The sequence below is a fragment of the Spea bombifrons genome, chromosome 5 (genome assembly GCF_027358695.1).
Source record: "Spea bombifrons isolate aSpeBom1 chromosome 5, aSpeBom1.2.pri, whole genome shotgun sequence".
Lineage (NCBI taxonomy): Eukaryota > Metazoa > Chordata > Amphibia > Anura > Pelobatidae > Spea > Spea bombifrons.
In genome coordinates, this window is record NC_071091.1 from 95,141,995 (window position 1) to 95,214,083 (window position 72,089).

General features: G+C 40.3%; 3 protein-coding genes across 3 annotated transcripts; 1 reads left to right on the forward strand and 2 right to left on the reverse strand.

Annotated features, from left to right (window-relative positions):
* Positions 1–10,603: 10,603 nt before the first annotated feature.
* LOC128496404 (cytochrome b-c1 complex subunit 7) lies at positions 10,604–13,364 on the reverse strand. The gene is made up of 4 exons (XM_053466017.1): positions 13,257–13,364; positions 12,043–12,114; positions 11,113–11,279; positions 10,604–10,782 (listed from the first exon to the last, which is right to left on the reverse strand). The coding sequence occupies exons 1-4, from the start codon at positions 13,273–13,275 to the stop codon at positions 10,705–10,707; spliced, it is 336 nt and encodes a 111-aa protein (XP_053321992.1). The 5' UTR covers positions 13,276–13,364; the 3' UTR covers positions 10,604–10,704.
* A 1,548-nt stretch (positions 13,365–14,912) lies between these two features.
* MTERF3 (mitochondrial transcription termination factor 3) lies at positions 14,913–36,427 on the reverse strand. Its single transcript, XM_053467646.1, has 8 exons — positions 36,366–36,427; positions 34,666–35,010; positions 34,370–34,522; positions 32,840–33,029; positions 18,183–18,330; positions 17,876–17,947; positions 16,322–16,483; positions 14,913–15,242 (listed from the first exon to the last, which is right to left on the reverse strand). Exons 2-8 carry the CDS (start codon positions 34,988–34,990, stop codon positions 15,048–15,050), a joined length of 1,245 nt encoding a protein of 414 aa, XP_053323621.1. The 5' UTR covers positions 34,991–35,010; positions 36,366–36,427; the 3' UTR covers positions 14,913–15,047.
* A 240-nt stretch (positions 36,428–36,667) lies between these two features.
* On the forward strand, positions 36,668–53,801 carry PTDSS1 (phosphatidylserine synthase 1). The gene is made up of 13 exons (XM_053467153.1): positions 36,668–36,902; positions 42,839–42,930; positions 43,276–43,320; positions 44,032–44,156; positions 44,271–44,429; positions 45,753–45,904; positions 46,291–46,432; positions 47,086–47,198; positions 47,639–47,704; positions 49,952–50,051; positions 51,065–51,133; positions 52,331–52,397; positions 53,444–53,801. The coding sequence occupies exons 1-13, from the start codon at positions 36,724–36,726 to the stop codon at positions 53,533–53,535; spliced, it is 1,401 nt and encodes a 466-aa protein (XP_053323128.1). The 5' UTR covers positions 36,668–36,723; the 3' UTR covers positions 53,536–53,801.
* Positions 53,802–72,089: the final 18,288 nt, after the last annotated feature.

Below are 72,089 nucleotides of genomic sequence, written 5' to 3' on the forward strand. Positions count from 1 at the left end.
ACAAAATAAAAACTAACCTTTGGCACTCCCGTTTGTTGAGTACTCACTTCCTAATGATGCTTAACACACCAGACTAACTGAGAGTCATGGGAGTTGGAGTATTAACTAACCCTTGCTGCAATACATGTTTGAAATAAAACTACCTTGTGTCTGCAGCCTGCAAACTGTGTATCCGCCCAGGTGAGAACTCTGTGTCTTTTAAGAAACAGCTACCAGAGCGAAGAGGAGGAGACCAGCTAGAAGGAGAGAAAGAGAGCAGACCAAACCACGCTCACAGCATGACAGCAGAGGGGTGTACAGAATTAAATAAAAGCTACCAGGTGTTTTTTTTCTGCCTCTATGTCTAGTTAACCTGCTTTAACAGCCTACTGTTTCTCACTCCCCTGCTGTTGCTCCAGTGGTTCTCTTTGAACAGGATTAGTTGCAGTGGATTTGAAGTTGTCAATTGTAGTTGCACTTCACAAAAAAAGATAGCAGGGTAGACTCGGCCAACTACAGGCCAGTAAGCCTTAATTCAGTAATTAGGAACTAAATGGAAATCTGGATGTAAATGGTTTGCAGGATCAGAAACAGCAAAGGTTTACTGCAGTGAGATCCTGTCAAACTAACTTAATTTATTTTATTGACTGGGTAATAAAAATAATAGACCAAGGAGGGACAGTAGATATGGCCTATCTATATGTCTGTTCCTCATAGAAGATCATAAATAAATTGCAGCATGTGAGGTTTATAGCTACAGGCAGTACCAGGAAAAAAGAGGTGGTTCTGCCACTTTATAGATCTTTGGTCAGACATCACCAAGTAGTGTGTACGGTTCTGGAGAACGATATCGACATATTGGAGAGCATTGAGAGAAGGGCTACTAAAATGGTAAATGGTGCTAGACTTGTGTATTCACATTTGTAATAATTTTAATGAATTTTGTTAGTTGATAATTTCCACAAATTTCGGAAAATGAGCGATTCTCAAAGAAACAAATGATTATGAAACTGAAAGATCAGATTTTTGTTTGAAATTTGTTGTTTTTTTCCTCACACTCACTTCCATGCCTCATGTCTCCGCTTCCCTGTCTGACCTTCCCTGTCTGCATTCTTCTCGCTTCAGCACCACTGGAAGAGGGAAGAGGTTGTCCCTCTAGGTTTGCGCGGAGGCTCCCCATTGTTGCAAAAATAATCTGTAGATAGCGCAATTAGGAGAGGAGAATGCAGACGGAGAACCCGCATTCTAGAAAAAAAAGCCCTTCGTCCCACTCACGTTTGAGAACTCCAGAAAACAGACTAACTGATGTGACTGTTGCTATAATGAAACTACCCTCTCCCATGTAATCTTACATCTTCTGTCTTATTCCCCCTCAACTTCCTCGTTGGTCAGAAAATTGTTGCTACAGATTGGCTTCATTAAAGTGTAATAATAATAATCTAATTTTGTTCCACATGATGCTCCAAGACCCTTTGGGCACCCCTACTGGTAACACAAAATCACAAAAAAAATTTTGAATGCTCAATAAAAAAGGTACAGAATCATTAACAGCAGACTAATGTAAATTTTAAAGGTCTCACTTCTGTGCCAAGAAGCTATAAGTGCCTGTTTTATGTCACTATAGAGTTGTACTTACATGTTAACATGGCTTCTAGATCTCTCACTAATTGTGCATACATTTAGAAGGCTTCCAGTTGTCAGACATTCCTCTGCATATGATTTGTAGTTTAGAGACAGCCTCCAGCTCTTGGAGACTGGTGAAACCCCACAGTGCTCAACTAACTAGTTGGGATTAGTTTTTAGCAACAGCCAGAGAGCCCTACTTGGTCTATCACAGCCCTAGGAAAATCTGATACTATTTCTAGATCACAGAGGGATAACAAAACAGGCACAATATGTAATATGAAACATTTCCAAGCATTCTGACCCCTTCTGTTTGACCTGCTCACAAGCTCATGGGCGCCCTGCCATATGATGTATCTACATGAGCTGAATGGCTTTGTATAATAACTTATAGGTGAATTCTGAGATTCCATAGAGAACGCATCTGCCAGCAGCCTTGTTTTTTTTCTCCATGACGTGTTACTCCCGTACTCCACCACTTTCGCAACCTACTGTTTGCTCCACATTGAAAAGATAAATTACTTTGCCTGTGTGCTATATACCGTCCTTTTTTACTTTATTAGGTGCTTAATGTTGCTACGTTCTGTCAGTCACGGAATGCGTCTCTTTGGGGCTGAACTGGTTAAAGTTTACTCTCTTATATAAAAGGAAATATGGTCATAACTGATTGGAGGTAATAAAATCCTGAGACCAAGTAACATCTCATAATTCATTACACAGCATATATTACATTTCATTACATCAGTACAGGACTTAGTAGTAAATTCTCTTGATGTTCATAAACCTCTGAGGTGTTGTCATCCTGAAAAATGGTAAAGGTGGTGGTGGGGGGGGATTGCTAAAAAGAAAGACAAGTCACTCCATTTAGAATTCTTCAGTGTTGTAGTCTACTGCCACCTTGTGGCCAGCCTAGGAACTGGTACCGTGTGAGTGTGTCTAGTGGCCAACAATAAATAAGCCTGTATTATCAAGATGATTACCTATGATCTGTAGCAATATACAACTTAATACGTGTAACAAAAAACCACAATGTGTACCTAGGACATTACACAACATTAAAGATAAAGAGGAGCTTGCTAGTGTGGGTTTATACAAGCCTTAATTCATAACTCAGTATTTAAACATAATAAAATAAAACAACATACATTTAATATATTGTAAATATGACATACATAGTAGCCTGAAATTTCTATAGCATAGCAGACAGAAACTTAGAAAATATAAAATTTAGAAGCATTCGGCCCATCTACTCTGACCATTTCGCCTACTATATGGACTCAAACCTTAAACCATTTTGTTGCTAGTTAGATATACATTTGGGTTACCCCAGTCTGTTTCTGATTGGACATTGTTGATAAATAAATTTAATTTCTAAATAAGGGTCTGATACTACTATATTTTTGGGCTGCTTCTATTTAGCTATTAATTTAGGTTTTATGCCCATATTGGCCCTTCCTTTGCTCAAATGGCAAATATGAACCCAAAGATATAGACCTGGATGCCTGGTTTATTGGAGCAGAATCTGCGTTCAAATTAGACCAATTATGCACCTTCCTCTAATGACATCATACATTTTAAAAATGTTTTTTTAAAAAAACTCCGTATGAAGTATGCACGCACTTGGTGGGATATTGTACGTTTGGAAAAGTATTCCAAACATTAATTAGTACCTAGGGGTTTGAGACTATATGTCACTCCATCTCGTTATATTGATAGCGATAGCTCGGTTAAAGCTGAGTAAGCGCCAGCTAAGCTGAAAAACGCGTTAAGCCTTCGCTTAATATTTCTTCTCCTACAAGCACTGGCACTTTTTGAATAAATGAACCTGCATCCAATACCTGCGTGCGAGATCTTTGTTTTGTTATTTCATACTTTTTATTCTTATCTACAGTTTATACGCAGACTAGGGGTATGTGCTGTGCCCCTAGTTATGCTCAGGGCTGTATCTTGGCCTAGGACAGCACTTTACAGGGTGGCGGCATAAGCTGCCCCCACTGCCCGCTCAGACACCCCTACCCAGAGCCGGCCCTTACATGTATCCTGGGTGTTCTCTCCAGATAGATTCGGATAGAGAAGCGCTTCTGCACCTCTATTTGCAAATCTATTTGCCTTACTGGCCACTAGGTGCACTTCCGCAAAATGGCAGAGCCACAGGGACAGCCTCTTCCCCCTGGTCCTCCAATCGAGGGGAGAAGGTGTGCCGGGAAGCTCCGCCCTTTTGCGGAAGTGCTCCGGGAGCAGTGACGTACTTGAGGGGGCAGTCCGCCCCAGGTTGCTCTCATCAAGGGTACCACCCTTTTGTTCACAAACCCCCCGAACGTAGAAGGGTCACCTAATGCAAAGTTTATTTACCTTGGGGTTGAGGGTCTGCCAAATAGCCTCGCTTTTCTGAATCAATGTAATTATTTTCAATAAGAATGGTCTACCATCTGATCTTTCTATGAATAAAAAGTGTAGGAATTTCAATCTTCTTACTATTTGGGGTTTTAACTGTTTCACTGCTGGCATCCATCATTTGGTAGGATTATTTTTGTTTTTTTTATATATTAGATTTTTGTAAGGATTACAATTGCTTTTTGTTGCTTGTTAGACACACATATGGGTTACTCCTAGTCTGTTTCTGATTGGACATTAGACTTGTGCACGGCCAGCAAAATCCATTCTGATGAAATGTTTGTTTCCTTTTTGCCGCATTCATTTTCAGGCAAAAAATGTAGTTTCAGGGAATTTTCAGGGAAATTTAGTTTCAGGGAGACCAGATTCAGGGAATTTTTTGATTTGGAGCGACATTTGGGGGGTGTTCCCAAAGAGGGAGGTTCCTGACACCTTTCATTTTAGAAATTACAGAAAAAAGTTCCCCACAAGTTAGAACGGTGAAAGAGGTGCAGCAGCAGTGTTGGAGCGCTGGGCCTGGGCAGGCAGACACTGGCACATCATAGTCACATGCAGCCCCGTGGAGCATGACTGAATTTCCTCAATATTATATATCATAATGACTCAGGAACCGGGGAAAATGTCTGCTGCAGTCCCTGTAAGTGATGTATAAATTAAATACATACACTACAGTAGTCACTACAGCTTCTCCAATCCAGCCTACAACAGTACATTTTCTGCACTAAAATAAACTAATAATTAACTTGTAGTATTGTATATGAGTAATGAGCACAATCCCAGCCTTTGGTAAACTGTCACTGTCTCACACCTCAACTCTCACCACTCTGTAACTGCTGCTACTGACAAGTTAAAATGGCGTCAGCTCACTTATATATCTAATGCTTGTCCCCTCCCCTTGTAAATGCTGATTGGCCAGAGTGAAAAAAAAAGTAATGAAGAACTCCCACAGGTTGTTGGACCTATCAATCACAGCCATAACCATCACCGAGACCACTCCCCCATTGTTTTGGCTACTTCTTCCTGTCATTGATATGTACCCTCCCACACACAGTCCCTCCCACTTTACCTCACCAACGTGCACCAAAAAGGCTTGTAATGGCGGCTAAATGAGTCAAGGAATAGACGAATCTTAACAAATTGTCTGAACTTTTACAATTCATTTTAATTTTCATTGATTCCTTCAAATGCACGAAATAGGCAATTTTCATTAAAAATAAAGTCCGAAAACGAATGTGCAAGTCTATTGGACATTATTGATAAATAATTTGATTTACTAAATAGACCATAAGGGTCTGGTACTGCTATATATTTGGTGGGCTGTTGCTATTCAATTACATTGCTTGTTTGGTGTATGGAACTGTAACAATATGGAATTTGGTTAAAGGGACAGATTTGCTGTAGAATTGCTTAGTTTAGTAAATTTGAGCCATAACAAAAAATCTAATATAAGATCTAAAAAGCTTCTCAATTATCTTATTGGGTGAACTCTTTAAAAATCTATTAAAAAATAAAACATGTTCTTTGAAAGGCTTAACTTTTTTCGGAATTAGCAGCATCGCTTACAAACGGTTTTATAAAAGCGGCATTTGGGTCTATTGTTAGGTACTTCCCAATGTCTGGAAGAGTTAAAAGGAACGTGTAATGCTTTAACAAATCCCATCAATTCCACACACAGCGTTTTCCTTTCTGAAAAGTTATTTCATTTTGAGGGCCAGGTTGGTACAACTGAAACTTTGATACATATCCTGAGGGTACATGCGTTGCTTGGCTGCCTCCTTGCAAAAAAAGTATTTGGCCGGTTCCCACACACAGCTGCCTAATTCGGCATGCCATTGTAAGAAGCGTTGCTGATTTTACCTAATTAACAAATAATAGCTGTGACCTATCTTCTTTTACGGCTCCCAAGAAACATAGTGTACCACTTCATTGTGCAACCATTTCAAGTTTGTCTACCATTCAGAAAAGGATTCCCCTATCATCTTGTCTGCAGGGATCCATTATGCGCAGGACACCTACTGTCTTGAGTGGTTATTAGAATTATTGGATGTTTCTCTTCAATAGGAACAGTAGGTGGCATCCCTGAGCCAGCAGGGAGATATCATCTTCTTAATTGGATTCTCTCGCACCAACTAACCTCAGTATTCTGAATTTTTCTACAGCTTGTATATTATTGTGTGGATTTTTTCTGTGATATATTACCCGCTAGCTTGTTTTGGGCAACATGGGGAATTTGTCCAGAATGTTTTAGTGTTCAGCTGTTTCATGGGATTCCCAAGTCCTTGGGCCTTCAGTAAGTGCTACATTTCCCGTATTGGAATCTGGCCGGCTCAAAGTGATTATGTCATCCGTAGCTTTTTATAAACTGTCTGTGAAGTGTTATGTCAGACTTCTGAAACCATGCCTACAGGGTGAGTGGAATCAATTCAACATGGTGTGTAGTGAACTTTATGGTCGCTTTTAGGGTAGAATAAATACCAGTTGGGTTGAAAAGTGGACATTCAAAAAAAAAAAAAAAGGATTCCAAAAGAAAAGAGGATAATGTACAGAAAATTAAAGAGAAATCCAATGATGTATTGTTATTTATAGATTCATGGAATACTAAACAAGTGTAAAGATGGTTGGCTGGATGGACATGCAGATGGATGGCTATCAACAAAAATCCAAAGCGAAATATTGATGTTTTGTTGACCTCTGATGTCAAAAAGAATAGTTATTTCTTGTAAATCCATCAGGTTAACATGTAGATAGCCATGTGCCTCTAGTTACAGAATTCCCTAAACATGCCTATCACACAGTGTTTTGGCACTCCAAGATAAATAAAGGGTGGCTCTCTCTCCCAAACATTAGTTAACATCATAACAGCAAATATATAGGGACTCAACCCTGCAGAACACTGTAGGAACTTTGCTGTGTGACTCTACCAGTTGCTTAGTTGTCACCAAGTTCCACCCTCTTATAGCTACACACAAAAGCAGCATTTGGATGGTGATACACATATTTGCAAAAACTCTAGAATTAAATGCGAACGTTTATTGTTTCCGTAAAATACACTTTTGGTTTTTCATCAGAAAAACCATAAAATAAAAGAATATAAGTGAAATATTTATTTGCACTGACCATAAAACCACAGCCCAGACCATATGCTACATGCCTTTGGGTATAAAGATAAGTACTGCAATAAAGCTGAGCGTAGAAAAAACCTGCTGTTCTTTTGTAGATACCATTCCTATAGGTGTCATGGAACTACAATCCTAGTTGTAGATACATACGTTTTCTTAATTATGAGGACTGCGCATCATGAAATAATGCAGACTGATTTCAATAGAAAATCATTGACAGAGGAAACTACCATCTGACTCTTCTTTCATAGAAATCAGTTTTTGCCTGACAGTTACATTGCATTATGCTATATAAATAAAAGATAATAATAATAATTACATATAGTTATAAAGCATCAGCAGATTCCGTAGCACAATTGCGAAGGAGAAAGTGAAAATATTTATCAAAGACAACTTAAAATAAAAAAAAAAAACATTCATACAGGAGAGGAGGGTCCTGCATTGATGAGCTTACAATCTATTGAGTGATTGAAGGGGAAGACTGCTTGGGTGAAGGTGACTTGATGGTGGCGTGCAGGATATGAAAAACTATTTTCCTGTGTATTCTTTTGAGTGCTAACCATATATGTTTTATATTATTTACAAAGTGCTTGGAGGCACTTTTTTGGGGCTTTAGCACCATTATAGTGTTTGCTTGGTGTGTTTAACCATTGAGCTGCTGAGTGCATTTTTGATCTTTGAAAATGTTATGCTGGGCTGCACCAGATAATGAGATTAACAAGGCCCAGTTGACACAATTAGATCATAGCCAGAGTTCCCAAACCCAGTAGAGTCGCCACTAGAGAAATAGCACCTTAACCGGTATAATACATACAGGGGTCTGGCAAACAGGGTGGAACCGTGACAGGACCCCTTCTTAAAGAGCAACCTCAGGGCACAACCAATAGTGCAGTTACTTGGGGTGGCAATCCTAGAAGTGCTGTTGACCCATTGGAGGTAACGGTACAATTCAGAGGCAGATCACAGGTCTGGCACCCAGATTGCACACATAGGACCGCCTAACCCAGATTGAATGCATCTTTGTCCCCAAACATCATGTCTGTGCCACCTTTGCCCCAAGCAGCCTCTCTGTGCCATGCTCGCCCCCCCACTTTCACATCCATGCTATCATACACAAACACATGAATTCACTCATTTATACTCATGAATACTCTCTGTATGGTGATTCACCAGAGCTTGAAATCATACATTTCTCAAGACGTGCAATTGGTGCATGTTTTTATCTTTCTCTTACCAGAGACCAGTGTAGTATCAACAACAACGGATTCTGGAGAAGAGTTAGGCGTATGTATACCAGTATACCCTTCATAATTGTTATATTTTTAGAATCTTACTAGATGGTTGACACACATTATTACCCTTGAAAGCAAAACAAACATACTTAACTCTGTAAATAAACATTAAATCAAACATCAGCAGAGTATCTGTACTACATTGGCTGTAAAGCGCTTCTGCTGTAACATGATTTTGGTGTTGAATGTGGTATTGAGGTCTGCTTGCTGTGTGTTTTAAACAGTTAGCAAATGTTTATTGGATTGGTGTCCTCGAAGTTGAATTGCTAATGTGTAACTATAGCTTGAAATCTTAGCACGTAATTGTAATTGTCAGCATGAGGTCAAGTTAATCAAGCCCTCGGATGCTTAGGTCTTAATCAGATACAAATTGCCAATAAAGTGTTATAAAAAGTTCCCAAATTCATCATCAATTATTGGTGGCTCATTTGATCTGCCAACATTAACCAGTGTGCCAAGTGTTAGCATAAAGGCACAATCTATCGGCCCAAACTGACTGAACAACCATGAATTACTTTGCAACTATGTAACTATGTATTTCTCTACTGCAAGAAAAGAGGGGACCCCCAGAGCTGCAGCATACTAGAGGACTGCATTGGGAGGGTCCCGCAGGACCCGCCAAGAAAGTTGTGGGCGCAGGCGGTCTTGCTGGGATTGCAGGCAGGATCGGGCGTCAGGCACTTTACCTGCGGGTCCCGGTAATCCCGCAAGGCTGCCTTCTCGCTTCTCCCTTACAGTGTCTCCTCTCTTGCTCCGCCCAGGAACAAAACAGAGTCACGTGATGTGACGTCACTTCCCGTGACTCCGCCTTGTTCCTGGGCAGAGCAAGAGAAGAGATGCTGTGAGGGAGCAACTCAAGGGCAGCCTTGCGGGAAATCTGCAGTTCAGGTAAGGAGGTGGGCTTAATTGGTCACAAATGTGGCGGGAGCAGGCGGGATTAGCCACAAATGTGGCGGGAGCGGAACACCCATATTGCGGGAGCGGGCGGGATTGGTAAAAAAAAAAATCAGCGGGAGCGGGATTAAAAAAGCAGGACCGCGCAGGGCTCTACAGCATACCATCCTCTCTGCTCTCCGTTATTGACACCAGTTTTTTTATGCTTGAAGCTACCGATGGCATCCATAGATCAACTGAAAAATCTGCCAACTCTGCATTGAAGGTATAGATCAAATTGGGCATGTAAACCCTAAATTGCAGGCAAAGAACCCCGATTGCATCCGCATGAGTTACCTCTTTATCCATCTTTTCTCCTTACCCTCTCACCCTTTCTTTTCATTATTTCTTCCCCCTTCTCATTATCTTTTTCTCTATCTCATTCAAAATCTCTTTTCCCATCTCTCATCTTTGACATTCCCTCCACTCTTTGTATCTCCTATTTCCATTTTCTTTTACCTCACCCTTTTCCCCATCTATCCCGTTTACCTCTATCTTATTTCTTTCTTTTTATGCCTCCCCTTTGTCTCTCCCAATTTCATCTTTCTCAGTATCTTCCCCTGCTCTCTCCACATCTCCCAATCCCTTTCCATTGTGTAGGGATAACAGCAGCTCAGTCTCAAAGAGGGTCTGCAATTTTAGCAAAATTTGCCAATTTCCTCAATTCGTACAAATCTCAGAAAACTAGGTCGGACTCCCAAGGAAACAAATACAAAGCAAAGAGCTCCAAGTTTTCATTTGAATTACATTGGTTCTTTCGGGCTCACGTGTCCTCTCTGAATGTCTCTCCTTCTCCACCAACCACTTCCATACCCGTCTCTGTGCAACTCCGCTTCTTATCTTTCTTCATCTGCTGCTCCAAAGTCATCATTCTTTGTCTGCTTCTCAGAGTACAACAGGAAACGATCTCCAATGAACCTCCGCAAAAGGGCAGAGCCTCCAGGCACACCCTCTTTCCATTCCACCAATCGGGGGGGGGGGGGTCAGGCTTTGGGTTGTATTGGCTTGGAAGCTCTGCCATTTTGCAGACGTTTATCAGAGTTCATGTCCTGTTGTCCACAGAACAGCAGTCCAAGAAGTCGTGTTCTGCATGTGGAGTTGCAGAGCACGGAGACATGGACATGGAAGCTGTCAGGGGAAAAGGTAAGGTGATATCCAGAGAGCGAATTATAATGAATTTTGTTCTCAAATGTAGAAAGCCGGACCAAATAAATTCAGACTACAAAAATTACACTATTAACCAGAATGGAGAACAAACTAGAATTTTTCTTGAACATTTATTATTGGTCAGCTCCAGAGACGGATATTGGCTTAGGTTTTTGAATATTGAGTTTCACTGTACATTGCTGGCATGAAAAGACGCCTTATTTCTTCTGCCATTCTTCTTTTTCTTTTCTTTCACGGATAACTTCTTTCAGGTAGGGTTCAAGGTAATGAACATCCTAGTAAAAAGAACATTTCAAATTAGTGCTTAGAGGCAATAGTAAACTAATTACTCTGAAATCAACTCCCCCAGTCTCTACATGATTACATAGCCAATAACATAAGACACAGCAGTCTGCAAGAATCGTGCATTCGTTTTTCAACTAGCAGAGTATTTGGTAGGACTTTATATTTAACGCAAGGATGAACTTCAGACATTTGCCTGTAAATAATCAGTAGGGCTTACTTATAAAATGTTTCTGCTAGAATGTTTTTAGAACTTTCCAGCAAAATCACCTTTTTTGATCCCACATTGGTCATACTTCATGTTTCTAGAATGCGTAACATACCTCTTCATATTTTGTCCACTGCTGTTTTGGTAGGTTTTGCTGTCTAAGGCTAAGATCAAGAGCCCTCTTAATGCGAAACATTCTGTCATTATAAAGATTTTCTGGAAGTCTCCGTATTGCTTCTTTTACATCATCATCTTCAAAGATTGTGTCATCTCTCATTAAACCTATGTGTAAAAAAATGTATAAAGTGAGCGATACATCTGAGCGATACAGTTACAGTCTTGATTTTGGCCAAGATAAGTATTGGCAGCAAGTAACTGATGGGATTGTGGGATCAGTTACTTCATCTCCATCTGGAATACTGCAAGAAAGCAGTATTTTACTTCTAGCCACAAATTAAGCTAATTATTGACGCTGAGCACACAAACAAGATGTCTAGCATGTAGGGGAAAGACATTTTTTTCTCCAGTTTATCCTTCATTTCCACCAAACATTTTCCTCATCAAAAAACACACATATCTGAAGAAATCAACCCTATTTATGACAGCAACACAGGTACTTGACAAGCAATACAATGTCAATGTTAGTTTGCGGATACAAACATTCAATGAAACGATAAAAAAAAAATTGTTTTTCAGGTTTCCCCAAATATATTTTTTTTAATAAAATAATAAGCTGAAAAGGAAAACACCAGCCATCAAATGCACTTTAACTTTTGTAGCATCACCCTTCCACGGAGTAGTTTTTTTTTTGTAGTTTAATGTGCATTCTTCTTTAGTGGAGGTATCATGGACAGAATGCTAACTGGAAACAGAGTAGGGATCTGGTCCCCTGAACTTAGAAACCAGATTGGTTTACTTGTTAAAAACCAGGAGGGGATTCATCCATAATGGTTAGTCAGCAGCAAGGAAGTTAGAACACAACTACTGGTAGTTCCTAAGCCATATAGAATTGCAACAGAGATTCCACTGGCTATTATAACCTTACCAAGTTTATTGAATCCTGCAGCACCGTAGTACCACTTGCGCAGGCTGTCCAGAAAACGCCCAGATGCTGCAACTAAGAGAAAAATATACAAAATAACGAGTGTCAGAACATTGAGAAATTGTTCTAAGTTTCTCTTAATGCATTGCCTTTATTTACCCGAATACAAGAAACGCCTTTTCAAAGCAAATGCTTTGAAAAATACCCCTCATCTTATATTCGGGGTCGTCTTATAACACGACCTCAAATAGAATACGGACTATAAGACCAAGATCCAGTTCCTCCGCAGCGCTGCAGGGGACCTGGATCCTCCTCTCCGTCAGCCGGTTGACATCTGCATGATGCGCACTGACAACCTCTGCTGCTTCCCGGCACTTCCGCCGGGGGCTTCTATGACAGAGCACCGGCATGACATGACCTTCCAGTGCTCAATCACAGAAGCCTCAGCAGCAGCAGAGGTTGCATGCATAGCTCAGACGTCCACTGGCTGGCCCCACTAGACACCAGGGTGTCTGGAACACGGGGAGCAAATCTGGGGTCACCCAGTAGGTGTGTTGTAGGCAATGATAATAAAGCACTGCTCGCAGTGGGAAGAAGAAATTATTTTATTGTAATCGGCTTTAGTATTAAAGAACAAGAATCATAAAAAAAAAAAATCAGCCCTGAAAACACATTATTAGGAGCAGTTATTTAGACTAAAGAACTTTCTACACCTCAAACTGCATCAACTTTACCTACATACAAGACACATTGTGTATGATTCTATATATATATATATATATATATATATATATATATATATATATATATATATATATACATACACACACAATAATGTATAATACAATAGCCCTTCAGATCTGACAGTATAACATTGAAATCAAACCAATGAAAGGAAGGTGGTACCCGAGGACTTCAGCTTCTCCGGGATGGCAATGGTTAATGACAAAATGTTGAGTAAAATGAAGACATAAACATTATAACATTAAATAGGTAAACCACTACAGACAGGACACAGCAACAAGCGGCCTGCATGTCACAGCACAGGCTGGGTCACATAGAGGGCATGGCGGCTAGCTTGGCTCCCAGGCTCACACATACAAGGGAGACAGATGAGCCGCGTTACCGAAAACAGCATTATCGTGACCATCGACCATTAAAGCCTCATCTTCAAACACAAGCCACATACAAAGCGTAACCGCTAACCCCGTCCTTACCCGGTGCCCGAGCCGCCATAGCTGCGAAACCACTGCAGGAACAACGTCTTGACGTACTTTACCACGTGAGTCGCTATACGTAACCAGGGCGGAAGTGGATGGAACTAGTGGCGGAAACGGAGACATGTTTTTGGTGGGCAATGAACGTAGGTGCCCCATTTAAGCTCAGCTCAGGGAAGTCTGGTCACATAAAACCGATGCTATTTGGTATTTGTTTTATTATTAAAATAACGTTTTGGAAAATATTTCAGGCCATTTCATAGTGAATGTAATTCATGTAACGAACAGTGTCTTTTCAAACACATTCGATTTATATGTTTGAGTTTTTAGAGGTTATAGTCTTCTATGAACAAGAATCCTTTATTTAAAATCCTGTCCATATTGTGCACTTCCTGTGGTGAAACTTACATGTAATTGACACTATACTGTGATAATTACCAATGCAATATTATAAAAAAAAAAACCACACCTAACTTACTATGCAGTCTTTTTATCTAGTATGCGTCTTGCATTTTAGCTTTTGCCTTAAACTCTTCATATATTCTTTTCGTTCCGGTGATTGGCAAGCTTTCACATGTTTAAATATTATTATCACTTCCTCTGAATACACTCTGCATCCGCATTACCAATTATCTCTTATAATCCGGTATATATAAACCAATCCCAAATATTATATTTAATCCTTTAGCAGCGGTTAGTTAGCCGTAGTAATCAATCTATGGAACTACAATTCCCATAACCCTACTCGGGTTTACAAACAAGCTACCTGTAGTTGTCAATCTATGGAACTACAATTCCCATAATGCTCAGTGTCCCACAGGGTCTAACCGGTTTTAGAAACAAGCTAACTGTAGCTATCAATCTACAGAACTACAATTCCCATAATGCCCAGTATCCTACAGGGTCTACCTGGGTTTAGAAACAAGCTAGTAGGCACAACGAGGACAGGTGGCCCCATGTGAAGCCGCGTGCAAAGGAGTGAAAGTATACTTTGCTGTGACTATTTGTATATCCATCATATTTATTATCTAATTTACACTCTGCGGAAAATGGCTGGACACTTATTTATTATTCACTAATTGCACTTTCCGTTGGTGCACTTGTGCCTATTAATTAGGATGGATCACGGATTTTTTTGATCACGACCTGCATAATGTTTTTCCTTTGGACACGTTTTTCAGTTTTGACGTTTTGGACCACTGCATCGCATGGAGGACTGGTTTCCAGTCGTCTGTTGGGAGAGGTGGGAGAAGTCTTTTGGCTACCCACCTTTTTCCCTATAGGGGTTCTCCTTTTCGGAGGGAACCATGAAGATCCGACCCTCCTGCAGGCCTTTTGGCTGGGGTGGGGAGGAAAAGCTCTGGCATATTCCATGGGGGATTGCCGAGCGACAGTTTACAGATGGACCTGAGCTTCGCTGCGTCTTTCACAAGATTCACGGAGCACACCCAAGAGAAGCACTACACCTCGGGCTTCCAAAAAAAAAAAAAAAATCTTATTTACACTCTGCTATATTTTATTACAGAACCATTTATCTACAAAATAATCAAATTTCATTTTACCAGCTGAAGCTCATTAAAAATGTAATCTCGATAAGCAGTTTCAATAACCTAATCCTTCTTAATGTCGTCAGGTTCTATTAGTCTCTTTATAGGGGCATTCTGATCATATTGAGACATATGCGTATTTATTAAAGTGTTAGAATAACATAATATAGAAATTTATTTGCATAGCAGTATGAAACCAAAGGCATTTTTTAAGCATCACACAATATTTTTTTAAATTATTTTATTAAAGTGTTTTTAGGAAGTGTTCAAATTCTTGTACGGATGTCTTGGCGACCTCATCACAAAAACAATCATTAGGCAAGGAAGCGATCTTATCTAAAGACACGTAGTTTGGTTGTGTTGGGTCATACACCGCTCGTCCGAGAAAAGTCAGATACTGGTGTCTCTCCTTCAACCTCAACAGATTTGTATTGAAAACCTGCAGACAAAAAAAAAAATGTAAGACTGAGAAGACTTGTAGTAGCTTCAATAATTCATCTGAAGTCTTTTATTTGAAGAATTTTCATAAATAAAAAGAATGTAATAAAGCGATGAGAGCATGGAACCAAACCGCGTGTCTATTTTTATTTACTGATTTTACCGGATAATAATGCACGTCGCGTTACTTACTACATACGCTACAGATCATAAGTTTGGGGTCACATTGTGGTTTTCATGGAAATCAATGACATTTCTAGCTGTAATACATAATTGCAAAAGGGTTTTCTAATGATCAATTCACCGTTTAAGCTTCAACTTGGATTAGCAAACACAACGTCCGATTGGAACACAGGAGTGATAAAGGGCCCCTGTACCCCATGAAGATATTCCATTAAAAATCAGCTGGTTCCAGCTACAATAGTCATTTACAGCATTAACACTGTATCTCTGATCAATTTCATGTTATTTTAATTGATAAAATGTGCTTTTCTATTAAAAATAAGGACATTTCTAAGTGACCCCAAACTTTCAAACAGTAGTGTAGGAAATGACCTACCCTAAATTTGATTTGATATAACGGCCCAGTTCAATGCTGGCAGAGCTGGGCATGACTAGTGGGCATATACTCCTCCAAAGTGGTGACAGAGAATGTTCAATAACTTTACCAAGCATTTTAGTGCAACTATTGTTCCTAAATGTGGCATAACCAAGTTCTGAGTCTAAAAGCCCATTACTTTTTCACACATTTATGGGTATTGCAGAATTTTCCTTAATAAACAACATAAGTATCGTTATTTTGCTCAGGTTCCATTTTATCTATTATTAGGTTCTGTTCTTCAGTTCCAAAATATTTAACAATGCAGAAAATCAGACATGTGGCAAATTCCATTTCCATACGTTATAATTATTATAATAACACAAAAAACACATTGTAAAATTTATAGCCGCTAAATAACGTCTCCCAAAGTTTTGCTTTTAGAAATTTCACTAATATTTTAAATATTACCTTATATATACACACATACATACATACATGCATATTCAATAATGTTCCTTGGTGACATCAAAGTAAAATACCTGTGGAAATTTTATAATAATATGGTGAGGAATTCCCATTTTATTGTGCACATAATCAAACGTTTCTGTGAGCTTCTTCTTGTTGGAGGTTAATAGCTTGGGAACTCTCAGTGCGATGTGTTGTATTTCATTTTTACGGAATCCAAGTTCAATCTCACACACCTAGAAAGCAAAACCATAACTTTAACCACAACGCTACTCACAAAAGCAGAGCACGTGTTTAAAATGGTACAAGATTTCTTCATAAAGTGATGATATAAAGAAGACTGAAAAGTTATTTGTTTTATTATCCCTTACGAAAAATTACTGCAGTTTTTACTGAAGTAATACTGCAGTTTTTTGGACATGAAAAAACTGCAATAGTGCACTTTTACTGCAGTATTACTGCACATTTACTGCATTTGTACTTCACTGTACTGCACTTTTACTGCAGTTATTTTTGTAAGGAAGAACAAATGCAATAAAGCTGCAGTACATTGAAGTACAACTGTAGGTTTGCAATATAAAAAAAGTGCAGTAAATGTGCAGTAAAACTGCAGTAAAAGTGCAGTATTTCAGTTTTTTCATGTCCAAAAAACTGCAGTATTACTTCAGAAAAAACTGCAGTAATTTTTCGTAAGGGACATATGGACTTGGGTGACCACATGGCCCGGATTGGCCGGAATGAGGAGTCTGAGTAAAGGAGGACTTTTCAACTCTCCTGATTTCTTGAGAGTTCAGAAGCCTCTCCTGATAGGCTGAGTCCCTCCTTCACACCAACTCAGAGTAAGCTGAAGCCAACACCAGGTATGTTTGACTCTGTGTGTGACTGTGTTTGTCTGTTTGTCACAGTGTTTGTTTGTGTGACTGTGTTTGTCTGTTTGTGAGACTGTGTGTGTAATGTCTGGTAATAGAGGAGTTAATTCTCTGAATCTACTCATGCCTGGTATTAGAGGGGTTAACATTCTATATCTGCTCATGTCTGTAATGAGCATATGTATATTATTAAATCTGAAATCAACATGGTTTCCAAGGCTTCTTAACAATGAATATATAATAGTATATGTGAATCAGTGTGTATGTGAGATATATATATATATATATATATGTGTATATATATATATATATATATATATATATATATATATATATATATATATACACACATACACATATATATATACAATATATAAAATGTATTTTATGTGTATGTGCATTTGTGAATCAGTATATATATATATATATATATATATATATATATATATACACACACACACACCTGTGTGTGTGTGATCTCATCTGCTTCATAGTGTGTCCCTGAATGGCAGAAGAAAATGTGGCCACCCTAATATGGACAGGTGATCACTGATATTTTGTAAAATAAATAGAAATGATTAAAGAATCAGAACCAAGGGGGTGGGGTGGTTGTTTTAAGGATTTTGGGATAGTGATGATGCTAGGTGCAATAGTACATGAAATCTAAAAAGACAGCAAGAGTGACTTAATACTCAAAAATATCTCACGAGCTGCTGAAACTATCGTAAGCTCTGTCACAGTGTATCTCCATAATCATACCTTAAGATTTTCCCTAACAGGCTCCAGGCTGCCGGTCACCATCCTTGGAAAACGAGTAACAAGATCCCTTGTCTAAAATAAAAATAATAAAAAAATCCAAATATTTATTATAGACTTAAAAATATGTAGATGTAATTTAAGTTATGATTTCTTAGAAAACAAACCTGTAATTCGTATGATGGAACAAACAAGTATAGAACATACAGTATGCAGAAAGTGATATTTTGGAAGTAGTCAGAATGTGCTCTAGATGGTGCTATGTACGCAGACTATCCCACATTAGGCAGCAAAAACAAATCAGTCTCACCTTCTCTGCACTGAGCCCAAGCTCCTTCTGAAAGAAGCCCAGACGATTATCCAGTCTCTCCACCGAAAAGTTCAGCAGATAGGGAGCTCTCGAGACCATCCGAGTAATTGCTTCTTTGCCGAATTTTTTCCTGCTCAGGTAAGCCACCCTGAAATGTTAATGCCACATAAAGACGACATTTCAGTTTACTGAACTAAGAAAGTGTGACGGCGCTGCACATGAAATGCCAAAAGCCGAGGCACAAAGGTGAGCAAGACTAGATACATCAATAAATAGGACACAGTTTAAAGCCCAATTGTCTGCCTTAGATGAGGCATCCCTTGAAATTAATTAAATGCATTTTTCTTTTTATATATACAAAAAATATATAAATGTAATTTATAAAGTACCAGCTGATGTGAAGCTATGGTTACAAAAAATAAATAAATATAAGAATACGGATTATTCCGACTTCCCCCCCTAAATGTTTGAAAGTGGATCAGATTTCCGACTACAATTGCATTACAGGTAGATATCTACCTGTAGAGATCTTAAGGTCTGATATCTCGCCAACTGCTTCTAAATACTTTATGTGGCTTACAAGTGTGTAGCGGCTAAAGCTTACTTGCACCAGCCATTTATCAGGAAACCCCGCTCATTGGCTGCAGGTTAAATCACTTATCTTGTTTTCTACTTTCTGCCAACTTGGCCATCACTGAATGAAAGTTATCAAAGGCTTAACAGATTACTATTTTGGGGAACGTCTTATGTTCCTGTACAGAGCCTCATTACCAAAATGATAAATACCCTTGCAGAATTTATTTAACCTTTCATTACCAAAACCCCATCCATGATTATATTGTAGCAAAAAAAAAAAAAAAGAGATATACATGGCATGAAAAGAGCAAAGATAAAAAAAAAAATAGAGTCTAATGGAAAATGTCACAGTTCTAATAACCGAGTGATATGCAACTGAAAGGGTAGAAAATATACAAAAGTAAAATAGTTCTCTTGGCTCGTGTGCTTTTCCCCATTTGTCGGATCTAAAAACAGGGAAGAAAGCTTGGAATTCATTCATTAACAGCGTGTAGGCTGCGGGGCTTTCAGAAACTACGCCTTGTTGCGATGAACGCCATGTATTTCCAGCTTTGCGCTATTGATTTGTACTTCTCTGTTCTGTATAAAGAGAAATATTTGTATAAGGTGCAGAGTTCTGCGTATAGAACATAGATTGCTTTTTTTTTAGCGTTTCCAGTCGGTACGAGATACCAAATCTATAACCGCCATCACCACACCTGTTTTTTTTGTAACCCTGTGAAAAAGGCATTGCATAAAATTATCAGCGCTCTGTACAAATAACAGCTTTGTACACATTTTGGCACATGATTAGAGCTATAAAAGAAAAAAAAAACAACTGGTTGTACTACCTGGGTGGAGAATGCTCTGTACATCCTGCCAGAGCACAAAAACACACAACACTACAGGATAGGATCCCAAAAGGGGTCATCGGGAGAGGACATGCCATCACCACCAGGTACGTTTAGGGCTGCGTAGGTGACTTGATTGCACAAGAAGGTCATATTGTTGGGCTAATCAAAGGGACTGGGGGATGCAATGGTTAAAATGAAGCAGATAATAGTTTGTGTCACAGAGAACCATAAAAAGCAATTTTAATCAACCAATATTTACAAGCTGTCTGGGAAACTGGCCAGTCCCTCAGGTCGTTGCTGTTCGGACTGTTGCTTCTTCCAGGCACAGAATTTTAAGTAAGATTATAGAATGTTGCATCTCTTTGCACTAGTACTAAACTTTTGTCTTTGCATCCAATGCTTGGTCTAATAAATATACGTCTTTGAATTAATTATATTTAAAAATATGAAACTTGTGTTTTTCCATTTGCTAGCAGAAAATGAATAGTAATGAAGGCTGGGAATGTTTCTACCATCTTTATTTAAAGGGTACAGAGTCGTTGCTCGTGGAGATCTGTAATCTCTTCCGCCAAGGTTCCACCATACCCTTACGTAATTTCTCTCCATTCTTCCATACTCCTGGAGGTTGCTGTGACAGCCTGTCAGGTCCGGGCTGATCATCTGGCACACCGGGCAAATGTCTGATGGGCCACTGGCCGACATCACTTTATGCTGCAGCGTGCGGCCAGTGATTTGAGATGCCCAAACTTAAAGTGCCAGGGCTGCCCGACCATCGCCCTCATTACAGCGAAAAGTCTAATCAGCAGGAGGGAAAAACACATTAGGAAACCCGGCTGGGGTCTCTACAGTTAAAGTGAGGAGATCCCCCGGTGAGGTCATTGCTGTTTGGGCGTTTAAATTCCCTCAATGGGACAGCATTCACTTAGAGCGCTGTCACATTCAATCGCTCAGCTCAGGACCAAAAATTCCGGCCCCAGCTAGCATAAGGGAGACCAGACTGTCAATATCTCCTTCTATACCAGTATGTTTTAACGTTTCCTAAAGTTATTGTCAATTTTAAATTGTCTTTGTTAAATATCTTCAAACAAATCTTGTAACTGCTACAGAATATGATGGTAGTAATATAATATATATATTACTAGTATATATTACTAGTAATGTAGTAATATATATATATTGTGACAAACCCTATAGCATGAGGGCCATACATGTCACTTTTAGGGGTCCTAAGCACAGTCCTCTAGGGCAATCAGGGTCAGGAACAGCAGCTTTGAACCAAAACAGCACTTTATTTTAATTGCTCAAACCCCAAAACCAAATCATAAAACGAAAACCTAGCTCCCAATTGGAGCCCTGTCTAACTGAACTATGCTGGTCCACACTGACCAGCCTAATCACCCACTACCTCAACCTCCCAGCCAGACCCAGCTACGCCAGGCTCTGGAAAACCTCCCCCAGACAACACACAAAATGTCCAGGCAGGTATTGCCTCACTTGGCTCAGGGATGATCTTGTTCAGGGCCTCTCCTTGCCCTGGGAGCGCAGGGAGCTTCCTCTTCCCCCAACAGTCTCCCTGAGTATCAGGCTCCAGGGGTTTTTAATGTCCAGCACCTGTGCCTGATGTCAGCCTCATAGAAATCCCAGACCAGATCCTGTGGACTTCTTGCCTCATGGAAAACCCGGCATGGAGTTTCCACAAAATGGGGAAATGGAGCATTGGCCCACCCTGCTCTCCAATTGCTCCACCCCAGGGACCCATACGTATACTCTGCATAGCAGCTGTACCCAGATGCCATGCTAATCATCTCCCTGGGGTTCACACGGTCACATATCCTCCCCACCAGCTCAGAACCATGGGGCTGAGCGACCATGGGACTAAGCAGCTCTGCTGATGACGTCCCTCTTAGGTTGGCATCAGGGGGCTTTCCTTTCCACACACCATAAATGTGGCCCGGTAGTGGATACTTCCTCCTTGTATCCGTCTGCCCTTCTGGGTTTCTGCAGTGATCAGTGAATGGGTAACACTTTGCACAGCCACGTCTCTTCTCTGTACAAATGAAGACCATCGTAGCTTGCCCATGAAGAAGGTCTACCCTGTGTGATCTACACGATACAGCCAAGCGCACACCATCTTCAAGCTGTTTCCCCGTAGCTTGTTCACCATCACTCCTTTTAATACCAAGCCCATTTTTATGTCCTCTTACCCCAGATGCGTGTAATGGATGGACCTTACTGTCACCTGTAGAAGGTTCCTCCTTTGAAGTATGGCTTCTGCTGGACCTGGGACCACCTGCTCCCTGGAGTAGCTTACTGCCATGTTGCTCTGCTAGTTGGTCAGTACTTCCAGCACCATGCATAGTCCCTCCATCACTTAGGTTATAATGGTTATTTTCCATGCCATTCTTCTTTTCCTCCAGGCAGCTTGTTTTGTACTGTATCTGCTCACTTGCTGCTTGTGCAATTTGTGACGTTTCAGATACTGTGTCCATTTCCTCTTGGACCTTAATCTGTTTCTGTAGAGCTAGCTTGGCCTCCCTTTCTTCAGCTAGCTGTATACCCAGTTCATCTAACTGGAGTTGTAGTAGTACATGTTTTTCTACTGCAGTAACCCTTTGTTCCTCAAGGGTTGCTTTCACCTCTCTCAGCTCTAAGGTGGATATCTCCAGTTGATGCCTGAGGGATATATTCTCTTTCTGCAGTTTAAGTCCAACTTGTTGAAGCTTTTCATTGGACATGAGGGCTTTCTCCAGATTCCCTGACAATGTGTCTCTCTCGGTCTGGATATCAGCAAGCTGCCTCATTAATGTTTGCCTGTCGCGTTCTGTGTTACTCAGTATTGCTTCCAGGTTACGTTGGATCATATCACTCTCCCTTAAAGCTTGATCTCTGTTGTGAATAGCCAATCCTAAGTCCTCCTCTTTTAGAAGCATAGCTGCCTCCATTTGCTTTAGCTGAGCTTCTGCATCCTGTAGCTGATCCTTGCATGATTCCAGTTCTGCCTTTTTCTGGAAATACTTGTCTTTTAGTGCTATGTTGGCCTTATGAAGTTCAGTGTTCTCTTTACTGGCTTTAAACAAGGCCTGGATTTCATCTTGTAGTTCTTTTACGGTCTCCTGCAGCTTTACTTTTTCTAGACGTTCAACTGCAAGTGTTAAATTCACACTGCTATTCTCAGAAAGGAGCCCGAATACACGCTCTGCGTCCTCTTTACCTTTCTGGGACACCTCCGCGAGACGTTTTTCAACCACCAGCTTTTGTTCCTGCAACTGTTGCATCTCTTGAAGTTTTGCTGCCAGATCAACACAATGCTTTTCTCTAGAAGCAGCCACTTCATTTTGCAAAGTGAAGTTTTCTCCCTCAAGCTGGCCAATAGTTCGGTGCAATTCCTCCTGTAATTGTGCTGCTTGGTTTTTAACCTTTATTAATTCATGTTCTTTTAGCATACACTCATCAGTCAGCTTTTTGGTCTTGCAGATCTGTTTCCCAACATACTCTGACTGCTCAATCACATACTGATTCAGCTCATCTCTGGGCATAGCTTCCACTTTCCTGAGCTTGGTAGTCCATGCCACATTGTTACCTTCACCACGACTCTGTTTGTCATAGGAAACATTTAGCTCTGTCAGTCTCTTAATTTCACAGTCCCTCTGTTTGATATCATCATCAAACCTTTGTTTGTTGAAGACAAACTCTTTCTGTAATTTGTGTTTCTCCTCCTGAAGCTGAAGAAAAACCGGTGAAAGACTTTCTCTAGCTACTGTAAAGTCTATTTTGTCCCCATGTGCACATTTGGAAGACATAGGTAGCATTCCCACTTTATTTCCTGCAGCATTTAGTTGATCTGTTACTTCTTTCAGCTGCAAGTTCAAATCAGAGACTTCACCCTGGTGCAGCCACTTTAAGGATTCAATTTCCTCCTTTAACTCTTGAGCCTCAACACAGGACCCTGCACACTTTATATCTGCCTTTTGTGCCAGTTTCAGTGGTTCCACATATCCACTGCAGGTTGGCTGGCGAGTGAAACATGGAAAGGACATTTTATTTCTGCTTTGCTGTCCTTTTCCCATCTTGCATTAGACCAGCAGTCACTGCAATACACAAATCCAAGAGATTGTACTCCAGGTCTTTAAATCTCTCCCTCTGCAGTATGCAATCAGGTAATTACCAGCAGGCCATAGCGACGAAATGCTTTTGTTTTGCAGGTTTCACAGCTATGCAATACTTTTATCCAGCAAATAGAAACTTCACGTCCGGATCATCAATAAGTCGTCAAACACATCAAGGCCATCCTCCATAAGCATATGTATTTCAGCCAGCAATACACAAGGGCACATGCCATGCAACAGTCTTTGCAGAGTTTCCACTCAATCCTCCTGGTTAAGCTGTAATCACTTCTGGCACATCCACTGCAGCTTGGTAGCTTCAGGCCGCACAACACTTGGGGTTCCTGGATCCAGTGTAGCACTCGTCACCAGCATCCACTCAGTTGTTCACTTGGTTCCTGCTTTCTGCCTACAGACCATAGCAGTGCTTTGCCCGCATTCTCCACCATATGTGACAAGCCTCCCTTTTCCTTGGGACTTTTGTCAAGGATCTTGGCTGTAACCACAGTCTTCTAGGGTAAATGAAGTCCAGGACACATCCAGCTCAGCTTCAATGTTTATTTTCAAGGAACAAACAGCAGCAGTTGTAAGCAGAATAACAGTCTTCGCTTAGAACAAAACAGGTCACAATTTACCATCAATATGGCTTTGCAGAGAGAAACCACCCCTCAGTTTATCAGCTCTCCTAGCTGGCATAACAGTGGCTTCTTCTCTGAATCAGGCTCAAACCCTTTTACCTTCTGCCTGCTAATTAATCAGCCACAGGTGAGCTGCTACTTACCCCACACCTGTGGAGCTTCTGTCCAGAACGCAGGCTCTGGACTGGACCAATACAGCAATTAGTGCTGTTGGAGCACTGGCCCACCCTGCTCTTCCAGGTGCTCCGCCCCAGGGACCCTTACCATGTTTTGCAAACTGCCAGTAGTGCAGTTTGTAAACAAACAACATATTTCCCTGGGACATATTTTAAAGCAGGCTACTATTGACCAAGGCTGGTCTAATATACCTGCCATCTATCACTTTACCACACCTTTTGTCACAATATATACTTGGCTCGCTGAAGAACTGTGAGGGGTGGTTCAACTACAGGTTAAGTTGCACCTTTAGGCCATGTTGTATACATTGCTCACCCCTGTACTATTATTATGAGGGATGAAGTATGTTGCTCGATATATTTTTTTTTTAATTAAAAATATTCATTACTTGAATATATTCAATGGGTAAAAAAAGCTCTAAAACTCTCAGATTATATCTGAAGAATTCTCCTTGTCAGCAATTAGTATATTTTCCCCCGAAATAGGTCTTTTTTTACTTTTTACTATAACATTTTGAAAAGCAAAACACAGGAAGTATCTTGTTGGACGGGTCTGCATGGATTATTAACTATAAAAATGCTTTTTTGTGTTACAGACCCTATATTATATATCCTACAACTGAAATGCACTTAAGGAATATAGTTAAGGGATGAGCAAGTTCAATATTCCTTCCAGGCAAGCTAACGGAAAGATGGAACGTGAGAGAAGGTAAGTGGTTAAATCAGTAATCACTCAGTTCACAAAGTTTATGAGAGAACTAATCTGCTTCCAGCAGATATGGTAGAGGTTAATACAGCGAGATAGGTAATCTTGACAACGCAAGGACCCAAGAAATAAGGCTCAAGGTTTTGCAATATGTAAAAATAGACAAGGAATGGTTCTTATCTGCTAACAAATTCCATTTCCCTAGACCTCAAGAAGCTCCCAGAGCCAAGTAGTTATGGTACCAGAAATGATTCCTCCTGGCTTCTGTTTGTTTTTTAATGTAGACTCCTATAAGGAAATATAAGAACATTATACCTTTTTACCTTTATGACTGCAACACGTATGCGTTTAAGAATTACCCAGGTTATAAGTGCTATGTCAAGATAATCACAAAAAAAAATACCCAATGTAATTTATTGTAAATCCCCAACAATTTTGGTGTCCCAATCAGCATACAGGTGGGGCCATGGGCAGGTCAGATGCCTGGCACTTAGCTTTAAGGCATTGAAAGGTGGCCACATGAGAGCAACAGCCCAGACCTCTATTGATTCCACAGCACGGTCATCAGGTCAGAAGAGATCAGAGAATCTCCCCAATTGGCCCATGAGTACCGCCATATGCAAAAACAGTTGGGCAGCATAGAAGCACAGGCCTGCATAATTAGGACTGTCTCACAAAAAACACGGACTCTTGGTGTATGTATGTAAAAGGCTAAAAGTCTTAGTAATGTCCATAAAAGACAATATTTCTTCTGGGAATTGCTATTTTTCTTTTGTGTTTCTAATGTTAACAATAATAAATCATAATAAGAACTTACATTTTAGCATTAGGTATTCTACATGACCTAAACTATGTGGACACCTAACACCTATATGAACTTGTTGGACATCCTATTCCAAAACAATGGGCATTAATATGAAGTTGGTCCCCCCTTTGCAGCTATAACAGCTTCCACTCTCCTGGGAAGGCTTTCCACAAGATTTTGGAGGGTTTCTGCTGTGGGAATTTTAGCCCATTCATTCAGTAGAGCATTTGTGAGGTCAGACACTGATGTTGGACGAGAAGGACTGGCCCACAATCTATGTTTCAGTTCAGTTCTGTGCGGCCGGTCAGGTTCTTCCACACCAAACTCATCCAACCATGTCTTTATGGAGCTTGCTTTGTGCGCTGGGGTACAGTCATAATGGAATAGAAAAGGGCCTTCCCCAAACTGGGTATGCTGTAGCATTAACATTAGCCTTCACTTCAAATAAAGGGCCCAAACCCTGAAAAACAGCCCCACACCATTATCCCTTCTCCACTAAACTTTACAGTAGGCACTATGCATTCCGGTTGGTAGCGTTCTCCTGGCATCCACCAAACCGAGATTGGTCTGTCAGACTTCCAGATAGTGAAGTGTGAATCATGACTCTAGAGAACACATTTTCACTGCTCCAGAGTGCATTGATGGTGTGCTTTACACCACTCTGGCCCACAGTGCTTGTGCTGATGTTGCTCCCAGAGGAAGTTTGGAACGCTGTAGTGAGTGATGCTGCAGAAGACTTTATGTGCTACGCACTTCAGCACTCATCAACCCTGTGAGTTTGCGTGGTCTGCTGCTTCATGGCTAAAGGGGTTACTTCTACACATTTCCACTACACAATAATAGCACTTAAAGTGGACCGGGGAAGATTTAGCAGGGCAGATATTTCACGAATTGACTTAAGGCAAAGGGAGCATCCTTTGACAGTGCCACGGTTAAAAGTCACTGAGCTCTTCAGTACGACCCATTCTACTGCCAGTGTGTGCTTCATTTTATATACCTGTCTGCATTGGATATGGCTGAAACACATTAACTCAATTAGGAGGGGTGCCCCAATACTTCTGGTCATACAGTGTATGTTTGATGGTGTAAAGAATATAAATATGATCTCCAATGCCACTCTCACACTACCGTGTGGTATCTTTATCTGCAAATAGTGGCTTTTAGAACCAGTTGCATTTAAAGGACACTACAATCTCCCGGGAAGCCCCCTAAACAACTAATGCATTCAAAACTATATTAACATGCATTAATTAAGCCTGCAGCCACCCACCACTCTGTGGTCTGACGATCTGCTTGAAGCAGCTAGTCAGCGACAGGAAAGCATGCCATCGGAGATCAAAGAGACCCCCTGGACCACTCACTGAGCCAGTGCTGGAGCTGACCGGCGGCACGTATTTCACATGTCAGGTGATGTCTTCGGCAGTTGTTAGGCCCCCTGGAACTTTTGCCCAAGCCAGTAGAGGAACTGGCCGGTGGCGATTATGGCATACAAATATACTAGTAGGCAGGAGAAGTGATCAGTCGAATACATTTTCTGCAAGCCCTTGAGGGGGAGGAAAAAAAATGAGATACGTATCGGGCGACTCTCATTAATACCTCCATGCATTTCTAAGTGGGAACAATTATTATTGAAAGGGCCCACACAGCTATCATATGCATACGATTGCTGGAGCGTCCTTTTAAATGCAACACAGACGTGTGGATTCGGTTACCTACCAAATGCTTCAAAAGGAAGTGAATTTGTAAGACAAAGTCCAGAAATATTAAGAGAAGCCATTTGTAGGTCACCATGCCCGAAATATGAGAATTAAAGGGAAAGTGCAAGTGCTACTTACTCTATAATAAAACAATCACATAGATTCACTTTCCCCATTGATTAATAAGTATGACATCTGTTACCTGTATTGCAATGTAACATTATGCAAAAGAAAACACAATTCTGTAAAATCAGGGCTCACATGACCACTGTCTGGCAAGACTGCAGACTAGAATTAATTCATTCAATAATGTTAATTCGTCATTGACATTTTATTGAATAAATATCAATGTTACGCATTGTTTCTTTACTCAGCTGCCCTTGTAGCCACTCTTTGATTAAACATTTAACATCCAGCCAAGGCAGACATTAATATAGGGGGAAAATACTGTTTTCAGATGATAGTAGGTGCTTTCAGAATGGTATAGCCTATATACCACATTGAGTAGCAAATATACTGACTCTGCATAGAAGGTATAATGTTTCCGTGGGAGTTACTATGAATGTGGCAAGAACAAACAGCAAGAAGAAAATCTAATTTTTGCCCAGCTCTTGGACAAATTACCACTCATGTGTCCCAAAAACTAATTCTTCATAAGCCTTATTAGGGTATTTCTACCAGTGACAAATAGAAACTTTTTACGTACACATTTAAAAATCAGTTTCAGACTTTAAATTTGCTTTCCAACTCCCCCACCCCATACATGAGCAATAAGAATCTAAAATAAACAAAAAAGCAAGCTGCCAATAGTTGAAGAGGGTAAAAAAGCTAGAAGAAATTAGATTGAGGTCATTCAGACTGGCAAAAGCAAGGGCTCATTCTTTTTAAATCTACCCGAGATGACTACAAGAATGGATATGTCCCTAGGTGTTCCAGATTCTCATTTCCAAAGATGGATGAGCATAATTCAGTCACAGTAATACTAAAATGTATAGGAATGAAAAGAAAAATCATGTGCAGGACACCAGGGCTAATGTGTTTTATGGCAAGCAGGGATATTACAAGATAGCTACAGCAGTCATGTGAGAGATAGCGATAGAATAATCCTTTTCTTGATTTCCATCTGATTCCACTCTCTAAAAGAATATTGAGATCCTGTCGAAACGGCAACTCAGATAAGACATAGCAATGCATAAAACATTAGCTGTTGTATTACACAAAAAAAAAAAAAATCAGCCCTAACAGAGAGGCGGAAAATGGAATTCTGTACGCCTCGTTCATCAAGGTTAACTGATAAACTGATTCCAGAACTTTAAATGGAAGTTTCCGTTGTGGAAGGCTGATTAATTTTCAAGCGACTTAGAAAGCAGTCCGTCTGTATTTTGCAATGTTTTATCTCTGCATTCTTCATTCAGTAATGGATGTTTTTGTTTTTCCGTGAAAACCAGTAGGAAAGTGGCGCTGTACTATTTTGCACCGTTTACTGCTGTTTCGGGCTGGAAATACTGTAGTTTCCTTATCTAAAAGAACCTCTGGTTTGCGGAGCGAAGTAGATAAAAGTGCATATAACGGACTAACAAATGCCCTAAGGGTACATGTGAATTCTTACTTTTTTCATCATTATTAATTCTAGGGGCTCCCTGTTTTCTTCCGGTCCCATTATTAATTCTAGGGGCTGCCTATGCCATTACATTACCTTAATTTATATAGTGCAAGCATGTTCCTTAGTGATGTGAAATACTTTAAAACCACAAATAATAACAAACTGGTACAAAGGAGAAGAGGGCCCTGCTGTTGCAAGTTTACAATCTAGTCGGTGGATGAGGGGGAAGTGAAGCAGTAGGAGAGGGCTGCTTTTATGGGGATCATTTGGTCAAGTCAGGATGATCTGTAGAGGTTGTTGATCGTTCAGATGGCTTCATTAGACTGATGGCTGAGTGTGTTAGAAAGAATTACGCTTCTTGAAAAAGGTGGGTTTTCAGATAGCTTTGGAAAGTCGAGGACGAGGGAGAAAGTCGGATGGAACGGGGAAGGGAGTACAGCGCGGGGGAAATCATGACTATGTGAGTGAGAAGAGATAATGGCGTAGAAGGGAGACGAAGGTCTTGAGAGGAATGAAGAGAGTGGTGGGGTGTATTTGGATAAGAGGGTAAGGGCTCTGTAGGTCAGGAGTTTGAAGTTGATTCTGAAGGGTATGGGGAGCGAATGGAGTGACTGGCACAGTGGAGCAGCAGATGAGGAACAGAGACAGACCTATTACTAATTCTAGGGGCTCACCGTGTCCCAGCCCAAGTATTAATGCTATAGGGGCTCCCTGTACCTAAGTGCCAGTTCTGCTTAAAAAAAACATTCATTGTGATGGCAGAAAATTGTCTCACTGGCCACTTTATTAGGTACACCTGTTCAATTGCTTGTTAACACAAATAGCTATTCAGCCAATCACATGACAGCAACCCAATGAATTTAGGCACGTAGACGTGGTGAAAGTGACTTTGACATGGTTGTTGGTGCCAGACGGGCCGAGTATTTCAGAAACTGCTGATCTATTGGGATTCTTACGAACAACCATCTCTAGGGTTTACAGAGAATGGTCCCAAAAAGAGAAAATATCCAGTGAGTGGCAGTTGTATGGAAGAAAATGCCTTGTTGATGTCAGAGGAGAATGGGCAGACTGGTTCAAGATGACAGAATGGCAACAGTAACTCAAATAACTCGTTACAACCAAGGTATGCAGAATATTATCTCTGAACGCACAACACGTCGAACCTTCAAGGAGATGGGCTACAGCAGCAGAAGACCACACCGGGTGCCCCTTCTGTCAGCTAAGAAACTGAGGCTACAATTCGCACAGGCTCACCAAAATTGTGGTGGAACAGAGAGATTTTCATCATGGATGTGCAGCCGACAAATATGCAGGAATGTTTCTGAGGAATGTTTCCAGCACCTCGTAGAACGTATGCCTTAAAAAATGAAGGCAAAAGGTGGTCCCAACCCGGTGCTAGCAAGGTGTACCTAATAAAGTGGCCAGTGAGTATAGTCTGCTCTTTTATAAACACTTTCTATAATAAGGCCCATGGAATATCCAGCGGTGAAAGGTGGCCCTGTTGCACAAAAATGTTTAGGAACCTATATTGTAAGCTAGTACACCACTGTGGTACCCTCCCCTAAAAAAAACAAAAGCAGGGTGTGTAACACTTAACATGTGCAACGCAGCATTCCCTTCCAAATTCCTAAACATTAAGTGCGTGACACTCCCGGCCTAGCAACCGTTGCCTGCCAAAAAAGGTAGATGCTGTTTGGCTGTTCTCTTCAGTTTAGGTCATGTCAGCTGCAATCGCCGCAGAGCCTCAGCCAGAATAAAAATGTATCATATTACAGAAAAATATACTCAAATAGATCTTAAGGTGTAAGTCTCTGTGAGGCTGGTCCCAGAAGTTCAGGACCAGTAATGAGTTCATTAAATTAAAAATATGGATCTGGTACTAGGCGTTAACGTAACGCGCATGACAGATGCTGACAGCAGGTGACATCACTTGGTGTGCATGTGCTCTAAATCGACAGAAGGCTGCCCAATGACGAAGGAAATCAAAATTCAGGGAACGTTTCTCCTCCAGGCTGCATAGAATGTACAGCCTGCCAAGGTCTATCACCTCCAACCCAACTGGCGGCAAAGGAAGATGAAGAAGAGCCTGCCCAAACTGCCAATGCATAAAGCACAGGTAGCCTGCAGCAGAGTATGCCCATAATAGTCAAATATGATTTATAACACATTACATAAGATTAACACACTTTCATGAAGGACAGATCCATGTCAACTATTCTATAAAGAAGTTAGCAAAAATATAGACCAGGCTCTTTCACTAGATGGCTTTCAGTAGATGGCTAAAGCATTTGGTTTAGTCCCTTATAAAAAGGTTACTGTACTAATTAAGAGAGATAGCTTTAGGCAACAAAGATGGAGTTGAGAGAGTTATTGTTAATTAAAAATTCTCTAACTGGACAAAAGGGGTAAGTGAGTCTAGGACAGAACCCTGAGGAACACCACTTTTATTTGATGTGTTTATTACTTATCTTGTGGTGGGTATTGAAAGCCACATGCGTTAGCAGACGAGAACTAGGTAACTTAACCCCTTTATGACAAAGCCCGTACATGTATGGGCTCAAAATGCATTGTTTTCAATGGGTTTAGGGACTGCCCATTGTCCTTAAGGGGTTAATAAAGTTTAAACTAGACATTACTTCCCTGCAAGGACAGTTGGTGAAATTGGAGGACTTGACGGCCAAGTGGCAGATGAGATTTAATGTTGACAAATGCATGCTATGCATTTTGGAAACATAAGTACATGTGTAAATCATGCTATATATGGGGTTCATTACATGAAAATCACTCTGGAGTAACTGGAGACAATAACCTTAGCAAAAGTGTTCAATGTCGGTCAGCTGCCGCAAGGGCCAGTAAGATATTGGGATGCACAAAAATAAAACGGGATGAAAATATAATTTGCCTTTGTATAGGTTAACGGAAAGACCCAACCTTAAAAGACCCAACCTTAAAAAGGACATTATGGAGATTGACAAAATTCAGAGGCAGCTACAATGTAGATAAGAGGAATGGAACACCTTAGTTATGAAGAAAGGCTACATTTGTTTACATTAGAAAAAATGCATCTTAGAGGGGATATGATATCATTATACAAATACATACAGGGACAACACAAGATGCTTGCCGATGACCTAATCATTAATGTGACTGTACAAAGAACAAAGGTCACCTATTCGGACTTGAAAACAGGAATATTCACTTCAAGCAGTGAAAAGGAGTCTTTACAGTAGTAACAATAAAAACGTGGAATTCACTGCCTACAAACATCAGTCAACCGGTGCCTTTAAATATGGGCTACGATTTTTTTTAGCAATAAGAATATGAGGACAGGATTAGTTGCAGCTTGTTGATCCAGTGAGAAATCGGATTTCCATTTTGGAATCAAAAAGGATTTCCGCCCTTTTTAGGCTTCAGTTTGGGTTTTGCGGCCACCTTCTGGATTAACAGCAAGGCAGAACTGTTTGTTTTTTCAACCCAAATTATGTTTTTACTATGTATCATAGCTCCTGCATTCTAGTACCTTGTCTGTAGGTTTTCCAGATCCTCACTTAGAATAAAAGGATTCTTCGTCAAATATGGCCCGAGCTGATGGTCTTCTAAACCCACATCCTTCAGGAAAAGGAGAATTTTGCTCACATCTTTCTCAAAATCTAACCGAAGAAGAACATTTGCCACATTGGGACGTTTTTCTATCTTTGACAAATCAACACCTGAAACAACAAATATATTTTACAATGAATTCAAAAGCAAACAAAACGAATTGTACATCAGGCAGTAAGGCATTTGATAATCAGATTTTATCAACCTAACGCTATGCAATTGAAACCAGGGACGTTTCTACTAGAGCAACTACACCTCCAATGATGCACATCTGCCAATTGTCCCAGTTTGGTCAGCACATTCCTGATAAACTGAGAAGTCTGATGGCGGAACATGCATAACATAGACAGGACCCGGGCACAACGTCACAACTCTACGTTGTGAAAATATAATCTTGCTACATTCGGGCCTGGCAGCATGGAACAAAATGGCAAGAATACCATAAATATTTTCTACCCAGGTATTGCAGGGGCGTCTGAGACATTTTTGGGAGAGTCTGTTGTAAACTGTATGGCTAACAGGGGCTAAAAGTGTTGGCATCCATTAAGTCAACACGGTATTCTATATGCATTATTGGAGGCAGGATGGGCAGACATACATATCGATTATATACATATAATTGATATGTTCCTATAGGAGACGGGTGTATAAAAGTTACCTCTGTTGATGTTAGAATAAGAGGAACCATATGGTTGTATACAGTCTCAGATTGATAATATACATCTGAATAACGGAACATTAAAGTATAAACACAGTTATACGTTATAGATGTTTTCACTGCAGGATGTGATTATGTGGTTATGGTTTTAGCTTAGCTCTGTCAGTTCCTCTTTAAGTGACATTTGAGAGTGATTTTCTACTAATAAGGCGATAGCTTCACTGGAAATGTCCCTAAAAACAACTTCAACGTTTGCTTTGTTAGAGAAACAATGGCCTTTCCTCAGCAAGAAAAAAAAAAGTTTTAACCCCTTTCAGGACCGGCGTTCTTGTACTGCGTCTTCCCTTGAAGACCACAGTTTTATTTAAATATTTTAATTCTGTGCTTGTGATTCGCTTCAAAGGGGGAGTGGCTGCTACGGATCGCTGGGGACACCCAGCAGTCAGTAGCAGCTGCCCCTCGCGATCCCATCGTCCATAGCGATGCTGGATCGCGCATCATCGATGACGTACCAGTTACGTCCTGGTCTGTAGTTGTATGAAAGTATTCCATACTTATAACATTTTCTTCAGGGAAAACAGGCTACCATTTCTTGACAATATAGTATGGTCCACTTGGACCAGTAGGAAAGACTAGATGGATTAATATGATGTCCTAATAGTGTTGGAAAAGGCCTTCACCCACTCCTTACAAAACATGTTCTCAGTCCAAACAAAGCCTATAAACAAAGAATTCTGGAAGAGGGTTCAGATACAAACACTCTAAATGGTCACCCCCAGGCATTTCACTCACCAAGGTTCACAAGTTTCTGTAAGGTCTCGGATCGGTCCACGTAGTCTTTAAGGGAGAAAGATGCAGGGGATATTGGAGGATCTGCATCAATCTGAACAGCTTCATTTTCACTAATTTCTTCCAGCGGAGACAAGGGAGGAAGACTTTCCAGATCTTGTCATTTAAAAATAGGTTAGGAAACAAAATAAACATGTAAATCATCCAGTTTCAAAATATAGTTCAACTCATGCTTTGTGTATTTATTAATGAAATACCAATAAGAGTTTTAAAGGGGTTATTACATTTACAGTTTATACCTTGCAGATCAGCTTCGATATCTGTATTGAGTATCACGGCTTTCTCCTGTTGCTGATCGGAGGTGACAGAAGGCAAATCGCTGTGTGGTTGTGCGACCGTCGTGCTGTATCGAGCAGTTCTTCCACCAGGCAACAAAATGCAGCTACGCGTCACATCAATGGCACCCGTCGGGCAGGCAAGCTGCCGAGTCCCAGCTATTTCAGTTCTCCTTAGCAAGATCTGTGATACTTCTTTTGAGTCTTTTAGAGTGTTGGAAAAACTTACACAATTCGTAAGATTTAAAAGCCGACATCTTCTTCCTATTCGACAAACCGCAAGGGTCATCTTTCAATATCTCAGCCAATCTAAAGGAGAAAAAAAAAGCCTAGTGTTATCTGTATCGCAGAAATGTTTGCAGTGTCTTTTGTCTTAAATGTAGACATTTAATGGCTTTTGAGGTCAGTTATGAAGTTCTTCTTGTAACTTTGACAGATAGAAGTCCAAAATGTAGGATACATGCCATTTAGCAGATCTGTAAAACGTCTGTGGCACAGGATCTTAGAATAGAGAGGACTGAACATTGCAGGTAACAGAGCTGTAATATTAGACAATGTGTAACATTTTACATATACGGCTGTATATACGGAAATAATACCCTCAATACCACGTATCATATTGATGCAAATGTGCTCCGGCAGAAAATTCCAGGATTAATGTATGTGAGCTGTCACTAGGGGGCACTGTATGCCATGATACTCTGAGCAAGATGGCAGCTCCTACTGGGGTTTATTCACTAAGGGAAGAGTTGGCAGGGGAGTGTGGTTACAGTTCCCTTATTTTACTATTCAAGGGTCAAACACTGTCAAGTTTCTCCAGAAAGAAGGACCGAGCTAGCCTTGTATAATAAATAATTCAACAGGTGACTGTGGAGAAATCACACTTATTTAACTATGCATACAGGGCCAACCAAGATCATCCTGCAGCACTATATCAATGTTTTTGCAATCCGGTTAGGCCGCATTATGCCTGTAACACGATAACGGGTAGTCTGTCGTTACACAAATAATCAAATCATTTGGTTTATGTAGAAAAATGATGATGATTGTGGTGCAAAGTTTAAAGTGGACTTATCACCATAGCAACCAATAGGTTGTTCCTGCTGACAGGTCCATTGCATCGGTTACTTACACTATAAGCTGGTGGGCATAGCTGGGAACTTCCGGCTCCGTCTACCTGCAGCCTTTCGTTATTATCTGATAAATGTAAATTACATCTGCTAGCCCTTTATAAATAAAAACAGATATACATATGAGGAAAAGACCAGTTTTAGGACTTTGCACCAGTCACTTTTTATGTAAAACACCAACTTGTTATGGAAAAAGTATCTGCAGCTAACAATATAAATAAAGCCTAACGAGGAGAAGCAAAAAACAGACACTTTCAGCAGATATGAACCATTCTGGTCTGCCCATTTATTCTCATGCTGTATGACCCAAACCTCATGTTCTCCTTTGTCTTGTTGTATTCATGACAACTTTACGCCTGTTCAATGCATTCTGAGATGCCCTCTCTGTATTAACCTCTACCACTTTAGCCGGATGGCTATCCCACTTATCTACCACCCTCTTAGTAAGGTAAAACTTCTTTACATTCCCGGGTGACTGCAATAACACGGGGTACAGGAAAAGACCGGGATTTACCGGGAATTATCTAGACTTACCAATGTCACAACAGTAACCCCATCCGCCGCTGTAACCCACGTGGGTGTATAGTACATAAGCGCACTTCCTTTACGGACGGCTCCACTTTCCATATACAGGGGGGGACACCTACTGTTTCACCGTCTGTGGCTGCGACATGAATATTGGGAGTTCCTCTTTTTCCATGAAGCAATATTATGATATTTATATTTTTTCGTGTAGTTAATCTCTATGTTTTAGATATATTTTTGTAGTTCGTACATGGTATCGCCGCCCCAACCCCCCTGTGAAGGAATGGTAGGGCTCGGGGGTGTGTGCGCGAGTGCTTGTGACAGTATTCGCTTCCTGGGCTCGGTATGAGAGGGCGATCGCAGGGACATGGCGTCCTGTATGAGATCCAGGACGCTCAGCAAGGATGATGTGAATTATAAGCTTCATTTCAGGATGATCAACGAGCAGCAAGTGGAGGACATCACCATCGACTTCTTCTACAAGCCCCACACCATCACGCTGCTGACCCTCTCCACCATCAGCCTTATGTACTTCGCCTTCACGCGGTAAGTGGCGCGGGGAGACGATGTCATTTCCTCGCAGAGCAGCCCGACCGTTACAAATGATTGCTAGCGTTCGGATGGGCGATTCTAATTAACCTCTTCCCTGCTGGAGCGACAAATAGCGCGATAGAAATGCACGATAGAAATAGATGCAAATCTATGTGAGGGCGAGCGATGTGTGTTTTATATACTGTAGATATACGTTACCGTTCGAATGTTCGGGGTCACAGCTGTTTTCATGGAATACAAGGACATTTCCAGCTGTAACGTAATTGCAAAAGGGTTTTCTAACGCGCAATTAGCCTTTTAAACTTCAGCTTGGATTCGTGATCACAACGTGCCATTGGAACACAGGAGTGATGGGAGTGATAAGGGCCGCTGTACGCTACGTTAGAAATCAGCCGCTTCCAGCGCCAATAGTCATTTATAACAGTAACACTGTCTGAGCTCGATTTCTCATCCATTTCATGTTTTAATTTAAAAAAAAATCGGATTTTCTTTCAAAAACAAGGATATTTCGAAGTGACCCTAAACTTTTGAACCCGTGTGTGTGTGTGTGTGTGTGTGTATATATATATAATATATATATATATATATATAAACATTTTTTAATGGTGTGTGGTTCTATATACATCTCTACTGTACATTAGCAAACCGCCGCGGCACTGTTAGGGTTAAGTGTTGATCCTAAATCAGTTCCGTTCTACTAGAAGGTAAATGCAGGGGATCCTCTAAGGGTCAGCAGGTGTCCTCAAGTGACCTGCAGGTCATGCAGCATCCATCCCATATAAGCAGCTGCTTGCGAGGAGATGCTCCGGGGTCAGCCCTTGTGCAGGAGGCTAAATGCCGGCCTGTAAACATGTCTGCTCCGGTGACGGCTCCACGCAGCTATATAACCCACCCAGACAAGATGCCTTCCTATAACCACAAGAACCCCCTCTAGATTGTAAGCTTATGAGCAGAGCCCTCTGTACCTAATCTGTTAGTTCGTCTGTGTGTCATTGTATGAATGTATGTATTGTAAGGAGCGCTACGCATGTTGTGGGTGCGATGTGGATAAAAGATAATAATACTTGTCCTAAAACTACTCTGGTGAGGAGGTGCGATATACTGCAGGCTTAGATATACAAGAAATCCATTACCGTCTGCGGACTATAATGTCTAAATGGTGCTCTTTTACCACGCATATTCCTGTCTGCAGAAAAAATCATTGGATTGACTTTCAAAATGTAAGCAAAGTGATATCAGGGGGTTACCGTGTCTCGTTTAGTTTGTTTAGGGGTGCATACACCGTATCGGCAAGTAACTGTACATTACTTAACATAATCATTTGTGTTTAAAGGGTTAAAACCAAATCTTTAAGATTCCTCTTTATTCCTTTATTCTTCATGACTAACGGGAATGCGTTTTATCCTCTCGCTCCAAGTACTTTATCTACAGTGAAAAGAAACGGGGATCGCGCTTGTTTGTCATGTTTTGCCACCATGAAAATCGCCTATATTTTATAATTCTCTGCAAATTGAAGTATTTCGTCTTCTATACGCAGCTTCCTGTCAGACTGCGATTCCCACGATGGTCCTAGTCACGTTCTAAAAAGAAAGGTCCTGTGATGTCTGAGCATCATGGGAGTTGTAGTTGCAGATATGAGCTGGAGAGCGCCCCTCGACGAGATGCCATTTCTGGGGGGAGGGGGTTCTGACTTTCATCTGTAATCCGCATTCGTTTTTGTTGTAAACTTAGTTTAATAATGTTTGTTTATTTGACATCGTCTCCTCTCTTTAATAATTGATTGTAGATAAATATTTTAGTTATTGTAACATTTATTTAAAAGGCAAACTATTGTATCTTTATTATACAGTATTTGTTGTACAAGGAAGCTTTTACGTGACGTTAGTGCCATATAATAACTTCCTTTTAATCCCCCGGGTGCTGTGTGTAGTTTCAGTGCATGGGAACAGTCACACGGGACATTATATGTGTAGGCGCCCCCTGCTATATACATCCTTATAATACAGATATAATACATAATAAACATCCCTATCATACAGATATATACATAATAAACATCCCTATCATACAGATATATACATAATAAACATCCCTGCTCGGATTAAACATGGAACCCAGACGGCCCATCTAGTCTGCAAGACTCTTAATCGGTACTTGGGTTCGTGGTAGCTTTATGCCAATCCCATGCGTGATTAAAAAGCTTTACAGTGTTAACCTTTACCACATCTGCTGGGTGACTCTTCCACTTTTCTACCACCTTCTTAGTAAAAGTAAAACCTCATTACATGAGATCTAAACCTGACTCTCTTGTTTTAGACTATGGCCTCTTGTTCTAACACTTCTCCTCCTTTGAAATAAACTTCCCTGCCGTACTTTAAATCCCTTTAAGCATTAAAATGTTTCTACCGCATCTCTCCTTCCTCTTCTCCAAGCTACTCGCATTGCGATCCATTTGGCTGTCTGAATACTTTATTTTAGTAGCCCTTCCTTGAACTCTCTAGAGCTATCATGATAATTTTATGAAAAGTGACAAGAGAACGGGTCTTTAGACCTTCATCAAAACTGAAGGCTGTGTTGTCTAAGTGGGACAGCGTCTTTAATGTGTTTTAACGTGCCTGTAATACAGCAGCGCTGTACCCTGCGACACGGCCGGGGATTGATAGATTGATTAGAGAGGCCGGTGGCTGTGCGTTGAATGATTCATTGTGTGCGTAACGCTGGGCCATGTCACCTTAACTTCCACCTGCTGCTTCCCAGCGTAAGAAACCTGACACGTGTTGACCGAAGGCACGGTCAGGTGAAAGGTATTAGCAGGCAAATGGTTAATCTGTATGCGTTTAAAAATCCAAACCATTTGTTAAAACGGGAAAAGCCGTTTAGTTTTAAGATGATGTTGAAAAGCCGTAAGGCTTCTGGACGTGGTCTAGAGGGGGGGCCGCACCAGCCGGGGGGGACAGGAGCGCCCCATGTCCCCTGTCTCCCAGCTTCTAGGGGGTGGTTAAGGTTAATGGTAGATTAATCTATTACAGACACACAAAACCATTAAAGATGCAGTTCCACTTAGACAACCATCCAAGGATCAGTGATTGAGTTCTAAATGCTTCTGTCCCCATTAACCCCTTGTGGACCACAGAAGAACAGGGCACGTGGCACGCTCTGCACACCATTTTTTGAACTGGCCGTCCGTGGCCCCATGTATCAGTTTGTCTCAGTCTGTGAGTTCCAGTTTTGTCATACCCTTTGAATGTACTGTATGTATTGTAAGAAGAGCTGCGTGAATTGTTGGCGCTATAAAAATAAAAGTTAATAATAGTACACCGGTAAGGGGAGATCAGAGAGTCAAATAATCAGTGGCCCTGAGCTGTCAGATTGAATGTGACGATGTACTGAGTGTCATCGCGTTTACATTTACATGCCTGAACCCAGGGGTGGGCAAAGTGTCCGTGGCAAGGTTTGTGAAGGTCCATAGAACATCATTAAATTGTCCACCATGGGTACCAGTAAATGCCCACCATGAGCAATGTTGGTGCCGACCCCTGGTGATGTCATCAGAGAATTCCCTTTCATACTGCAGAAACTTACAGACCCCAATTTGGTCTACGATACCTTGCTAACTGACCGCACGAGATATTGGGGGGGCTGCAAACAGCAATGAGAGTGCATTTTGAATGTGGTGGGAGTTAGGAATGTGATGTCAGAAATGAGGGTTAGCTGAAGACCAAAACTGAAGGGAGTTTTATTGTTTGAAATAGTTTTATTTGGTTTATCAACTTTTTTTTTTTTTTTTTTTAACTTTAAGGTGGCTTTAGTTTGTAGATGCCAGGATCCAATCAGAGATTTGAGTAAAAATTTTTTTTTTTTTTTTTTTTTTTTTTTGTATGATTGTATGTTTTTTAGTCACATCACAAATAAAGTGTTGACTCTGGTGTGTGTGTGTATATATATATGTATGTGTGTGTGTGTGTGTGTGTGTGTGTATATATATATATGTATATGTGTGTATATATGTGTATATGTGTGTATATATATGTATGTGTGTGTGTGTGTGTGTGTGTATATATATATATATATTAGTGTTTTCTTTATATGCAGAGCCACAAGGGTTAAAATGTGTATTTTTTGGTTCTTATTCGTTTGGCTTTCATTGACTGTTTTGGCAAGGATTGAACTCTCTAATCTTGGGAAATATGTAATTGAGCGATAAGAAGCTTTTCTTTTTGGTGTTCTGCAGGTTTTAAATATTAGGAGGAAAAGTAAGTTGGCGTTTCTTCCGAAATGTGTGGATTCCTTTTAGAACAGCTTAGTTTGATCGGACACAAAGTATTGTGCCCCCCTTAGAATGCGAAGACTGCTATGTAAAGCTGCACTTGTTTTCATTGTTGTAAAAAATTAAATGCCGTTCTGTTAAAGAAACAGTGAAATGGATTTATGTGGAATGGATTGTTCTGCGTTAAAGTATCCAAATGCGTGTAATAAGGTAGCTCCAGCCGCCCCTACCATTTACCCCCACAGACGACAGGTAACGTTCTAAGAGCTATGATGTCATGTGCAGCGCACTGTAGGGTTACTAAGGAGGCTGTGCCGGTTAGATGCAATGCTCCATTGTTTGATTGGGGTGGTTACAAGGGGCATCGAAGACATTTCCCCAGCTAGCCCAAGGAGAAGTTACTCAGCTGGGAGCCCGGTCACCTAATGGAGCGATCTGTACTGGGTTGCCACCACCCTAGGCCTGGTCAACCTAAGTGAGAATCCCCTCCTGGTGTTCTTAGGGCTGTGACTAGTCTACGTATCTATCTGCTGCTCCACCAACTAAACTCTTTTCCTTCCTGCCATTCAATTCCCAACTATTTTGTTATAGTTTTTGGAACAGAACAATATTGTAAATTCCCGCTGTACGAATTCATAATTTCAATAAACACGAGGCTTTAGTATTAAATTTTGGCCAAAGCACGTAAGCTCACCTTCCACGTCAAGGGCCCCCATAGAGTGTCACTGAATCAAGACACCGCAGGTGGGCTTTCAAACCAACAAGAGGACCGGCTTTATATACCTCACCCGTTTACCCTTAATAGGGAACTCTATGGAAGTGGGGACTTGACGTGGCAGGTGCTTTGGCCTAAATACGGTACCAAAGCCTTGTGTTTATTAAAGGATTGGATTTGAGTGCCGGGAATTATTCCTCCCAGAGAATAGGGAATGAATGCAGACTTTATATATCCTTTTTTATATATTGTAAATGTTTATAACGAGATAGCTCCTGGCTGTACTTTAGCTTTTGCCTGCAACGTTTCTGGCTTTTACCTTTCTGATACTTTCTCGTTCTGGACTTTAAGGCCAGTTTTGCACCTTGTTTGGGAGTCATGGTTTCCACGTCTAAAGACCTCCTGACCAGAAAGCCTTGAGCGCTGCCAACACTCTTTTATACAAGACGTAGGTCGTTAACGCTGTATATGTAACGAGTTTTAAGGAACCCAAGATAAACGTATGACTTGAGTACTCTGCTCTTGTGATTAAAATAGTTCAATAACCTTAGCAGCACTTTTATTCTTTCTAGACGGTTCAATCACAAAAAACACGTTTAAAGAGCCTTTTCAGTTTCCACCCAATAGGTGCAGTCTTATAATCAGCAAAGTAGTCTACAGACCATTTGGGGTGCAGTAGATGTGAATACATTAAAATTAGATCCTTGTCCCATAGAGCTTACAGTCTTAGTATTAGAAATAACTTTTGTAAGCTTTTTTAAAGCTTTGGGAGCTCCTGCGGTGCACATTGGGAACACACTTTCCATCCGTACATTCCTTTGGCAAGTATGCAGTTGTTTTGGGGATGTATATTCCTTTATTGTCATTTCCCGATTGTCTGCTGGGAATTGTTTCCTCTCCTTTATAACTTTGTTCACAAAGTAACCTCATCTAATGTGCTGTTTTCAGGGAGAACACCAGCCAAGAAGATAACATTTGGAAGGGCATCCTCTCTGTGATCTTTTTCTTCTTAATTATCAGCGTATTGGCTTTCCCAAATGGTAATTATTCACATGGTGTATTTAATATGAAGACACTAACCACTTGGTTCAGTTCTGTTAGCAAACTTTCAAACTTAGCAAAATTTCTGGAAGATATTAGCGTGGTGGTGGTGGGGGGGTGTTTAACAAAATTGGCAGATGTAGTGTATGTTCCATAGTACTATAGGTTATGGATGGTTGTAGATGACATAGGATGATGGGAAATCATCTGTATTACATAGGCGTGTGTTACAGGGTCATGGGAAATCATCTGTAACATATGTGCGTTTATTAGAGGGTCATGGGAAATCTGTGATGTATGCATGTTTTCTGTAACTTTTTCTTTTCCTTGCCCTCTTATTCTAGGTCCCTTTACAAGGCCACATCCAGCTCTCTGGCGAATGGTTTTTGGTAAGTGTGCCCCACTAGGGATTTAGATTATGGCATAGCTCTAGCTAATGGACCCATTATTGCAGGATCATTACATTTATAAAGTTAAAAAAACGTAATTTTACATCTATCACCCTTAGCAGTATTTCTAAAAATGTGTCTTTTGTAAAATAATGTGCAGACCACTGTTTAAAAATAAAAAAAAATAAAAAATGAGCAAAGACGGACCTTATTCTGGAAGATAAATGCTGCACTTACAGCATAGTTACCAGTAGGTGGCACTATATGTCAGCTCCAAATAATATACATTCTTTTGTGAATTAAATTCCAATAATGACACAGAAAGCAGTTCAAATGAACGCCCAACATAAAAGTGAATGTGGAATCCGCACCCAAAGAAACGGGGCTCTTGTGTCTGCGCTCCATGAGTAATATTGGCTGCGGTTTGTGAATTGTATGGCTGCGCCCTTTAGGGAACTCATCCAAAAATTGCAGAATGTTCTGTCCCTTCCCTGGCAGCACAGACAAAAACTAACCTTTTGTCGTTTTTTATTATTATTTAATAAAAGAGGTTAAAAAACACAACTTTGTAGATTTCAGCTCTCGCAGGGTAGACCTAAGCAGCAGAAATCAACACTATTAAGATGTGTGTTTTTCATTAAAGTTTGCATATTCTATATATTAAATAATGGTTCCTTTAAATCTGATCTAATATATGTCTGTTTCTTTTAGGTCTCAGTGTACTTTATTTCTTGTTTCTTGTGTTCTTATTGTTCTTAAACTTTGAACAAGTGAAGGCTGTTATGTACTGGCTGGACCCCAACCTACGCTATGCCACCAGAGAATCCGACATCATGGTAGGTAGTAAATCGGCCCCTACTATACAAAGTATTCGGTAGGATTCTTAACGCGGACCGGCCAAGCTTTTCATACTGTTCAGTTATTTTATGCAAACGACCTATCTCTTGCAGGAATATGCTGTTAACTGCCACGTTATTACCTGGGAGCGGATACTCAGCCACTTTGACGTATTTGCGTTCGGCCATTTCTGGGGTTGGGCCATGAAGGCTTTGCTAATCCGCAGCTATGGCCTCTGTTGGACAATCAGCATCACTTGGGAACTGACAGAGGTGTGTTACTAGACGTAGTCAATTGTACTGTATATTAATATTACACAAGAATCGCTCCAGTAGATTCTACATACAACTTGAAATAAAGTTTACCACTATGATCAGAAAAATTTACGTGAGTTGCGCATTATTATATCAAGATTGTTCTGTAGTGAATAAGGTCAGGACGAAGCCACCTTTTTAAGTTTCATTTATTTGTGTTTAATAACCTCCGTTAACCTCTACTTCAGATTCGAGAAAATCCTTATAGCAGGACTTGGGAAAGTGATATTATAGAAACATTCAAATAAGTAAAGAAGAATAACATTAGTGGAGAAATGCTAGGACAATAATTAGATGCTTCCCTGCAGCGTAAAAAAAATATAGGAACATAGAATTTGATGGCAGATAATATATTGAACCTTGGCCTTGTCTGATGCTGAGGATAGCTTTAGGCCTGTCTCATACATGGCCGGTAGGGGCATTGCCATGGGGGTCTTTCTTATGTTAGCCAGCAGCTGCATGCATGCGCAGGGAGCTCCAGGCACTCGGTTTGCGTATGGTTTGCCTATAGTGCTAAGAAAGCTTAGAAGGCTGGCCTGCCAGAGAGTGATAGATGTGATAGACCTTCGGCAGGAGAAGCTGATGTTAATACAAGGGAGTCAGTGACGATACCAATGGCCTACTAAGGTCTGAAATCTTAAAGCTGATAAAAAAAAAAATATATATATACAGACTAGATTATCCAAATAGCTCTTGCTGTCCCTCAAATCCCGTGTGTGTGTATTTATATATATATATATATATATATATATATATATATTTATATATTTATATTTCTCGGACAAACCGCATTGGCCTGTAGTACTGGGAGCACAGTGCAGACTGTTCAGCATAGCTTACTATGATTACATTTTCTTTCCAAGCTGAGCTCCTGGTGTGACTCCCAACCCTAAGGACTGGGCATTTAATTATTTCTAGCTCTGGATCAGGAGGCATGGGGGTAGCGGCAGAGGGCTGGTGATAGCAGGTACCCAACCAGGCAGTACTGCCTAGGGCATGAACAACATACAGTATATTGTAAGACTATGCCAACTTGGTGTACAAATATACTTTACTCTTTTGAGGGAGTCTTGTGTTGCTTTAAGGCAAAATCTTGTTCTAATGACTGTCCAGTGAAGCTCTTGAATACATGTTACTCTGTAAGCGGTAATGTATGATGTCCATTTCTAGTTTATATTGTTCATTAGACTTGCTTGGATGAGGAACTTGCAGGTCACATCTCTCTGTAAAGTCTTGTCTCCTCTGTGCCTCCTCTTATAATGTGCATCCTTTCTTATTTAGCTCTTTTTCATGCATCTTCTTCCTAACTTTGCTGAATGCTGGTGGGATCAAGTCATTCTGGATATCCTTTTGTGCAATGGAGGTGGCATCTTGCTGGGCATGATTGTCTGTCGCTTTTTGGAGATGAGAAGCTATCACTGGGCAAGCTTCAAGTACGTCCATATGCAGTTATCACTAACGATACCTTCCGTGTATATTTCAGGCTGAATTGAATATAATATATTATAAATATAATATTTATGGTTAAATGACGCACCTTGTTCTATAAGAGTTTTATCATTATCATCATTGATTCTAAAATTAATGCCGGCATTAACAAAGACACGCCAAATAAACGTTTTTACATTCCCTTTTAAGACATTTAGCTGGCCAAATATCTAAAGGTAATGATATCCCTGTTTGTGTATAATCTCACATATTTCTACTGATCATGTAACTGGCCAAATTAAGTGAAGAAACACTTTGTTACTTGGTTAGATTGGATTAAACAGAAATATATGTTGTATGTATGTATTTTTTTATTTATTTTTTTTGCCAGGGACATTCATACTACTACCGGGAAAATAAAACGAGCTGTTCTGCAGTTCACACCCGCAAGCTGGATCTACGTGAGATGGTTTGACCCGAAGTCGTCCTTTCAGAGAGTAGCTGGCGTGTACCTCTTCATGATAATCTGGCAGGTAACCGAGACAAAGGGACGGGGGTGTATACCTCCCAACAGTCCTGTGTTTTATGGAACCGCCCTCTGCAGGCACTGTTCTGCTTTTTTGAGCCGGTTAGAGAGATGCTCAGATCTCCCCTGGGTGTCCCAAGGAAGTGACAATCGATGGAGATCAGTGCTTTTGCAGAAGTTCTATCGACACCGGCAAGGCTTTTGTTCCTTTAACTATTGTTCAGGTTTGGTGGCCGTTCCGAGCAGACCTCCTGCAGACTGCATGCGAGGCTTTAAACCTCCACAGAAAGGCAGTAATGCGGAAAGTTGTGATATCCAATGGCTTCCATAGCGCTGGGTATTTACACTCATAGAAGAAGCCTGCTTTCCCTGACAGACTCATCTGTTTATCACTGAAATGCACCCAATGACACTCTCACCGGGCTTGGCGTTTAATGTTCTTTTTTTATTCTTTCTCCCTTGCTGAAATGGGGTTTTCAGAATTATTGTCTCTCCGGCACACTTTTCTCCATTTAACTTTATAGACAAGGTTGCACATCCAAATGCCAGTGATCCCAAGAGCTTACCCCCGGGTGTTTTTACATCTTTTTAGAAGTACTTTAACTTTGAGTGACATTTTGTTCAGACGGTAAAAGTATTTTTTTTTTATCTTTCTTCCAGCTGACTGAACTAAACACGTTCTTCTTAAAGCATATCTTTGTGTTTCAAGCAAGTCACCCCTTGAGCTTTTGTCGGATTCTCTTTATTGGGGTGATAACGGCACCCACTGTCAGGTAATAAATCCCAACGATCTCTGCTAAAAACAAATGTTAAAATATTTGAATGCACTTTGTATGTTGGCGTGTGCTGTTGTGGTCTGGTTACGAAATATAACATTTCTGCCTTGAACTTGATGACTTTATTATATAGATAATAAAGATGTTATAACATTCGCCTCTCCGCTGCCTAAATGTTCTTGATTCTGAATAACTCCAAAATCCCCAATTGATGCCGGTTTATGTCAAAAAACCTTGTAATAGGCAATCAAACCTGTGTTGCTTTCTTATTAATGATGTAGAAAAGGAGAGAATAATTGGCGACTGTGACACCTTAGCAATGTGAATTTAGTGTATTTCTTTGGTAAAATCCTGCATTTTAGCTATTCAATTACCTGTGTAGTTTAATTATTATTAATAATAGTATTATTTAAACATTCTGGACAATGTTTTTGCAGGCAGTACTATGCATACCTTACAGACACGCAGTGCAAACGCGTTGGGACCCAATGCTGGGTGTTCGGGTAAGTTGTTTTTGCTGCATCTTTCTTTCTTGCATAGCGTCCTCTTTAGGCGATCCACGTTGGAGCGTACATAATTGTTCCATGTAAAGCTGATACGTGGCTCACAATGGCACCTTGTCCCCAAGAAATCTCCCAAGGTGTTGAATGTTTCTTACGATAATCAAACATCGGTCACCGTAGGGGAAGCCTTGTCCATAGGGCCCGGGTTAAATACTCATCTTTTCGGTATAGGCTAAAAACTAGCAGAGCCGAAGGGGATTCCTTGGCTACCCGCAACCCCACTGAAAATGTATATATAAATAAGTTATTCAGTCGATGACTCTTTCTGTGAAACCTCTCTCTTCCCTACAACCAAAAGGCACCGAACACAATGGAGTTGTCTTTGATTTTTTTTTAAATTAATATTAATAACCCAAAATGAGTCCCTTGAGTTTGACGAGTCTTGGTACTAGAAACCATCTACCGTATTCTGTTTGTATGTCTGCAGTATCGTATTTCCCATATCTTTGCTTTTAAGATGTTCTGTAAGCCGCACCATTTTATTCTCTCTTGTTGTATTTTGTTGCCAAAATGGCATCGGATGGGTGAATTAGATGGAGTTAGCAAAGTCTCTGTTAGCCAGGTAAGGACAGAGCTGTAGCGGTCTGGCACTTTGCATGTAGCTCCCAGCACATAGATAACAGAGAGCTGGTTGCCCTGGTATTGACATAGATGTAGAGTTATTCTGCCATTCCCAGGGTGACTGCCTCAGCTTATTTTCTGGACTTTTATATGGATTTCACATGTTGCTGACCAGCAGATACGAAGTGCTGCCCCCTACAGTATGTGGCATTTGTAATAAAGTGACTGATTTCTTTTCTGTGAGTTTATACATCACACATACTGCAGGGCACTCGTGCTGGTCAGCTACAAGGGAAATGGATACATATCCTTGAAAAGGCTGCTACCCTGTGTTAAATTGCTGATCTGTGTATACAGCACCCCTGCTCTATAAGAATAGTTCTATTTGCTTCTTTAGTTAGTTTCCTGCTTTTTTTCTTTTAAGTTTAATGCCTTTTAACTTTTGATGGCTGTTGTGGACAATGTTGAAACTAATCTTGATTTTAACATTTTCTGTAATTTTTTTTTTTTTTTTGACAATGACTGCAGTTTTCCAGATTGGAATAAAGTGTATATTAATATGTGATATTCAGAAATGATACTTTTTTTTTTGTTTTGTTTTTTTACTCAAGTGGTAAGTGTTCCACATTTTCACACATGAATTCAGCGTATGCTTCTAGCATGATTTGTCTATCTCAGACATGATGGCACTCAATTCTAGATTTATTTGTTCATTTATTACAAAGGACAGTAAAAGCTGAGAATATGGAACACTTATTGCTCCCCTTTTATGAACGGGAACAACTATGTCAAATCCATTCTTCGGAGAGCACAAGTTCTCTTCCGTGTCACAAAGCGTGCATTTACTACTCTATTTACTGTATTTGGCATGGAAAGGTTTTTGGTAATGTCTTAGGTTGTAGACAGACACAAGGACATAACAAATCACTGCACAAGGACATAACAAATCACTGCTGTTTGCAGGACCCCTGGGTCCCAGATAGCCCCCAAAGCCCTTTGGTACACAAGTAGAATCTTTGATGCTGGTACTAAGGATGTCTATTGATGAGCAAACTTGTAAGATATGGGCTTCCGCCACCCTCCTGGCCCATGAAGCCCGTGTCTCCAACTACTGGGGTCTTTGGGGTACTAAGGATAAAGCTGACCCTGTATAATGAATAGTTCAAAGGGGAAGAAGACTTTAGAGAAACAGAAGTCCGCTGATTTAACTGTATGTCGCATGGGGCAGCCAAGCTATTCCTCCAAGAGAAATTCTCTGGTTGGACTTTCATGAAGTCAAGAAGTTGAAATCACCGATCTCTCTCGACATCTGTTCCATTAGTGGATCATTTTTATTATAATAAATGTACTTGGGCCCCACCACATGCCAGCACATTTTTGTCTACACCTCTGCTTGTCGCTAAAAACTACAACACACTAATAAAACATCCAATGTTCGGTATGGAAGCGACAAAAATTTGCTGAGATCCTCAGTAGGAGATACAAAAAACGTTGTACGGAAGATTGAAGAGGGATTTCAAATAAAGGAAGATAATTTCTTGTTGATAGTTAATAGGAAATAAATTAAACATGTTTAAGCATTTTCAATGATTCGTTTGCCTGATGGTTCTTGTTTCTTGTTTCCAGTGCAATTGCTTTCCTCGAAGCGATAGTGTGTATCAAGTTTGGCCAAGACCTTTTCAACAAAACCCATTTGTTGTACGTGGTGCTCTGGCTTCTCTGTGTTGTAAGTGGCTGATTATCATTTTGTGTTATCATACTGGTCATTTAAGCAGAAAAATGTACGACTTTATTACAATTACTTATAAAAAGAATACTAGGGTGAAGGATATTGTTTAATACATGGAGACAAGGACTCAACCCAATCTCCGCTTACTCTGGACCTCCTCCCTGCCGGCTGTCTTGGCCGGAGCCGAGTCCCCTGCCCACAGCGCTACAGTATATGATGGCGCTATATAAAACGATAACTAATATTCACTTTACCCTGCAGACTGTCTTACATAGGGTTAAAACCCCTGCCTAACCACACAGCTAGAGAGCGTATAATTCACTCAACATTGTCCTGTGTATTGTAATAATACCAAGGAAAATATTGACTTAAGAAGGTTACATTTTAAGAGTCCTTTAAAGAGGGGTAGAATACATATTTCATTTCTCCTTTTTCAAAGGCACACAGGAGGCCTAACAGACGTGTAAAGCGGTATAATATATTCCTGTGTACAGCGTAGTATTTAAACGTCAAATGTTTATTTTTCCATTGCACTGGAAATGTAAGTCCATGCATCCTTCTGCTCTAGAACCTACATAGAGGCTCGCTACCTACCCACTTGTAATTTTGGTTTCATTTAAAACCCCAGCATGTAGATATAAGGCATGCATTTATTGTTTTTTGGGTTGTCAGTATGCTGTTAAGAAAATAGATAAGGCCGTATCAGCTCTAGAGAAAATGGAGCTTGTAGCTGAAGCTAATACCTCTTTATTGGACCCACGTAAAAACTTGTAAAGTTACAAACGCTCTCTAGCCCTCAGGGGTCTCTTCTTCAAGTGCAAACTGAATGAGAGCTCTTGAGTTCTCTCCTATCATCCGGAGATCGAGCAAGCTTTACATTTGTTGGCCAAATAAAAGGTATCAACTTCAACTAAAGACTTGGATACTCGTAAAGCGGTCAGATTTTTTACATCTGGGTATTAATATTCATCATATTTTTTATGTATACGTGTATCATTTTTATCTTTCAGGCTATAACTACTTTTCTGTGCCTGTATGGCATGGTGTGGTACGCTGAGCACTATGAGCCACGGCAAAAGGTAACCTTATCCTTTTTTATCTGTGTGATCTAATGCTTATCTGTAGACGGGTTTATGCTCCATAGGGCTTTCCGCACCTTAATCACTGGGGGGAGGGGGGGTACTTTTAAAAGGGAGAGTGAAATGAGCAGAAACTGCATTGAATATAAGAATGGACTGGAAACAATTAATTATTGGGCTTCCTTTAACCTCCATCCCTAAATATATGGGGCCCTCATCAGCCACAAGAATAAGTTTATCCAGCCCTGAAAATTCAGTAAAGGGTCCAACAGAGATACTTTTCCAACAAAAAACATGTTATGGCGTATACACGTAGAGAACTGTTCTAGTTCCCAACTGAATGGTTTTGAGGTTGTGGCTCCTCTCCTTATGTGGCTTCTTTGTGTATTTGGCCTCATATACAAATGAAACTGTAAGCATGAAGCCAAAAGATAAAGGGCTTTAAAACCACAAACTTGCTGCTCTCTGGATCGGCATGATTATGACATTGGTGATTGGTGTTGGAAGGTTAAGGCAGCCTTCGAGGGGTGGGGGAGGCGCAGGGAAATTCATTGATACGATCATTTGGCCACAGATCTTTGGTTTACAATAGTGCCTTACCTTTAAAGCAACATCTCCAAATCTATTACACCAGGGAAAGTCAATAAGCACTAGCTAAAGGGTTCAGACCGTTCCCGTTCCAAGTCTACGTGATCTACTCATACATTGGGTCATCCTCATACACCCGGGGCAACGTGTATTCTGCCGGTTACAGAGGAAGACTTTGCCTTCAGCATTTTATAATTATTTTATCTAGCTGATGAAATGTTGTTGAATAACAAGTCGTGCCCTACAACCTTTTCTCATAAGGTAATAATCTGCTCAGCCTAGACACTGTAGCTGATTTATTATCTAAAATAAGACCAAGAAAATGAGATATCCAAACCTTAACAATAAACAAATTTGTTTAAACGTTAAGCAAGCCACATCAAGCACCACCTGACATTATAATAAGTGGACATTCCCACTGGCAAAAAGCAAACATATGACTTTATTGCCTGACTTTTTGGACTTGTTTTATTGTAGGGAAGGTCAAGGGCAACATTATCCGTGGAGTATTTTTATTTGAAGGAAAATTGTTTTTTGGGGTTTTTAAACAGAATATGTTCCAATTTGCCTTAAATATTGTTAACAAACATTTGATTTCTCTTCTTTCAGACGTATTCAGAATGTGAAGACAGCACTTATAATACAGACATCCCCTGGCAACATCCTGAAAAAATAGGCAAGTGTCCAGCGTTTGATTTTTAGTTGGCTGCAGTGATTCGGGGATTAGCTCTTTGCAGCAACAAAGACAGTCCTGATCAGGGTGCAAAAACAAGTATACACCATTTTTTTTTTATTTTACAATTAATTGAGCTAGCCTTTACCAACTAAATACAGGCTGTATGCTGTGAAGAAGGTCTTATTTTGCCTTGACCCATATTGCCAAATGCCGGCTTCCATCTCTGATAGCCTGGCTTTAAGAAACAAAAAGAGGAAAAAAAAGCTAGCTAATATTCACAAAAGAGCCAGCGTTACGCAGTATAATTAGTATCCCCTTAAGTTTCAGTGGAAGGGATTCCATCACCTTTACCCACCATAACCTCAAGTGTTAAGCCAGTATCCCAACCTCATGCTGACGAGTCCCATTAAGGACGAAACAGCTGTCCATGAGTGGTGATCTGGCTACCGCACCTCTTACCCGAGTTTTGTCTAAAGGCTGTCTTGTACAGCGGGCAATTACCTTCAAGGGATCCTTGTATAAAGTGGATATAGAGGCAAAGGTGGTCATTGTTGGCCTTATTTGCATGCGCTTACCCAGAATCCCTTGTGGTTGTGGCAGCACCATGAGATTTCTGAGGGAGAAACAAGCCTTCTGGCTTGTCTGGTGTCTGTAGATGAGTGTTTAATAATACTTCTACTACCCCCTTATTTTGTATCAAATTACAAAGTGTTCTAATATTATCCACAAGATGGCGCCCAAGTACTACTGTTAGGATGATCATTGAAGTCAATAGATTGAAAACTATTTTGCAACTTATTAATACCTTCAATAACTAAAAGCAATGGCAGTCACATGTCTAGCATTCCTAATATATTTCATATAAATACGTGTTCAATCTTCTTGCTTCGTTGTATGCAGTATGTCTTATGAGACCATGGACTATTCTATAGAGTTCTGGCACACAAGAATGCTTATTTTTATGTCATGTTCCCTGTCATTCAAAGTGGGACATTCAAAAGGTTTTCAGGATCCAATGTGTTAGTCTCTTTTTCTTACATTTGCAGTTGATGCCCCAGTGAAGCACAGCGAGCACACAACCTCAAGAAGGAAGAACCGCTCCAGAGCAAAAGTTACCAATGGAGTTGGCAAAAAATAAGTGGGAGATTCAGAGCAAGCGTTGGAAACGGAGCCGGGGGCTGGACCTAGCAGTGAGAATATTCTGCTGAGGTTGTTAAACTTTAGAAGGGTAGAGAATGCATGGGGTACAAACAGATCTTCTTCATGTCGGAGGTTCTCCAGGGAACCTCATGCTAAATGCCAGATCCTGTGTAACCCTGACTTGCGATTCACAGCCTGATCTTATCTGCTCCATAGAATCTTTAGAGAATTTGGAACCTGCGGTCACCATTAAGCTGTTCAGGCAAACCTAACGGCTGCTTACAGCTGAAAATATCAGGTCACTGACCGGCAGCGAACTCCCCTTGGTCATGCGGTATTCTTGGCAAAATATGTCTCCTTCTCTTGCTAAGCGTGTTGAATGTGAATGCTTCTTCTTGCCAAGAGCTAACACTTAAGATTGTTTTTTTTTTTTATTGTGTTGTGATTCTTAAGATTAAGACTTGGATTGATTGTTTGCTGCCTTTTTTTTTTTTTTATTGTTCATAATTCACTCCTCCTGGATTCCAGATATGAAACGGGAGGTAATAGTCAGGATGGCCGGCTTTTAATGTGTTGTTTTCCTTCTGTCTCGTGTACATTTTTATTTACAATCATTACAGAGAGTACTATACATGTTCACATACGTTACATTGAGTTTTATGTATTTCTGATTGGAATGAAGAGGTTAAAGCAGTGTTTCTACCTACAAATGGTATATACAAGGTTTACAGCCATACTGGTTTTTTTTTTAGATGTAAATAGATTTGTGTTTGCTGACTATTATTGCTACCCGCTCACAGGAACGAGTTGGTAGGTGATCACTCAGAACGCACACATCTGCATAATACAGATGCCAGGACACATCCTACATGGTACTGTGTAAAATATAGAAGAGAACAAAAAACTTTGATATTGCCCTGCTTGATTTTAGGTTGGAATGTTTCGGTAGTCAGGAAAAGACAAACTTACAATGTAATGCACAAAAATAAATTATCATTTAAAAAATGCCTGGTAGTCTTATTTAATATTTGGGAACATCCAAATCGACTTATTGAAAAAAACTTTTTTAATATTTATTTACGTTTTAACCATATCTTGCCATCTGTTTTTACAACTTTGTCAAATCCCCACCCCACTGCTTTAGAGTCATTAAAGACTATCTTTTTTTTTTTTATCAGAGTCAAATGGAAACTCTGTAATTTAGTTAAGAGAGGGTTAGGCGATATTGACTGCATTTGTATTGAAAAATGTCTTAAAGGTAGAGTTCAGAGACTTTTTGTTATATAAACCATGTAAGAGAGTTCACAAATTAAATAAATATGTATGTGTACCATGGGAGTGCCCATCTTACCTTCTTATTCACGGGTTCTCCTCTTCGTTAAGTTATTCCTTCCCTATGGTTGATGTCATGCTTGTTGTTCAGGGGGGAATAGAGAGATTAGATGGTACTTGTAAATGAATTTAATTACGCAGAAAGCTGTCAAGGTGAAAGTTCTTGTTAAAAGGTTTTTGTTTTCCGTTCTCTGGGGGAGTTACCCTTCGAGTCCTGCGGTTTGAGAACCCTCAGCGTTTGTACAATGAGGGAGAAAATCAGAACCAATAGTTTTGTTTGATCCCCCTCTACCAATGTTGGTGAAAAGAACGCTGCTCGCCGCAGACGCTTCCCTCACACGCAGAGACTGCCAGCGGCCCCGAGAAAGCAGCCGGTAACTCTGACCATACAAGCTGCTTTCTGCAAAATAACTTCAGCTTCATAACTGTAGGGGCCAAGATTATAAGCCGGAAATGAAGACATATGCAAAACCGTTATCCTGTGAGTATCTGGATAGGAAACGGAGTTCTAAATGTGGTATAGTCATCCGTATAAACCAGATTTTACACCGGCTGGGACAGCAGACATCATATGCTAATCTCCTTAGTATTGCATGTATGTTTTTATACATATTACACACACAGATTTATACATATAGAGAGGATGTCTGTGCAATGAATTTGGGAGGCTTTGATTATCCATGTATGAATTTTGAACTACGTTTCCAAAGTGTGTTAGCATGTACTACGCTAACCTATGTAGTGGTAAAGAATATGCAATGTATGTACGCTGCGGCCATCTTTACTTCCTGTTCTCTTCAGTCCCCATTTCCTTTACAGGTAAATTGCTGGTGATTTCTGAGCGATTACACCGAGAGTATTGATTGTGCCGGATTGCATTGTGACTAAATTATTTAAAGACACAGAATAAGATTTAACTTCATATGCAGTTGCTTATGCAGGTACAGCTTTAGTTTTTAATTAGGTTTTCTCAGAATCAGCTTCTTCCACCCATATGTTAATATTTTCCCCCACAAACAGCAGATACTGCAGATAATATGATAAAAAATACAGCATTTCCTTCAGCGTATGTTGCGATTTGATGAAGGTAATCCTCCCCTATGTCCCAGATCAGATATTGAAAACAAGATATTATCGCCCTTTTTACACTGACTCAGGGCTGTGCTTTATGGCGGTTCAGTCATCCAGAGGTCAGTTAAACTCTCACATAGTTACATAGTAAATAAGGTTGAAAAAAGAAATAAGCCCATCAAGTTCAACCCTTCTACCTAACCTTCCTACTCGTGATCCAAAAGAAGGCAAAAAAAACCGTAATTACTACTTCGAATTCTGCCACCGGGGGGGGGGGGGAATTCCTTCTTGACTCCAAAAGGCAATCGGATTTCTCCTTGGATCCAGAAGCTCTAAAATATAATTATATATATATATATATATATATATATAATTTTATATTTCAGACCCTTTTTTGTGATTTTATGCTGTCCTGCATAAGGGGGGATGAGCCTCTGTCATGTGAATGTCGGTCTTCACCGTAAAAATAAAATTAGCTATGTCACCCAGCTTGTAGATGATTTCTACTTGATCGTGGGATTCACCAGCAAACTGAATATTTATCTATGTCGCTTTATATACTTGATAATAGCTACTTTTTAATATAAGGTAACTAAATCCATTTAAGGGGAATTCTTACTACTTTTATTTTGCTGTAAGATCCTGCCGTTGGCCCCGGTGAAGCTACATGTATGCGCGGGGCTAAATGTATCCAGCCATGGCAAACATGGCTTAAAGCAAAAAGTAAGTGACATTTCCCCGGTTTGCCAGTCCAGGTTACTATTCTACTGTTTCCGGGTCGTCTGTTTTCTATTGTTACGCGCATTCACTGGCTTCATTAATTGGTACACATAATGATAGTTACCCTTTGATCAAACGCACATGTTTTAAGCATGTATGCTTTGTATATAACAAGTGTGCAAATGTGATAATTTTGTTATGGGGAGAGGCATGGCTACAGCTTTGGGCTTTACTTCATTTCACATAACTTACCCAGAAATGCATTATTTTTTACATAAAAAATACATAAAAATACAAAAATACATAAATGTCCAATGAACTGTATTTATGCAGAGAGATCAAGCTGTCACAGTAACGCCGAGATGATCACATAGAAGTGGAGTCCGTGAGGCAGAGAAGAAATAACACCAAACTTGGAGTGATTCATATTAAATCTTCCCGGATTCCTCGTAGTCCGTGTTTATCTGCCAGCTGCGTACGAACCCAAATATTTTGCCTTAAATGTTTCCACCTGTGACCGTTTGATTACAAAGCTTTCTGCACCGGGGCGCCAGATTGAAAGAGACACAAGAATTTCTTAGGTTTCTTGAATCGAGATCAAACACTTGTAGAAAGAGGGCGGTGAGTATTACGGTTTGTACGCAAAAGCTGACATTTTAAGAAAAGTGCCCTTTATATGGTATATAATAAAGCGTGTGGGCGGCACATAACGTGCTAGAGAATATTTTTCTCTTATATTACTATTTATTTCTGGCAGCCAAGTGCTAAATGATCCATACGCCCGCCCTGTTGGCTGTATGTGGAATTACAGGTAAAAACAGATGACAACGCTGTAGTCACTGACCCAAGGGACAATTCCCCTCTTGCTAGCCCTCACCTGCAAGTATATGTGTTTCTACTACTTGGTTTCATATAAAGCAGATGCAGCAAACACAAAAGGTACACTCTGAGTGACCGTTACCTTGACATTTACATCCAAATGCAGAGAGGGATTCATCAGAATCTCCGACACCCAGGTCCTTTGCCCTGCAGAAACATATAGCATAAGCGGAAACTACTTACCTCCATCCCGTTCATGTGTTGGTTCATGTAGGATTTTCAGGGGGTCTCATGAGGACCCCAAGTTAATATGTATTTGGGACTCATCCATTTAAATGAAAGCTGTTCCTGCCATTGATTGGCGGCATGCAGCGTTTTTATAACATACGTTTTTTGGGTTTTTTTAGCAATTAAAATGTATATTAAAGTGTTTACTAAGGACTTTAATAATCATGGTTGGGACAGTAGTCTGTCCCTTATATTCCATATGGGGGAAGTCTGTGACTGAATAATGAATATAGGCTTCTATTACCCATTATATCAGAAGAAAGGAGCTTGGATTTTGTTCCCTCGGTGCATAGGGAGAGAGAGCACAGCATGGTGTGATTGCAATTGTGTGAAGTAGCTCATCTCTAATCAACTTTATCATGAGACTCATTAGCTTCAGGATTGTGGTGTTCTAGAAAAAGACTGTAATTATGAATGTGAATCAGAACCTTTACATCATCAGCTGTAAAATTCAAGAGAAAAAAAATGACCTTGAACAATTTATTAAAGTCAGCAGACAAAAATAGCATTCCTGAATTGAAATCAAAAAGAGTTCTCATCCTGATGTACTCATTCTATAAATCTGGGAGCTGTTTTCAAAGTTCAATCTGCTAAACTTCTCACAATGTATAATTTATTTATAAAATCTTTAACTTGAAAGCCAGCTGTCTTTTGTTTCTAAAAGACCCTGCTCCTTGAAAATGGCAGGTGACATTTTTAATATAGTGGAAAATAACTACTCCTGTACACAAAATGTTTCCCTTCTCCACCAAATTACCCGCTAGACAAAAGCCTGGAGCTTAAGGGTAGCTCCATCGTCTTCAAACAAGGTCCACCCTCTATCCGCCCAACCTTCTAACCCTACCAATTTTACGTGTCCTCCCTTTCTACAAGTGCTTCTTTTTAGCAACAGACCTTTTTTATCCTTTGTTATCCTGATGAAGATTTTAAAGGGTTGAAGCGCACAGTAGCATGTTATTTTGTACATTGTATTAAATAAATGTGCATCAGCTTATTCAAATACAAAGTGCACTGGGAGTTGTTTTTCTGTTTGGTATCTGCGAGGCTTTTTAGAGGTAAACCTCCATCCCAAACCACCTACCATCAAATTCTGCTTTTATGTTTTACTATTGCTGTGTAATGGGGACATTTCCGTGTTATCGTGCTTCGAATAAGAAGATGTTTTCCAAGGATATCATATTCACAGGAGCAGATTGCTCTAGTTTATATATGGTATACTTTAAAACTTAAATTCTTTTCCTCTGTCCTTAAAATATCAGCAATATATTACATTGAAAGACGGACATGCCAGTACATTGGTCTCTGTGTATATATGATGGCACTCACCCAGTACTGGCCATCATCCACTGCTTTGATCAACCATTGCATTGGTTGCGTTCAATAAATATTTATTTTCAAAGGACGCGTCTCCACCAGGTGGAGCTCTTTGAGTAATCAAATTGTCTGCAGCCACATATTGCTTCTGGCTCTGAATAAGCCATACAGTTTTACAGTCAGTGGAACTAAATCTTTTGAGTCGCTTCAGCTGTTTTCCATATGCAGCATACTTTAAAGTTTTTCTTCCCCTCAAAGATAACATCCGATTTTTCCTTCAAGAATTTTATCCTGTTTTGAGGAGGAACTTCGGTTCCAAAGGAAATGTTTGTTTCCATAGTATGTGTATTGGCCCCTTAAAAAACAATAAGCCATAGGTGAGATACAGTTTCAGTATAATAATATTTAACTTGTATGCCAAAGTATTTCTGCTACTAGCGTCAAGATACTCCAACCCATTTCCCCTAGAGAAATACACTGTAGAACCACCAAGTCTGCTTAGACTGCAGTATGGTGATTATTGAAAGTGCTCACTGAAGCAAGATTTTACAAAAATATATTATTCACATGGAAGGAATAAGAACACTCTGATTAGTGCATGAGCATGGATTGAAAATATAAATTTAGTGGTTAAAGAAGTCAAATAAAAAAATATTAGTATTATGAGTTTTCCACTAGTCAAACTATATAGGCCACATTTGACTGATTATGGCCAACCTTGCCTTGTCGTCTATTTTGGCTTCATGTCAAATATCCACGTTTTGGAGGTGGAGAAGAATTGTCATGATGCCTTTTATATAGGTTGGGAAACTTAGCTGATTCTTGCATTACCACAGGGGAAGCTACAAGACAAAAGTTGGATTTAGAAGGAAAAGGCCTCAAAGAGAAGGTGAAGGAGACGGCACAATGGACAGCAGATTCTGTATGCTCGGACATATTTCATATAAATACGCTTAGGCAAAAGATGTTTGAGGGGCTCCAATACATAAAACACTTTTTCCATTCGCCAAGTCGTTGACCAAGTGTGAACCCGCTGAAGAAGACCATAGAATGACAAACATGCTTTAAGCTGTGTTTATTATTTTTAAGGCAATGCCTAAATAGTTAGCTTTTTATAGTTTTTGGGGCACTCACTCTTCTCACTTAGCTTTGTGAATTACTAAATTGCCAAATGCCACCTCATTACCAACAGAGGACAAAAGGGGCTGCTTTAGGCCACTGAAAGCAGTCTTGTCTTAAAGCTAATATTTCCAGTTAAGAAAAGCACCTTTGGTATTTGAGTTAACTGAAAAAGAAAAGGAAAAACTAAAAGCTAAGTAACTTCTAATAGGAAGGCAGGTGGTAGACCTAAAAAAAACTACCACTTGTACAGCACTGGGCCACACAGATGTGTCGAGGTGATAATCTTGGATATCATACATACATATTTTATTTGTCAAGAGTTCAGAGACCTGTGCCTGTAACAGTGTTTCAAAATGTTAGGTTTTTTTTGTATTCTCCTTGTCATCTCCATTTATCATAATGTATTTTTCAAATGCCAGATGGCTTTCGGTAAAACACTTTAAATTGTTGCACTTTAATGAAAAAGATCTGTACTTGTAAGGCACAACCTTCAAACGCTTTCATTGCAGATGACAGAAAAATGGTAAAGCCAAAGGCAATATTTATATTTACATTTTAACCTATCCCCTTCAAGGTTGCCATCTGATGTTTTCTGCTTCCGCAACTATCTACTACTATTATTATATTATTATTATTACTATTGTTATAATCCTCATCCTTCTACAGGATTGAAAAATATCAGACTTTTGGGACTATTTTGGAAAATTGTAAGCAATGGCACAACCATAAAAATGAGGCCCACTGATTAAAGAGGTCTACAGAGACTCCCAATGCCCAGCCGGCTTCTATATGATCGCCAGTGAGAAGTTTGCTTGGCACCGTTGGCGTCTGTTGACTAATTAGACAGACCAAACCTTTCTTCAGCTTCTTTGTGTAACTTCTGAGGTCCACAGAATGTGATCTTTGGTACCCCCTGGCAATACTATCCCCAGTTCTACAAGCTGTGATAAACATGAATGAAAACTTACAACCAGATAAGTGTTTGTTATTGAGTGAAACTAGTTATGTTATTTTAGAAGACTCTATGAGGATAACATAGGGACTTTTGTTTAACATAGAAATACTCATATTCCCTTAACATGAGGAAAACATGGGTACTGTACTACGGTATATTTTCCACAAAACCATATTATTATAGATATTTTATCACATGTATGCACCAAGGAACAAAAATCTTTCAACGCATCATTAAATGGAATTCTAGATGGTTTATACATAGTTACAGAAAGTATAGTTTAGCATTAATCAGGTTTGTGAGTAGGTGACTAAAGTAAACTAGATCAGGAAAAACAGTGAAACCCAGTTAACTACTGAGAAAGCAATATTGTACTATCGGAATACTTTATATGTGGGGAGAGAAGGGGATAATCACATTTTTTGTAGATACTAAATGATGACTCTTTGATATTGTCGCTTCATTTCATATTGACTCCTATACATCCCCACATCAGCTCCCATAATATAACACGAAAATTCTACGCTTTCTGTGCCCCCTTTCTGGAAAGCATTAACACTTACTCACCTGGAAATGTACAGAACTGAGAATACTTGTGATTTGTTATACTAGACTACATTGTAATGATAGTCTAAAGGCATATAAGCTCAAAAACATGTATGACCAGAACCCAAAGCTAAGAATCTCATATCGACATGCTAATTCTGTAAGATTTCTGACCGGGTGGAGATCCAAATAAGTATACAAGTAAAGTGAAACTCTTAAACTAATGTGATTGCTTTGACAGACACAACAAACAAGTAAGTGGCACATATGCATTATTTGATTATTGGTCTTTAAGTAGACTGTACTGGGAAATTAAATGAAGCAGAGCTATATGAATAGAATCTGCACATTGACTCACGTTGTTCCTGGATCTTCTCTTATCCTTGTTACAAGGTCATAATGTGAGAACAAGAGGTCATAATGTAAAACGAGAGGGCCAGACACTTAGATGTAATGTAGATGAGACCAAGGACTGATTAATGTTTGAGGCTTTAACACAGGGAAAAAAAACCCTTCTTACAAATAGTGGCTGCATCATCATTCCATAACTTCTCAATATTTTACATACTAACATTATATATATCTCTATCTCTATCCAGCCCTCTGTGTTTCAGTTCCTCTAAACTGACCTAGAGCTACCATCAGCCATTGCATTTCAATACACATTTATTATATAAGGATTTCAGTGCCAGGAGCTCTTTTAGACACTCCGAGGAAGCCTATTTAGTAGGTGAAACGCGTATGTGCTATTTTTATTGACCTTTTAATGGTTTTTAACCAGAAAGCTGAAAATAAATACGTTTTTTTAAAAACCATTCTTTTCTGCTCCTGGTATCCTTTTAATGTTTTATACACGCAAGTTTATATCCTCGGTGGGGATCATTCCACCTACGCCAGAAGGTGTGAGCAATCCATTTATTGCTCACCATATTGTGAGTATATAGTGAACTGTTTTTATTTGTTTTATTCATTTTATATATACAGAAAGCACTATGCCTATTTCTGTTGAACTTTTTATGTGCACCTTATGAGAACCAAAAAAAAGAACTACACAGGACTGCTGCTAAAGATATCCCCAGGCGGGGATTGTATCGCCCATGCAAGTTTTGTGGGACTAATTGCTTAAGTCCCCAAAAAACTTAACTTAACTCTTTACCACACGGTGCCAGCCACATATAATATTACTGTGACTTTCTTCTCCTCTATGCGCGACCACTATCTCCTGTGACCACACATTTGTGTGGGGCTGCAAAAGTGGCACTTCACCCGGAGTCTCGGGGTGAAACATGGAGAGTTCTCCGCTAGGATCATTTGACCGCGATTAAGAAAAGGCACGTTTCACTCACTCAGTTATTCATTAATATGATTTAGAAAGTCAGAGTTAATCAAAAAGTTTGAAATATTTTTATTCACTGCTGCTGAGACCTCATTGTATAATCATGGTTGGTTTATGACAAAAGAGAAAATGTAGGTACGTCTTGTATTAACCAAGATGTTTGATGTGCTACAACACCTACGGCGGTTCTTTTATATTTGTCTTCTTGGTTTTAATAAAAACATGATCCACTAATGACCCCTTTTCTGGCTACATATTATTTATGCTTTCATTTCACATGGTTAATTTACTGCTGCCTTTATACGCTCTCGTAATCTTTTGTATGCAAGAAAACGTTGTTTCTTTAACACAATATATAATCTGGGATTTTTTTTATATCTGCCTCAGATTCATTTGACTTCAGCAAACCCCTTTGGTGTTAATTGCCCAAATTTCTAGTCTTTTCAGCCTTTGATCTTTTTCGAAAATGAAAAACAGATTTCTTACACTTTTTCTGTTCTGGTACACAGTCACAATTTCATCTAGTTGCCTTAGTTTACATTACAAAAATCACATACATCCAATAAAGTACAAAACTGGTTATATACACAGCTCGTCCGGATTTGGTAGCACTGTCATGAATACAAACAGAATGAGTGAGCGAAAGTACACTTGAAAGATATATGAGTGTGTGTGTGGAGACGTCATCCTAAATAAAAAACAAAAACAAAAGAAGGAAGGTTTCCCAAGGACCAGCTGTGAACCAGAGTAAGTAAACAACAGTGCACAACAAAATGTACCATTACGTTTACCATGTTTACCATGCGAGAATATGGTATCATACGTAAAATGCAGGAGAAAATGCAGAAGAAAGAAAAAAAACAAAAAACAACAAAGGAAGTGCTATATGCATGGAGTGCAGCCATCGTAATCGAACCATCAATATACAGGTAACATGTGTCCCTCCAGTATCTAGAACCATCCGGTCCGATAATAAAGCCCAAGTCCCCTCAAGAGTAAGCAGCGGGCCAACACCACCATCCTCTGATCGTGGAGCGACGCGGGGCCCACAACACAGAAGGAGCCGATGAGATCCGGAGCTCCCCCGTCCCCCTTTTCTATCTATCCAATAGGATGGCTGAATTTAGATACGGTAACGCCAAGAGGTGCCAAATTGTCCAAATCTTATTGTGGGTTTCTAAACGATCAGATTTAGTATATGTCAAAGCCTCCATATGCTCAATAAAGGTAAGATCATCTCTGAGTTGTGACAAATTTGGTATGTTTGTGGATCTCCAATGTCTCGCTATCAGACGTTTTGTGGAAGTAAGGATGTGTAAGGTCAGAGGTCTATAACACGGGGCAATGCTTTTAGGTAGCATGTCTAGCAATCCAATTTTAACAGTAGGGAGTATTTTAAAGTCTAGAAAGGAGTTAAGGAGGGCAAAAATCTGCCTCCAAAATACTTGTATATTAGGACAATGCCACCAAACATGACTCATCGTGCCAGGAGCACTCTGGCATCTCCAGCAGAGGGTGGAACAAGATGGGAAAATTGCGGCCAGCCTAGTCGGTACCAGATACCATCGAAAAAGGACCTTCCTATTCGCTTCAAAGTGATTGCTGCAACGGGAAATGCCTATAAACCTAGAAACCGCGGACGACCAGTCCTGGTCAGAGAACTCCGTGTTGAGTTCCTTTTCCCAAGCTTTCATGTAAGGCAACTTGATTGGGCAAGAATGTGTAACAATAGCATCATAGCACATGGAAATGGCATGTCTGGTAGAGCCCGGGGAGCGCAGGAAAGCCAACAGTCTGCAGTTACCGGTAGAGTCTGGGTGGGAGAACACCGTCTTTAGAATATTACCCAGGCGGAGAAACGTGTAATGTTCAGAGAGGGGGAGGCCAAATCTGGTTCTAAGGTCCGCAAATGACAACAAGCCAGAAGTTGTCATGAGTTGACCAATGTTGCGAATACCCAAAGATATCCAAGAGTGAAAGCTAAGATCTGTAGAGAAGTGAGATATCATTGATAAAGGGGCATAGGGAAGAGCAGTCGGGAAGGGTAAAAGTTTGGATATAATCTCTCTCCAGACGCGCAGAGACCACCGAGTGCTGGGAAGAGCCGAGGTAAGCCTCGGGAACAAAGAAGGTGGGAACCAAAGCAGTTCCGTAATTTGATAAGGCGACGTAAAGGTAGATTCTAGTTCTAACCACTTAGGTCGCTCAGGCGCTTTGAAAGCTGCAAACATCTGGGCTATCAGTGTAGCTTTATAATAAGAACGGAGGTCTGGAACCCCAAGTCCACCCCTATGCTTTGGAAGCTCAAACTAGGTTTTAATACAAAGTTATTAGTAAATATTAATTCATATGATAACTATTTTTCATATTTAATAAAAACTATGAGAAGCCTTGTTTATATTTTCTTTTATTTACCAAACTGCCCCCAGTTATGCACATCTGACCCCCAGCTTGCCACTCTGCCCACAGATATGTCTTATACCTCTTATATGCCAGAGATTCCACTGTGCCCCTGATATGCCACTCTTCCCCCATATATGCCTTATACTCCTTATATGCTAGTGATATGCAACTGAGCCCCCTGATATACCTTTTACCCCCAGATATGTCTTATGCCCCCTGATATGCCTAATATCGATATGCCTTATACCCCCTATATGCCTTATAACTTCCAATATGCCACTCGCCCCATTTATGCCTTATACCCCCTATATGCCACTGTGCCCCCTGATATGCCTTATAACTTCCAATATGCCACTCGCCCCCATTAATGCCTTATCCCTCCCTATATGCCACTGTGCACCCTGATATGCCACATAACTTCCAATATGCCATTAGCCCCTATTTATGCCTTATACCTCCCTATATGCCAGTGTGCACCCTGATATGCCACTCCGTCCCCCATAAATTCCCTGCACCATTCTGAAATTCATCATACTCCCTGATTCACCACTCTGCCTCCCCCAGATATGCCACTCTGAAATTCATTATACCCCCCATACACCACTCTACCTCCCCTATACACCACTCTAGCTCCCTCAGATATGCCACTCTGCCTCCCTGAAATTCATTAAACCCCCATACACCACTCTGCTACCCTGAAATTCATTATACCCCCCATAAACCACTATAACTCACCCATACACCACTCTGCCTCCTCTCCCTCCCATACACCAATCTGCCTCCTCCCCACTCCTATACACCAATCTGCCTCCTCCCCCCTCCCATACACCAATCTGCCTCCTCCCCCCTCCTATACACCACTCTGCCTCCTCTCCCTCCCATACACCAATCTGCCTCCTCCCCCCTCCTATACACCAATCTGCCTCCTCCCCCCTCCCATACACCACTCTGCCTCCTCCCCCCTCCCATACACCTTTCTGCCTCCTCCCCCTCAGCACTATGCCTCCTCCCCCCTCCCCATACACCACTCTGCCTCCTCCCCCCTCCCATACACCACTCCCATACACCACTCTGCCTCCTCCCCTTCCCATACATCGCTCTGCCTCCTGTCAGCAACGGAGGTTCACAAGACACCAGTGAGTCGGGTAGAGAGGCAGAGTGGTGTATGGGAGGGGGGAGGAGGCAGAGTGGTGTATGGGAGGGTGGCTCCCATACACCCCTCTGCCTCCTCCCCCTCCCATACACCACTCTGCCTCTCTCCCAACTCCCTGGTGTTTTGCGAACCTCCGTTGCTGACAGGCACTTTCGTTGGAGCTTCACAGAAGCCTCAGCGTAAGTGATGGGGAGTAGCGGAGGCTGTCTGTGCGATGCAGACCCCCACCAGCTGACAGAGAGGATGATCCTCTGCAGGAGACCTCGATTCTCTGTCAGCTGGTGGGGGTCTGCACGATGTGCACAGACAGCCTCCGTTACTCCCTTTCACTTACGCTGGGGCTTCTACATCATGTGATGCTGGCGCTGCATTGTTGGAGCCCCAGCGGAAGTGGAGGGGACAGGCGGAAGTTGTCTGTGCGCATCGCACGGACACCCACCGGCTGACTGTGAGGGGAATCCAGGTCTCCTGCAGCGTTGCGGGGGATCTGGATTCTAGTGTTATAATCCGATCTCTGTTTGAGGTCGGATTATATAAGGAGAGGAGTTTTTTCAGAGCATTTGCTCTGAAAAAAAACTCTTTTTATAATTGATAAAAATTGATTTGACTAATCGATAATGAAAATCATTGTCAATCGATTATTATCGATTTTATCGATTAGTTGTTTCAGCCCTAATCTATATATATATATATATATATATACATGCATATCAGCCATAACATTATGGCCATTGACAGGTGAAGTGAATAACACTGATAATCTTGTTATCATGGCGCCTGTCAGTGGGGGGAATATATTAGGCAGAAAGTAATCCTCAAAGTTGATGTGTTAGAAGCTGGAAAAATGGGCAAACCTAAGGATTTGAGCGACTCTGAGAAGGGCCAAATTGTGTCCAGGGACAACTGGAGCTCTTTTGGGGTGGTCAGTAAATATCAAAAGTGGTCCAACGAAGGAAAAGCGGCGAACCAGCGACAGGTTCATGGGCAGCCAAGGCTCATTGATGCATGTGAGAATAAGAACTGGATATCGTAGCAATGGAAGGTGGCCTGGTCGGATGAATCACTTTATTTAGATCATGTGGATGGCCGGGTGCGTCTATGTCGCTTACCTGGACAGGTCAGGGCTGTTTTAGCAGCAAAAGGGTGACCTACACAATATTAGGCAGGTGGTCGTAATGCCAACTGTGATAGGAAACTTGCAACAACCTTTCCAAATAACCTACATAAACTGCAAAACCAATAGACAAAACCGTGTATGGACTTTGATTGAGCTACAACACAGGGCTAAGGAGCTGAGGATGTTTAGAGCAATAGGGAGTGAGAGGGAAGGAGACACTGGACGCGTTTGTAATTACACATAAAACATTTGCACATATCACACAGATTGACTGATGGATAAATCGGGACAGAGAGTTTGTTAAAGTGACTGGCTTAAGTGACTGGGGTGTGTGGAGAAGAGAGAAAGGAGATGGCAAAGGACTGCAGTTGGGGACTGAGGCAGTAGGGGGAGGATGGTACCCGTTCAAGCAGATGGGGATATGGAGACCAGGAGGAGAGGAATAAGGGATGTGAGACCAGAGCCAGGCACAGATATGATATTTATTTACAGTAGATGCAGGAAATGATGCATGGGCATTTTGTTCAATAGGTGTGATATAACCAATGTTTCATACCTTGCCAACATTTCAGGTGTCCAAATCAGGTAACCTGTGTTAAGTTGGGTGGCTTGAGGTTGAAGTAGAGTCAGGGTGGGTGTTGTGGTGCATAAGTGCGGACTTAAAGCCACCTTACCTGAAGAGCCCACACCTGTGGGAGCTGTAACAGCACAGACCTTGATCGATTTTGCAGCTCACTGGGCTGGTCGGAGGAAATCAGAGGATCCTAAATGTGCCCCTGATCTCCACTGCTTGTAAAATTGTGACGGTGTAGCAGTTACACGGGACAGCAGGGATTGCTAAAAAATCAGGACTGTCCTGCAAAAAACTAGGATAGTATGCAGCTGATCTATGTTGTTTTTGCATTACAGCGATTTTCATATCTCTTTTTCTTGTAGACGATTCCTGAGAAAATGTTATTGGGCAAATATAACAGTTTGACTCTGGAGACGATGGGAAATTCCATGAAAGATGAAAAGTGCCATTTGTAAAACAATTTTACCCATGGTTAAAAATAACATTATATATAAATTTCCCATTTTATGGGAATATATAAATTGAAATGCTGATTAAGCTTTTTTTTTTTTTTTTTTTTTTAATAAAGTTAGATTCCGGAAAGGCAGGATTCTTCTCTAAGAAATGTTTTGTGTTCCATGGATAATAAGTCTATGGTTATGAGAGAGCGCAAATGGCAATAACAAGGAGATCTGGTCATGGGGACATTATATTGTAGGTTCTGGGCCTATTTAAAAAGTAATAAAAATTACATAAGCCAGACAAAAAATCCAAAAATGGCTGAATTTAAAAGTTATAAGAAAAAAAAGCCAGAGTGAAAATAAATAATTGAAAGCAAGTTTTATTAGAAGTCCTTCAGATATAGTATCAAATAAAGGTCAAAATGAAACTTCAAAATATGGGGAGAGAGGAATTAAATTTAACGCCTTGCTAAAAGTCAACATTTCTACATAACCTTTAAAGTTATTTTCCAACAGCAAAATCAGTAGACCCACACTATAAACTATTTAAATATAAATAAAATATACATTTATGTAAAATGGTTTGAAATAAGGAGAAGTGAAGGTACCATTACTGAGTAAAGAGCATGGTCTGCAAACACGAGTACAAACAAACTGCAAATCAGAAGGCTTTATTAACTTAAATGGGTTGCAGATTCAGAACTCTGACTTCACTGTGTATTATGAAGAGCCAAGGTTTTTTATTTATTTATTTATTTATTTTAATTTCCCTACCAAGCCTGCATTTAAATATGGGAATCACCCAATATGTTTTCTTTCTCTTTATGGGGATGCTCTCAAGGGGAAGACTTTCATTCAATGTTCTTTTTATGGATAGAACCTGTTGGGTTTGAGCTACATCTGTTTCTATGTGTCCTTTATATATGTTGCTAGTATATTCTCAAAACAATCAGCTTTGAATCATTTCATACTCTATAGGCAGTATGTACCAAATTGTAGCATTTCTCTAGTGCTTCACAATAGTTTTTTTTTTGTTTGTTGACGATTAAAAGAATCATAGGGTGTTCCGAGTTGTCTCTTGGCAGTGTGGACCTCATCTACAGCTACCGACCTAACCATTAACTGGTCAGTGCTGCCATAGGCCTAGCCACCAGCTGCCATTTACATGCAGCCATACTTGCTGCTGAGGGCCGGTTTATGACATCATATCCTGACACTCCATCTTGTAAGGTTGCCGGATTTGGAAGCTGTGCCAACACAAGTCCTCCATAGTGTTACTGGGTTGCTTGGGGAGATCAGTGACCTCCCTTTTAACCAGCAGCGCTACAGGGAGTCTGATCACCCAAGAGAGCAACTGACTACCTGCTATGGAGCAGTGAGGCTGCTGCCCGCAGGACTTGTTGACCTAGGCCAGAATACGCCAATGGACTTTACAGCACAGAACTTTAATAATAGCAATTTTCATACTAAAAGTGAGGGCTGGACGAGGGGTTAAAATCAGAGTCACTGGACTGTTAGGGCCAGCAGATGATAAGATAATGTATTCCACCTGCTGGATACACCTATTTACTGATTTGAACATGAGAACAGAGTCTTTGTCTGAAGTATCTTCTGTTTCAGCTGCTATAAAAATCACTTGTTTTGAGACAAAGACCATGGCAGAATGCAAGGGAACGAAAAGAGTGTTGGGTTATAGATGCTATTACCAGAACACATCAAAAGAATATTACAGGTCTATCAATCAATGCTATTTGCAGAAACATAAGTGTTCTCCTTACATCTTATAGCTGATACGTTTGAAACTGGATATAAAATTTGTACAATTTAAATTTTATATGGGCATTTATTGCCCATCAGAGGATTTCACATCTCTAAACTCTGAAATGTGTCCTGGGTGATTTATTAGAAATGTATTCAACTATGTCTTTGGTATCAAGTATAACAATCCCAGCTCAGTGGTAACATAAAAATAACAAGAAGGGTAATAGATGTCAACCAAACCATTCTCGCTACAGACTATTAATAATCAGAAAAAGTACTAAAGCTTTAAATGCAGCTCACACATTTTTCATAAATGAGGGGATCTGAAAAAAAATCCATTATATGGTGCATAGACCAATCACCCAGCAGAGGCGGTCCAATATATAAATTATCAAAATTGTAAATGCTGACTTTAAAACAAGGTCAAGGCTTTAAGCCAGATACAGCGTCTATGTGTGTTCATTTATCACGCGCCCAAGGTTATACTGAATATCACAATCCTGACCATGCGATTTGACATGGCAAAACCCCTGATTTATCTTGAGGCTTTGCTGCTTTTTGTTGCCCATGGGAAGATAGCTTTGCAAACACAATGCACCTCCGGTGTACTAGATGAATAGCTTATAAAATATTCTAGCTGCATTAAGTACACTTTGAATGCTGATGCATGAAATCTACTGGTTGCATACATCTGTGAACATTGTCTGGAATGCATTCTGATTATATTATTGGATACAATATGAGAGCGTATTGTGACTAAGTTTGCTATCCCTTAGTTAACAATAATGTATTTAATACATACTTGGTTAATAGGATTCTCTATTGCGCGGGGAGTAACTTATGTGAGTTTCAGGTGAGGACAATTGAGAGCTTCTATAAACTTGCATGCCCTCTCATGAAATCAATAATAATTTTAATGTAAATAGTCTGGCAATGTTATTTGCTCCAAAACAATTGTACCTATCATTTCACCACCATAAATATATACTGTATTTTCTTGATTATAAGACGACCCTGATTTTAAGATGACCCCCCAGTTATGCACATCTGCCCCCAGACTTGCCACTCTGCCCCATGATATGCCTTTTAACCCCCTATATGCCACTCTGCCTCCAGAAATGCCTTATACCCCTATATGCCACTCTGGCATCATGAGTGTTATCATGAGTATGTGTCAGCATATGGTGTTATTATGTTTATGTTAGCGTACGTTGTTAGTAGTTGATCTGCACGCAGGCCAAAAAATGAATCTGACCTTTTTGTCCCATTCATTTTCGGGCAATGAATTTCGTTACCTGCCCATTCTCACTCACTCTCATTCGAATTTCAGACATGTATTCAGAGCTAAATGCTTGGTTTTCATCAGATTCATTGGCGGGTCTGGCCTCGTTTTCTGGGCTTCGTAGGAATTCAGTAAATGTGCGATACGTACGAATCCGAATGCGGAAGTCTAGTTGTCAGCATGATTGCGTGTGTCAGTGTTTGGTGTTAATATGTGTATAGGTGGTTAGTGTGTCAGCATTGAGCCTATTGTTAGTGATGTGAGGAACAGGGGGGAGATGTGTATATGTATGGGTAAGTGTTTGGTGTTAGAGTGAGTG

Coding starts and splice junctions, on each gene's coding strand:
- LOC128496404 (XM_053466017.1), bottom strand. Junction 11,280..12,042: donor TGCAGGATTCAATAAACTTG/GTAAGGTTATAA, acceptor TTTTACACATAG/GTTTAATGAGAGATGACACA. Junction 10,783..11,112: donor AGTGGACAAAATATGAAGAG/GTATGTTACGCA, acceptor TCTTTTTACTAG/GATGTTCATTACCTTGAACC.
- MTERF3 (XM_053467646.1), bottom strand. CDS start 34,990: ATGACCCTTGCGGTTTGTCGAATAGGAAGAAGATGTCGGCTTTTAAAT. Junction 33,030..34,369: donor ACAGAAACTTGTGAACCTTG/GTGAGTGAAATG, acceptor TTGTTGTTTCAG/GTGTTGATTTGTCAAAGATA. Junction 18,331..32,839: donor CTGGAAAACCTACAGACAAG/GTACTAGAATGC, acceptor TTAACATTTCAG/GGTGGCTTACCTGAGCAGGA.
- PTDSS1 (XM_053467153.1), top strand. CDS start 36,724: ATGGCGTCCTGTATGAGATCCAGGACGCTCAGCAAGGATGATGTGAAT. Junction 44,430..45,752: donor TCACTTGGGAACTGACAGAG/GTGTGTTACTAG, acceptor TTTCTTATTTAG/CTCTTTTTCATGCATCTTCT. Junction 50,052..51,064: donor TGCTCTGGCTTCTCTGTGTT/GTAAGTGGCTGA, acceptor TTTATCTTTCAG/GCTATAACTACTTTTCTGTG.